This window comes from Electrophorus electricus, chromosome 10 (genome assembly GCF_041902795.1).
Source record: "Electrophorus electricus isolate QZ-2024a chromosome 10, ASM4190279v1, whole genome shotgun sequence".
NCBI lineage: Eukaryota > Metazoa > Chordata > Actinopteri > Gymnotiformes > Gymnotidae > Electrophorus > Electrophorus electricus.
Window position 1 is genome coordinate 4,491,486 of NC_137506.1, and position 72,089 is coordinate 4,563,574.

The window sequence follows — 72,089 nt, forward strand, 5'->3', positions numbered from 1 at the left end:
TTTGTTTTATTTCAGTTTTTGTGCTTATGTTTTGAATAAAAGGCAATATGATAAAAATTGCTTATAGTTTATGTAAATAACCACGGAATGACAGCACTAGACAAAATAAAACCTTTGAACAGATTTTGGGCTTTCTGCACTTTGGGTTAAATATATAATTTATTGTTAAACGTCTAGCTGAATAGATATGTTGCCTGCAAATTCTGTATAAAAATTAATAATCATAATTAGTAATAAAAAAGCAAGGCGTCATTAAAGTTGGTCCGTCCGTTGACGGGCGTTAGGACTACACGGAACTCTGTAGTAATGCCGTAAGCAGCCTGGCTAGCTGGCTACTTGCAATGTAGCGTGCTCAGGGAGCGTCCCCAAGTCTGCCGCAGTCTAAATCCAGCCAATCTTAAGAATAAATTTAAAATATATATAATTTCTGAGTGGTTGGGAACGAAGGGTAAACATAATTTTGTAAAGCCAGCATCTTTGTCTGCAACAGGCACTAGAGGAGTTTAAGGAAGTAAGACTCGTGCCTAGTAGCAACAACAAAATGAAATCTGAAGGAATTGAAGGTTGTGAGAGGTTCTTAAGCGTCGGCAAAGGTCGAGGGATTAAAGCAACCACACACTTCAAAGTTGGTGATCTTGTGTTCGCCTGCCCGGCATATTCCTATGTTTTGACCGTGAATGAGAGGGGTTGCCACTGCGAATTCTGCTTCACGAGGTAATATGTTTGTCGTGTAAGGCAAGGTCTACCTAACAATTTACATTTACGGCATTTAGCTGACGCTTTTATCCAAAACGACTTACAAATATGACTGAGTACAATTTATATGGCGGCAGTAGCGGGAATACAGCCATTAATTACAGAATTTTAACCAGTTTTGAAACGCTTTTCTATCCCACAGAAAAGATGCTTTGTCCAAGTGTGGAAAATGTAAGCAAGCCTACTACTGCAATGTGGAGTGCCAGGTAAGCATTTGGTGTCACTTTTTCCCATGTGATTAGATTCGTGTTCACGTGTTCCTCAGGTCTAGTGTGTGGAGTTTGTATTCAGGTGATCTAAAAATAAGAGCTAAAAATAAGAACACTTCAGAATAGTTTTCACAATAAATAAAATACATTCAAAAGTAAATTAGATTTCGCGACTAAATAGCATGGAGGGCATAGCCTGTACAGAGAACAATAATGAATAAGAGCCTGTTTTGCCATATAGTTTGCACTTTAAGCCTACCTCTGCACATACTCAACTACGCACCTACTGTCCATATGTATGTATGTTTGTTGTCTTGTCATGTTATATATCATTTGGTCATACAACTGCACTAGAGAATAGCCTGTCAGTGTTTCATTATACTGGACAGCCCGTATATTGGTATAATGACAAAGTTGAACTGAATGGAATTTCCTGTGGACGGCGACAGTACGACAATACTAGAGCTAAAGGCATCTGTTTCCAGCATGACATTTGTTAATTTACGCCAGTTCTAAGCATGTCCGTTTGCTTTTTTGTGAGTGCATTCTAACACCATTCAGCTGATATGTTTGCTGTAGGTGCATTAGTCTTGCATTGGCAGACTCTAGGTGGAGGTTTTAGTGCTTGTGTGTAGCTTTTTAATGCTTCAATTAATCTTCCAAAACTGACAGAAGAGGGGACACATCCAACAAAGTCAAATGACCCAGAAACATTGCTATCCCAGCTGTGCTGAAAATATAAAGATTTTACTATATACCGCCAGTAAGCACGTGTCTCTTATTGCTAACTACTTTAAACAAAACTCTAGAATTACTTTCAGTGATGAGCCACAATGGACTTCACAAACCTTTTAATCATGAGCTACAATGGACTTCACAAACCTGTTTCACTCAAATGGATATGTCTTGCTTTGAAACACTCATTTTACCTTCCTATGTACAGCCATATGCTAACCGGAACTGACCTAGCTGGAACAACAAACCTTTGTGTCACATTAGATGATCAACTGATGCACAGAAATGCATACATAAGTGCAGATAGCCAATTAGAATGCAACTGGCAGAATTCTGATAGTATAGCAGGTTAATGCTTTATAGATACCAGACTCTCTGTGTACATGTAGGCTATGTGTCTGTGGCTGGGACTACAGGTGCATTGACCTTGACTGCCACATGCCAAGACCAATCAGTGAGAGTGAGCCTCTATAGTCCCCACACTCAATTTTGTAAAAATGTGTTGGTCAGCAGTGTATGCTGCATGTCAAAAGTTACAGTGGATACCTTTTGAGTATTGAGTTTATCTAACTGACACAAAATTGTGCACTGACCCTGAAGGACAATTCAGTTTTGCATACTTGATCAGAGGATCATAATGTACATATCTCAAATTTGACTGATTGAGTTTTATCTAGATGAGGCAATAGGATCCAAGTTAGAAGTGACGCACATATAGTTTGGTCATCTAGCATAACAGACTTCACACAATATTAAAATTATAGATTTTACATACACTGGATTCAGAAAGTATTGAAAAATCTCGTTGCACACTTTGTATCTATTCAATATCATATCCACAGCATAATCACCTTTTTACTCATCAATCTACACTCAGTAACCACCAATTATGAAATTAAAATATTTTTAGAGTTTCAAAATTTATTAAAAATCAAAAACTGAAATCTCTTATTCACAAAAGTATTCTGAATACTTATACTGAATATCAAAAATTATTCAATACTTTGGAGAAGCTCCCTTTGGCAGCAGTTATAGCTGCAAGTCTTTTTTGATACATATCTTTTCACCTGTATTTAGGCAGTTTGGCCATGAAAAACAGGATAATCTACTCAACTCCATGAATTTGGATGGCAAATTTCTGTGAGCTGCCATGCTCAACTCTCTCCACAGATCTTTGATAGGGTTCAAGTCTGGGCTTTGGCTGGACCACTCAAGGACATTCAGAGCCTCCCCGAAAAAACTCTAATGTTGATTTTGGTTATATGCTTCAGGTCATTGTCATGCTTCAGCATGGAACTGGAACTTTCATTCCAGTTTTGCACTTGCAAAGAGGGAGGTTTTCTTGGCTGAAACACCACTAGAGGCTCAAAGCACTGTCTAAGTTTTTACCAGTCTCCCTGTCCCTACCACTTAGAAGCACGCCGTAGCTTCATGCTGCCACCACATTTCATCATAACAATGGTAACAGATAACAATGGTGTTAGATGGGGGATGTTCAGTGCCTGCTTTTTGCCAGACATATTGCTTGCTGTTCTTCCAAGAGAGTTCAACGTATGGAGTACTGCAGAGATGAATATCCATCCAACAGGTTCACCCATCTTAGCATACAACTTTTGGAGCTCTTTTCTAATTGTGAAAGAAAGTTTATTCATTCTTTCTAACTTCACTGATCGCAAATGAAATTGCAGAAAAAAATGTTTTGCTTTATGCTTTTAATGTGGTGTGTGGTTATTCTGATTACCTTCACGGGTAAGAGAGATTCCATCCATCACTGGAGTTGCAGAGATAAGTTGCCTGCTCATGTACCTTATTTGATGAGTGGTTTTCTGTATGGGCATTTATTTACTGTTCTAATAAGGTACATATATGGGCATTTAGTTACTTGTTAGATGTATTCTTCATATTCTAGAATGAAACTGTCATGTGTTGTGCATAAAAGACTGATGGGGTAGGGAGCTGGGTGATTTCAATTTGGAATCACTATGTTTGTAGCAGGCTGGTCTAGAAAAAAGTCCAGGGCTGAGTTTGGTTCCCAGTCCAGACAGTTTGTGACCTCTCTAATTGCATCTAATTACCCACTAATATTGTTCTGGGTCATTTCTCAGTTCTTCGTACTTCCCTCTTGCTTTAATGGAGTAAAAAGGTGGTTGATCAGAGAATTGCCTCACTAGACCTCCCAGGGCTTGTTACAATGATGTCAGGCAAATAGGCTCACATGATGCATGTTCTGTGAAAACAACAGTGGCACACAACAGTATGAGCAGCTTGGCAGAAAACATGCCAAGTTTCTTCATTTTCTCTCAATAGCAGTTCAAGAGTAGGTGGTGATGAGCTGCAGGGGCTTGACTAAATCATTTTTGTAGTGCTGGTAGGTCCTTGGGGTAGGTGTTGAGGATTATCTGTAGTGCCTTCCCATTAAATGCCACAGCCATCCACCCATGGAAGTCTACTACCAACTGTGACTGAACCTTAAGGAAACCTATAGTTCTCTTAAGTGTTCATTGTTGTACTTCAGCAGGCACATGCTTTCCACTGACAGCTTTTGTTGCAGTGCTACTCCTAGTGTTAACCCACTGTTGCTGACCTCCATCTGTCTGTTCTCTCTGGTCATGATGTTTCTTTTGCCCGTTCTATACCAGTTCATGTATTGTATATAGACTAGGATGTGCTCTGTTCTATTGTCTTCATCTGTAATCAGTTTGAGTTGGTTTCTCTGTAGATATTGAATGATACTGTGTTTCAGATTAAACCCTCTACCTGTTCACTGGATATTGCTCATCACAACTACTAAAAGAGATAATGGGTTCCTTGGGTCTTACTATTTTAAATGTCAGAAATGGTGGAATAACCAATTGCATTGTTCTGACCTGCTTTAAGTATGCAGTGCTGCAGCAATTGCTTAAAAAAGAAATCTTGACCCATTGCTTCTAAAGAATTTTATACTTATCTTTTATGACATCTTAAGTACAAAAATTTAGTTACATCAGTCGGATCTTAGGTCTACAGAATCAGCATTGCTTAAACTCTAATGACATACTCCTGGGGATTTTAATACTGGTGATTTTTCTATCTTTCCAGCATTAATCACTTGTGGAGTTCACAAGGGCTCCATCCTGTTATTTTGCTGCTGTAATGTTCAGAACAGGTAAGATGTTTGCGGATAAAGGGAAGAAGTTTATTTATGCATAGAATGTAGTTGGAGGGAGAATCCAACACACCGGTGAGAGAGCCAGTCCAAAAATACAATCTTCAGAGAGAAATACAATCAGGCAAACAAATCCAAAGGGAGAGACAGGAGGTAAAAATTTAAAAAGCAGAACAGGGTCTAAAGCACAATTCAGGTAAAGACAAACAATTGCTCAGTACGCATTAGGAAGAATAGTGGCAATACTTCGTAGTGATACTATGAAACATACAGGTTTAAATGAACATGAATAATGGTGAACAGGTGAATTCAATAGTCAGGTGAGGACGAAGAAGTAAGTGATCAGTGAATGGTGGAATGGTGCTCCTTGCTGTGATCAGGATTCTGGGAAATGTAGTGATCTTGATTGCTGGCTGAGCTGGGAGAAACTGGTTGCATGACAGTAACCCCTAGCTGAGCCCATGGTATCGGTCCTAGATCCAGTAGAAGATACACGCCGAGGAAGATTGGGGGGGGGGGGTGCTGCTGGCCTTTCGGGGAACTGCCTATGAAAATCTGATAGAAAACCAGGATCCAGTTAGTCCTTGGCCCAGTCAACCAGATATTGGAGGTTTCCTCTGCGTGTCTGGGTTCCTCCGCATATATGGGAGCTCCCTCATGCTCTATAGGAGGGGGTGGAGTGGCGCCAGGTGAGACCGCATCCAGGGGGCCTGAAACCATAGGTTTAATCAGAGAGACATGGAATGAATGAGAAGTACGGTAGTGTAATGGCTGTTCTAACTGGTATGTGACCTCATTTAATATGTTTGAGAATCTTAAAGTCCAGTGTACTTAGGACTGAGCTTGTGACAGTGACCAGCTTTACGGAAATCCCTGCTTTATAACCAAACTCTATCCTCTGGATGAAACTCTGGATTGGCCCCTCTGTGGCGATCAGCTACCTCTTTGTACCATTATAAGTTTCACTCTGTGTGCTAAGTGTCCTCCCATACTTTCTCAGTAATTTTAATCCAGTTGTCCACAGAAGGAATGTTAGTAATCACAGAGCCATGGGGGGCTAGTATCCTAAAATAGATTCAAAAAGAGTGAGGCCAGTGATGGAACTCTTGAGGGAGTTCTGTGCCATTTCCCATATAAGGAACCTAGACCAATCAGATGGCTGATTTAAAATAGAAAATCCTTAAGAATTTGTTCAATTCTTTCACATTAGAGTTTGTTTACTCTTTCACATTAGATTGGGGATGTTTACACATTAGATTGGGGATGTTACAGCAACACCCAGATGTTCAAAGAAGGCTGACAATATATGTGAAGTGAACTGAGGACCTCTGTCAGATAAAATGTCCAGGTATGCCAAAGTTTCTGAACACATGCTGAAATAGTGCTTCAGCTGTCTAAAAGGCTATAGGGAGACTAGGAAAAGGGATAAATTTAACACCACGCGAGAAACAGTCTGTTATTGTTAGTATAGTGGTTTGCCCAAGAGAGTTTGGGAGATCGGTGATGAAATCTATAGCATTGAGTCCATGGTCAATCTGGCCCCAGGAGAGGCAAGAGTTTATTTGCTCGGAGTGTTCTTGGGACCTTGCACTGTAAGCAAATAGTAGAGGAAGAAACAAATCTGTGTACTTCTTGAGTAAGAGGTACAAATCTGTGTCCAAATATCTTGTCCAATATTGTTTGGACAATTGTTTGGTGTGGGTCTCACCTGGATGTCCAGTAGTTAGTGAGGAATGTGCCCAGGTAAGAAGCTTATCTCAACAGGATACAGTTTATCCTCTGGACAGACAGCAGGAATCTCCAATTCTGCCAGAGATTGTTCAATTTCATCATCAATCTTCTACCAGATGGATAGTATTTGTACCTGGGCTGGAAGGATCGTCTCCTGGTAAGCAGTGTCCTCCTCCTGCTGTGAAATGTGTGACATGGTGTCAGATTTTGTGTTATGGCATCCTGGGCAATAAGAAATGTTAAAATCAAAATGGGGGGCGGGGACCAACAGGAAGATGGGGGTTCAGGTGTTTAGCTGAGCACATATATTCTAGGTTTTTACGATCTGTGATAAAAACTGCCAACCAGTGTCTCCACTCCTCTAGGGCCAACTTCACTGCTAGGAGTTCACTTTCACCAATGCCATAGTTGCATTCAGCTCGGAATATTTTATGGACGGGGGAAAGGCTATGAGATGCAATTTGGAATCCTCAGCTTGCTGAGATAGTATGGCTCCAACACACTGGATGTGTCAGCTTTACTACAATAGGGGCAGTAGGATCAGGGTGTCTGAGAATAGGTGCTGTGGTGAAAGCCGTCTTTAATTTGCTGAAAGCCCTTTCTGCCTCAGAGCCCCATGCATAAAATTCCCCCTGCTCCAGAGCCGATCAGAGCTGGAAACATAGAAGAACCGGACGGAGAGTCAGTGGTGAAGGGTGAAACAAATTATTTAAAAACCAACCCTTTTATGGGAGGACTCACCACCTCACACAGGGGCTAGTGCAGGGAAACGGTGGAGTCCCAAACAACGATCCCAAAGAATGTGTCCAGTACCCCACAGTATACTCACAGGAAAAACTCCCTAGAGCATGACAAAGAAACCTTGAGAGGAACCAAGAATCAAAGAGGGGGCGGCTATCCTCCTCTGGCCGACAATGGTCACCACAATATTAACAATTTTAAGGGGGGGGGGGGATAAATAATGAAATGAAAAAACAAGGAATTAATGTCTAGTCATTTTCTAGAAGTCCTAATCTGGTCCCGATGGGGGGTGGGTGTGTGTCTGAAACCCATCCGACACAAGAACATCCATCAAGGGCAATGGAGAAGTAGTTGGCTGGGGGGGAAGGTGTGGTGGGCTACAAGGGGACTTCAGGGTGTGCTGGGAGTAGCCGCAGCAGCGGAGTCAGGTTGACGCTTAGTAACATAACATCAGGTAGGTGTACCTTGGCAGAAAGAGAATAGATTATTAGGCATGTACACACCCTTGTAATTTACATACAAGGGTGTGTAAATTAGAGAACTATAATGTGCAAAGATGGACCCTAGCAGATCTAGATATGCTAGAAGGAACCACAAGCATGAGGGCACCCTGGAACATCAGCACTCTGCCGCTCTCACTCAAACTTGAGTGACAAAAAAGATGTGAAGTGGTAGTATCAACATCCCAGTTTAGTATAATTCTCAATGCCAATGGACCCCCAGATCTACACCTTTACCTAACATGGGAACTAGTTAATAAAATGCCTGACTGTACAGGTAGGTTTTCAGCCTAGCCTTAAATATTGAGTGTGTGTCTGAGTCTCAAAGATTTACAGGAGGGTTATTCAATAGTGTGGGAGCTTTATAAGAAAAGGCTCTGCCCGCTGTGCTAGAATGTAGTCAATGTTCAAGGAGGGATTTATTAAGTTTAGTAAAGGTTCAATTACTTCAGATAGGATTTCCTTAAGAAAGTATGTGCGCATTGAATCTAGTAAGCAAGTTGAGGATTTTGAGCGCAAGATCAGAGATGCAAGTTCTGGCTCTTGGATAGGTGTAAAGGATTCTAGAGTCCTTTTTGGCTTGGTTGTTCTGATCTCTAAGTAGGTGACAGATGTCATGTTAATACTCTTAATGTTATCTCTAATATGCTTAATTTTGTCATTGAAGATATTAATGAACTCATTACTACTATGTGAAGCAATGGTGTCAGGTTTATTCCTAGTTAGATAGGCTGTTGCGCAAAATAGAAATCTAGAATTATTTTAGTTATTTGCTATTAAGGTCAAGACCTCATTGAGTGTGCAGCGGAATATTAATTCTAAGCATTCAGTTATTCGATCAAGTTCCATGGGGTTTGAAGATATCCTAGTCACAAATGATAAATCTGGGAGATTCGCAATACATCTAGTTGCAGTGGCTGACATGATCATGTGTCTTTTGTGGTGGTGAGGTTACTATATTGTGGCTCATATGTAGTTCAAATGAAATGGAGGGAATGGTCTGAGATGGCATCAGACTTGGGTAGTATGACAATGTTCTCTATGACTACACCGTATCTCAGTGCTAAATCTAGCATATATCCAACAGAGTGTGTGGGTTCTCTTATACATTAGGTGAAACCAATTGATTTTAATATAGAACTAAAGGGGGGTTTGGGGCACTATCAAAGTGAATATTGAAATCGCCAAACAATAATGGCTTTTTCTACTAGAGTGACTAGATTAGCAAGGAAATCCATAAATTCATTAATAAATTCTGAATAGGCTCCTGGTAGCCTGTAGATTGCTACGGCCAGTTAGATGAGTGCAGTGTACATAGCTGTAGCCAAAAGGACATGCTTCGTTTAACGCTATGTACTCATTTGGCGTGATCCAGGTTTCTGTTGTCTATGTGAATGACTATCTAGAGAATCTATGCTTGCATAAGACTTTAAGATTACCTGCAGTGTCTGGCATCCTGGCCCATGGTATACAGCTAACTACTGCTGCTGGTGTCCCTAAAGGCCTAGATAATTTCACGTCGCAAACTAGAGTCCCCTATAACCAGAGCTCTTTCAACAGGCTTCTCAGCGTGTGCCTCGCTGAGTGGGGCAAACCTGGTGGACAGGCGATTTGGAGATGTGTAGTGCTCCTATGGGTGAGCCAGCGCTTGGCTATTTTGCTGTAGTGTCACCCATTCGCCCCGCTGCAGAGCTGTAGTCCTGGAGTTCAGGGCTTGTCAACTTTGCCTAAAGCATTCAGAGCTTGTACTTCTAATACCTTGATAGGTCCAACAGTTTCTGGATGTGCACCTCTCCTGCTAGAATCTTCTCCGTCAGACTAGCATTTAATCTACACTTGTCACAGATAAAACTATAACTATTCTTTGTCTGTTGTTAGGACGGAAGCAGCCATGATAAAGTAAAATGTCAGTTATTTACATTTTTAAGTAGTTCTTTGGATCTAGTTTTTGTCTTCGGTGTCTAGTGGAAGTTGCCAGTTTCCAGATAGAATGTAGTTAATTCCAAGGAAAAAAATAATAATTTAGAGAGCAGTAAGGGCTAGAATGCCTAAACAATGGTGTTGGCACAAAACAGTTTCAAAAACAGGAAGCAGCATAAGATGATGTCATCCTTACATGCCAATTCATGGAGTACCTCCTTATTTAGTCCATTACAGAAGGTAACGATGAGAGCAGCCTCCTTCCATTCACTTCCAGCTGCCACTCTATGAAATTCCCTAGCATAATCCAAAATTGAGTGAGTGCCCTGTTTAAGGTGAGGCAACAGTTCTCCACAAGCTTTACCCTCATGAGGATAGTCAAATACTACGGAGGATCTGGTCAAGGCCATTTCCAGCCAAGGAATTCCTCATAAGAATATGTTTGGAGATTATTCCAAACTGCTGAGGCCCAGTCCAGAGCCTTGTCAGTTAACTGGAAGTTAAAAATGCAATTTTGGCTTGGTCAGAGCTGGATGGGCTATTACTAAAATCCAAGTTGCACTGGAGTAAAAATCCTCTACACTTATCAGGATCTGATGTGCAGCGCCAGTGAAGATGATGTGGAAAAAAGAGAAGGGTCAAAGCCATTGTTATTGAGGTTATTATTATTATTATTATTATTATTAGGCCTGTTATAGGCTAATTTGTAGTTTGAAGACTATCGTGAAGATGAATATAAATATGAAGAGGACTAATTAAATAGCAGTATTTTCCAATGTTCAGTTCCCCAGACAGTAAAAGTAGGCTGACTGCCTGAAGACTTCCTAAGAGTTCAACTATTTACTGACAAATACAAATAATGCTGTCATATTGTAGTTACACTGGGAAAATCCATACAAAAAAAATTAATAAATTGGTCTAAATGATGAGCTATTAACAAGTTAACACAGACAAAACATGACATTTTCCCACATTCTGAAGTCCCATGACCACACCTCAGGCTTTGTCCTCTTAGAATGCTGAAAAATCTCCACAGCATGGTTACTGCCTTCTGCCATAATTTCACCAATAAAAAACAAACCCACATTGTGTGCCTGTGTCTGAGAGACTCGCTCTTTCGTTGCACCTGCCCTCAACTTCCGTTATATTACCCCCCTGTTCTAGCCTCCTTCCCTCTCCTTGTAACCATACAACCACACTTCCAGTCCAAATGACATTCCGATGTGGTTACTGTATATGGTTACTGTGTATGGTGAGGTGGATTAGTGAATCAATTTCTCATTTAATGATGTCGTCCATGTACAGGAGTTGGCTGATGGTTGCTCCAATCTGTAGCCAGGATCCGTAGCCACTCTTGGTGATGATCTCAATGAGGGGGTTCAGGCCTAAACAGAACAGCAGCAGGGGCAGGGCATCTCCTTGGTAAAACCCATACTCGATGGTGACTCTTGCTTTTGGCTTGTGCCTACTTTAGCCACAATGATGCCTGATAGAAGGTTCCATGTTGTACAAAGGTTAGTAGTTAGATGGAATTGCCCCATTTCTGGCAGTAGTTAGAAGGAATTGCCCCTTTCTGGGAGTCCTTCAGGATCAGGTCTGTCTGGCCACTGGGCAGTGGTAACTCAGCGGTTAAGGTACTTGACTTGTTATCAGAATGTTGCTGTTTTAAGGCCCACCACTATCCGGTTGCCACTGTTGGGCCCCTTAGCAAGGCCCTTAACCCTCAATTGCTCAAATTGTACTCACTCATAATGGTAAGTCGCTTTGGATAAAAGCATCATCTAAATGTCATAAATGTAAATGGCCTTCAGTTTACCATTCATGGTGGGTTCCAACCATTAACAGTTGCTTCATTTGTGCTGCCAGGTGCTCATGGAGAGCAGTCAGCTTCTTTAGGCAGTAGGTATGGACCATGTCAGGGCCTGGACCTGTCCAGTTTTTCATGCTTGAGACACTTTCTTGTGTGATGCTAGTGTGATGGTTACTGGATCCTGTTCAGGGAGATTGCTGTGGTCAGGTTCTCTAACCACTGTGCATTATTGTGCATGATGCCTCCTATATGCCTTTCCAGTATTGTTCCATCTTCAGCTTTGGTTCTTTTGCTTCTTATGCTGTTGCCCTGCCACTGAGGGTACACTTTGGATGGCTCATGGGAGAACATCCTGGTTATTCTCCCTGCTTCTACTTCGTGTGTATCTCTTCAGGCGGGCAGCAGAGCTGTTAATCTTTGCTTGGCAGTCTCCAAGGCCTCAGCTATGGACAGTATGTTGTACTTATCAGGTACCTTCAGGTGCCTTTCTGCATGACTTGTCTACTTTGGCCTCCAACCTCCTCCTCCATGGGGGATACTGCTCCTTGATGATTGTGTTTATCTTGTAGCCAAACATCTGAAGAATCACTGTTGCTGTGGCATATATCATTTTGTTGGTTTCAGTGATTGTCACAGTAGGGATTGTCTTTGGGGCTGCATTCACATCTTTCATCAGCATTTTAGGTACTTCACTTGGTCTTGGTAGTTTTCTGCTGCAGTGGTAGTCTATCCCACTTAGCCTTGATTTTCAATCCTAGGTCAGCAGCAGTGCATGATTTTGGTTCCCAAATTCGGGATAGCTCCCCTCTCACCTGTTGTTAATCTCAAGTTGTGATGGCAGTTGCCACTTGCGGATATTGGAGCGGATATTGGAGCTAATAGTTGTTTTGGAGTTACTATAGATGTTACTATAGATGTATAGATGTTACTATAAATGTTGGGTTTCAAAGCATCCATAGTTCCCACATCCTCTGCATATACCCCCCTCACACTGGGGTGTCTTATGTAGTAGCAATCCAACAGTCCTCTATTCTACACTCTTGTCCATAAGTGTCTTGTATTTGTTCCAGTAGCTCACTTATCATCTGATTGCCCTGGTCCCCCAACATCTTACACGGTCCTTGTTGACCCAGGCAACATCCAAGATGGTATGACTCTCTTATTCTGAACTCTCATTCTGTTAAGGGACCACACAGATCAGGATTTGAGCCCCCAACCTCCTGTACCAAAGTCAGTGGTGTGGACACCACACACACACACACACACACACACACACACACACACACACACACACACACACACACACACACACACACACACACACACACACACACACACACACACACACACACACACACACACACACACAAAAAAATTCACAAGAACTTGCATTTTGCCTTATTCTTAGAAAGGAGATTGGCCGATGCACAAGCTGGAGTGTTCTGCAATGTGTTCCTATGGAGAGAACTGGTGTCCTTCAGAAACTGTGCGACTTGTTGCTAGAATCATCCTTAAACAGGTAAGCAGAACACTTGACATTTTATGGGTGTACCAAGTCATAAAATGTAGAGTTTGAGCTCTTGTTGACCCATCAATTTCAACTAAGTCTATGGGTAAAAATTGGCAGGTGGGGTGAAAAAGATGGATATAGAATTTGTATCACTTTAAAAACCACAAGCACTCCATTCACCTAAAGAACAGAGATTGCCAAAGACAACTTAAAAGAACATTTTATCTTAGTCAAACCATATTAATAATAGTGATGACATGACAACAACGACAACAACTACTGCTGCTACTACTGCTACTATTATTGTTGTTGTTATTATTATTATTATTATTATTATTATTATTATTATTATTATTATTATTGTCAGTAACAAGAAGAACATCAAGAAGCAGCACAATGTTGAACAATAATATCATAATAATAAGAATAAAAGGACCAGCAAGCTGACTTTGAAAAGACAACTTAATAAGAAGTTATTTGGCACTGTCTAGCCAGTTAATTAGGTAACAGCCTAATTCTAATGCAATCTCATGTTTTTGTGCATGTTTGTTAGGGAGTGTACATACCATAGTAAATCAATAAATCTAGGTCTGTTAATTATATGCTTATTGCACCAGTAACTTTAGTTCAACTAAGGTGTTGCTGTTTGTGACAGTTAAAATAACGTATTTCCTTAATCTGGTTATGACTAAATTTGTATAACTAATTTATTAGTATTACTGTAATAATAATACTCTACTGCCTTGTCTGTAGTGGAGTTCACCACATGGTCCCCTGTTTGTTTCTTTGTCACCATGTGCATTGTGTCTCCCTCATACTCCCTCTCGTCCCCTCAATGTTCTCCTTCTCTCCTTATCACTTACCACCTGTGTCTAGTTAGCATCCTTGTTAGAATGTGTAGAAGTACTCCGCATCCAGTTGAAATTCAGAAGTATTCATTGGTTCTTCAACTGTATATTAAATGATAAAAGTGAAAGATGTCCAGTTAATGATAAATATAACTCAGTAGAAGTTAGATTGAATGTCAAAATGACTATCGTGCTCTGTTCTGTTGCTTTTTGATTCTTATCATTGAGATGTCTGAAAAAGGTACAAATTCTTCAGCACTACAAAACTACAGCAATTAAAAACTTGATATTATTTTTTTTTAACCTATTTTCAATCTCCTTTTTTATGCTATGTATTTTAAAATTGTATTCAATTATTAGATTCAATTTTTTTTCTTTTTGTCAGAAATTCCAGACAGAGAAAACCCAGTCAGAGAGATTGTTATCCTTGAAAGAGTTTGAAGCACGTGAGTATTACTCATTGTACTCATTAATTCTGTGCCTTTGTTTAAATTACATTCCTGAAGACTCATTAAGGCGTATGTGGAGCTTTAACAGTGGAGTAGACTTGGTCACTACTTAATGGTAAACTATAAAATGGAAAAGCTAATTGATAAATTTGACATCATTTTCATATATTTAGAGATTTATAGACAAAGATGGTTTGTTTTAGGGCTCATGTTTAAACACCTCAGTAAATGTAACTTATTCACAATGGACCCAAATGATACTATTTGGCAGAATGAAGGTCAATTTGGGAATTGCAGACAATTTTTACCTCTAGTAAAAAGAGTGAAAAAGTGACACACTAATAATGAAATAAATGTGTCCACATTTATTTTGAGTTTGAGTGTTTTGAGTTGAGGAAAATCAAAATGTAATGTTCAAGCCTAAGTGAAGAATGCTTAAAATAATATATAGGCTCTTCAACTGCATTTCAATTGCACTTGCTTATAATTTGATCAGATCTCGACAAGACAGATAATGAGAAAAATGAGATGAACCTAGCTGATACTGCTGCACTTCGTCACTTTTACTCTCAGCATCTGGATATCCCTAATAATGATGCTCTTGTACAGCTCTTTGCCCAGGTAAGGAGTCCACTGGCAACAGATTAATGTCGTTTTAGTGTTTCTCAATTGACTGCAGTGGAATTAGTCTTCAGATTTTCAAAATAGCTTAGTGAAACTTTAAAGCACTCTCTATTCTACAAATATGCCAAAATCTCCAAAAATGATTTAAATTATTTTTATGGAAGGTGGGGAGGGGGCTTTGACAATCATCAGACACACTTTGGGCACAGCCTGGCTGGTTTAAAATGCTTCGTAATTCTGTGGTTATGTGATATTGTATCTGTGAAACATAACAGCAGCAGAACAAGGCATAAGTGCTCCTCTGTTTTCATGTTGTAAATCAAAAGGGAAAAAAAACAAAGCATTTAAATAATGCAGAGCAGCCTTCAGAACAAAGAAAAGAGAGCCAGGCATTAGTCTTTGGCAAGATCGCTGAAAACTATGAGTTAAGACTTTTGACTTAACAATATATTACATGGAAATTAAAAGATATAGCACCAAAAGTAATGATGTCAAAATAAATAAATAAATATGATAATTTACTAAATGTGAGGCAGCTGCTACTAGCACAAACCATTGAATACTATTAATCTCGAGATACATACATACATACATACATATGTGTCTATGTATGTGTATATGTATGTATATATATATATATACATACATACATACATACACACATATATATATATAGTGTGTGTGTATGTATCTATGTATGTATGTCTTCTGCAAAGATATTTTATATTCCATAAAGTCAAGACATTGCTATAAAATATTTAAATCGGTGAATTAAAACATTGAGAGGTTTCCCAAAACATTGCCATGCCTAATTTGACCCTTTTCACAATTTAGAAAACACAAAATTAAGTTATAACTAACTTTGTTATAACTGCTGCAGAAAGCTATGCAGTATGAGCACCCTAAAACTGACTGTATGAGCACCCTAAAACCTCATCTTTTCTGTAGATTTCATGTAGGATCTCCTTGTCCTTGTATTACAGGTGAACTGTAATGGTTTTACCATTGAAGATGAGGAGTTGTCTCATTTGGGCTCTGCAGTCTTTCCAGAGTAAGCAAGACATTACACTCAGTGTTTTTGTTTGATTCTTGTTACCTTTGTTCTCATTTGGTCTCTGTCACTTGGTATTACAGTGTTGCTTTGATGAACCACAGCTGTAGTCCAAATGTGATTGTGACATACAAAAATACAGTAGCTGAGGTTCGAGCTGTTCGGGAAATCAGCCCTGGAGAGGAGGTGAGACAGAGCTGCTCTTCAGTCTTCTGTCTTGCCTAGGAGAAACTTCTAAGAATTTAAGAGCTGAATGTCCACTCTATAAATTCAAGCACACCATCACAGTTACCTCTAAGTTTAAGAAACATCTTATTCAGGTCTGTCACAGTATCAAAGCAAATCTGTATTGGATAACACATTTATTTGTATGTGTTTTTTATCAAACAAATCTAGAAATATTTTAGCTACAGTAGAAGCATTATAAATCAATTGACTTTCATGTGTAAGTGAATAAATATAGCCATCTCTCTTCTCTAATAGCTTTTCAACAGTTACATTGACCTCCTGTATCCAACGGAGGACAGGAATGAGAGGCTGAGGGATTCGTACTTCTTTACGTGCGATTGTGAAGAATGCACTACCAAATCAAAGGTGACTTTGAACATTATTGGTTCCTGTTTTTGTCTTAGATTGTCAAAACCAGTATAACAAATCATGGATCCAAAATAATCTATTGAAAATTATAAAACGGGACAAAAGCATAAGGCATGACCATGTCCGTTCCATGAAAAGTGTATGTGTGGAAAGGAATAGACCACTAGACCACGAAGCTTTACAGTTGCGCTCATAAGTTTACATACCCTGGAAGAATTTGTGATTTTTATTATATATATATATAATGACATTTTTTTATCCCCAGAGAATAATAATAATAATAATAATAATACTCATGTTTAGTGGTTGGGTCAAGCCATTTATTATCAAACAGTTGTTTTTCCCTTTTTTAAATCATAATGACAACAGAAACTACCAAAATGACCCTGATCAAAAGTTTACATACCATAGTCCTTAATAACATGCATTGCCTCCTTTAACATCAGTTATAGCTTGAAGTCTTTTGTGGTAGTTGTGGATGAGGCACTTTATTTTCCCAGATGGTAAAGCTGCCCATTCTTCCAGTTCCTGTAAATTCTTGGGCTGTCTTGCATGAAATGCACATTTGAGATCTCCCCAAAGTGGCTCGATGATATTAAGGTCAGGAGATTGAGATGGCCACTCCAGAACCTTCGTCTTTTTCTGCTGTAGCCAATGACAGGTCGACTTGACCTTGTGTTTTTGATTATTGTCATGTTGGAACATCCGAGGGTGTCCCATGCGCAGCTTCCAGAAAACTAGAGGCTTGTCTCTCTGCTGTTTGGCATATTGTAAGCAGGCTGCTTTGTGGCATTGGCGTAGTAAGGGCTTTCTTCTGGCGACTCGAACATGCAGCCCATTTTTCTTCAAGTGCCTCCTTATTGTACATCTTGAAACAGCCACACCACTTTTTTTTGTCAGTTGATGTTATTTGTGCGTTTCTTTATATCCCAAACAATTTTCCTGGCAGTTGTAGCTGAAATTTTTGTTGGCCTACCTGACCTTGGCTTGGTTTCAACAGAATCCCTCATTTTCCACTTCTTAATTAGAATTTGATCAGTGCTGATTGGCATTCTCAATTCCTTGGATATCTTTTTATATCCTTTTCCTATTTTATAAAGTTCAACTATCATCTCCCGCAGATCCTTTGATTAATTGTTTTGCTTTCCCCATTTCTCAAGCAGGGGTCTGTCAGGAGCCCAGTAACTTACTGACTCTCCACACACACACACACGCGCACACACACACTGACTGATTGGCAAGCAAACAAACTTGCGTGTATGTTACCATGCCAAAACTTTCAGGGTATGTAAACTTTTGATCAGGGTCATTTGGGTAGTTTCTGTTGTCATTATGATTTTAAAAAAGGTCAAAAACAATTGTTTGATAATAAATGGCTTGATCCAACCACTAAACATGAATAAAAGAAAGGTTGTTGTATTATCATTATTCTCTGAAAAAATATTTTAAAAAATCACAAATTCAACAGACCAAAGCTGCGTTCAGACCAACTTTCAAGTTACACAGAGTCTAAGCTGGCAAATATCCTGTGCCAGTCCATTAGAGTTTCACATAGGGCCCAGCCCACTCACTTCGTACCAGCAACCACATCATCACAAACTCTTCACCAGGATGATCAGGTAGACACTTCCCTTCATCTGTGCTTTGCTAAATTAAGCCCACGACACCTCCAGAAGACTCAGAAGTGAGGTCTGGCATCTATGGCATTGTCCACTGGAATTGAAATACCTTGCCACTGGAAACAACGAATCCTTAATTCTGATTGTGTTAGTAGCTGTGAGTAAGGCATCGAGTTTTTGCAGGCCTTCGGATATGAAGTTTTATTGTAAATAAGAATGAGACTATGCACTTTTCTCTCACCTTCTGATGCTGAGACACTTGTACAATGGCTTTTGTTTCTACTTCTATTGTTACTCTCTGTAATGCTGGACTACCTTCTTAATCTAAATCTCTCCAGAGGCTTCAGTGGGTGCAGCATTGCTGCCAGAGTTCTTACTCGCACTTTATCTTGTGCTCCTAAGACCTTGCCTCTGCATATGGTGAAGGCATTGACATACCCACAGATGTTGAATTTATCCAAGAAGCACCCATATTTAGGGTCGACCTGCCCAAATTAACTCTAATCAGTCCAGAGAATACCTGCAACCATGAGTAGGGAGCTTGGCACCTGCATGGTGTCAGAGACCTGTTGACCTTTCATCCTAGGATAAGACTACTAGTGTTATCCACACACAAATGAAAGAGACAACACATTTACTCTTTTAGCAGTTAAGTTTGTTTGTTTTTTTTCTGTAGGTTTCACCCACCGAAAATGTAATATTTCTTGTGACAGGGAGGTCAGAGGGAGACCTCCATCTAAACTTTGTTACCAAGAATTGTTGGACATTTTTATTTCTTGCCAGTATGGGAGCCTTAGGAGGCAATTCACAGTTCTGACTGGAATGATTTATGCAGTTGTTAATGATTCATCCTGGTTGGAACACTCTTAATTCAATAGATACAGGTAAGTACTCTAATCGGTAACTATTTTGCACCATTAGTTAAGTATGTTCACTGATGACCAGTAATGTTTGGACTATGCAATACATAAAGGAAATAAGAGTGATCATTATATTCATTATATTTATATATTGATGCTTGCCAATGATCAGTGAGATCTGCAATCTAAGATAAAATATAGAGTGATATATACACCCTGCTAATGCTGTTACTTTGACTACTTTTCTGTTCTGTTCTAAGACACTGTTGAGATGCTCATTGGCTCAAAAAGCCAGAAGGTTCCTACTGAGCAGCATTATTATTACTGTTATTTGCCCTCTATAACCAGTCAACTGCATGTATCAATGCCATTAGTTTTGATGCCACGCCGCACTATATGAGCAAAACAGCATTGCTGTGAACAGTTGCTACATACTCACTGCAAAAAGAAACATACGCTGCGTGTAATCTACACTCTATCGCCTGAACATTTGGTTGAGTGGCTGTCAGTAAATTTTGTAATGTCCTTTGAAAAGAAATTATAAAATTAATAGATAGCCAAACATGCATTAAAGACTGACCAGAAATGTCCTACTTCTAAATTCCAATAAAAGTTAGCAGAACTATTTTGAAGTAAGGTTGTCTCAGTCCTCGCCTGTCGAACTAAAACAGTTGAATACAGACACACATGCTGTTGGATATTGAAGGTCATGACGACAATCATAGCTGCACCCTAAAGGTATTCAGATAGAGGCCAGCCCTCCTGACAGGAGGTCAAATATGTGTGTTATAATTGCAGTGACAGGGAGCTGGCTGTTTAGACTGGTAGTTGGAGTACATTTGCCCAACGGAAGACCTGAGGCCAGACGTGATGGTGACTTCTGCCTTTGCTGCACATGGACAGCATGAAGTAGTGTTTTCAAGGAGTGTACCTAGACTCCTCCAAAATGACTGCATTGTCCCTCCCAGTCTTGCTGCTGCCCTCTATTACCCAGAAATTCATTTACATGATTCAATCTCACTGGTCACCCCAATATTGGAGATGATGTGACTTTATAATATTTGCTTTGTCAATCAAGCAATAGTATTAAATAAATAAATAGTAAATATATAAATAGTATTAAACTAACTTTTAAACTAGAAAAGGGCATAAATAGTTTTAGATTGCATAAAAGTACACAAAGCAGTAATAGAAAATTGGCAGTTCTGCATGTATACACAGAGATGACGAGGCATTAATACCCTTAACCTTTTCTTTCTTTTTTTTTTCCCCATTTCCAAAAGTGAAATTACCTTGATTTAAACGGACCAAAGAATTTGTTATAGAACTGAAGCTTTTCTCTCAAAGTATAATTTGACATGCATCATAAAAGTATAGAAGAAAATTGTCCATATGCCATGGACAAATACTGGCACTCAACTTTCTCTTTCATAGTAGTCTTTGGAAACAGTAAACACATTCAAGTGGATTTTGTAACTGATTTGTGATTTCTACACTTCTGTAGCTATGATTGTGATTTCTACACTTGGTAGTTAAGCTTTGAGGAAGCAGTTCCACTTCATTTAGGTTTGATAGGTGTCTTGTGAGTTTGTTCTTTTCTCAGATTCAGTTCAGTGAAATTCAGATTACGATTCATAGCAGGACCTCTGTTGGAGTCATTTACTGCTAGACCCGAAGCCTGTGACTAAGACAGCTTTCTGACACTAGGCTGTACATTTTGCTCCAAAATGCCTTGACAATCTTCTAAGTCCTGCACAAATATTCCTGACACAGCAAAGCACTCACAAAATATCAGTAAGCTTCCATATTTCACAGTAGAAATAGTGTTCTTTTCTTTAATGGAGTTCAGAAAGTAGACATGTTCCAGCAGATCTATGGTACATATATTTGAATGAGTTCAGAATTAGACCTGCCCCAGCAGATCTCAAGAGTAGTACAGCACATATAGATGAAGGAGTTCAGAAAGGTAGAAAGGAGCAAGTCTGTTTAGTGCTAAAGTACTTTGGTGATATGTGCTGACTTTCTGGTATGTGTAAGCATCTGAAGAGTTTGGGCTGCAACAACAGCTGAAAGAGAGAAATAGTTGAGACATAATAAAAGATGAATGTACACAGGGAGTGACTTCTGCATCATGGAGACTGACAGATGGAGGGGTGAGCTACATTGCAAAAATGGTGTTTTAGTTCTGCTAGTCATGTGTTTCTGATAAGAGAGTGTGGACTCCAAGATAACACCTAGAGGATTAACTGAATCAAAAGGAATAATATCCAGTGGAAGATGCCTAGCCTGGCAAAAGAACAGACTTTAAAAATCAAACTCATCATTCTTGTTGTTCTTATTTAAGTGCCTTTCTCAGATATAAGGTATGAAATAATAGACATAGAGTGCTTACCAGTATTAGCTCAATCTTTACTCAGTGTAGTCTAACTGTTTGTTGTAAACATTTTATGGATAAATATGCAAGGTCTGTGGGCTAAACACCATTACAGTATGTAGATTTTGAGTGCAAATTGATATGTTGGGTGTAGACATAAGTTCTGTATTGCAGTTTTTGTGAGGTACTTTCAGCAGTAATTTAGAGTTAGAATATCCTAGGTGCACTGTGAGCAGCACTAGAAGTAGTGGCCAGAATTCTACGTATTGGCCAAATTCAAGTGTGCACGTTGGACCATAACCTGTTATTTTAACAGGATTTATGCTGTGAAGAATTCCAAACTGATACAAACTGGAAAAAAAAGATCATGTGTACTTCATATATTTCATTAATACATGGTTCAGAATAATCACAAATCTTGGTTTGACCTATGACCTTGCTTTTTGCACCCACTGCCCTGCTCAATTTCAGGTTTTCTCTGCACACTTCCCTTGCACACTTGATCCAACTCATGAAACACTATATATCAGATGTGCTAGAGCTGAGTTGGAGTTGAAAATCCCTGACCTGTGTAATTTTCAAGATTGCACCGCTTGGACTGAAAATTCATATTTTTAATATATCCACAAACTATGTAATTTAATACTTGTTTATCCCTATTGAATAATTCTGCACATTTTTTTAAAGAACCTGATATATGTGGATTTACAGGACAAGGCCAAAATGGAGATTCGTCAAAACCTATGTACAGTCCCAGAGCCAGAAGAAATTCAAGAAATGGTGAGGTATGCCAAGAATATAATTGAAGAATTCAGGAGAGCCAAGCACTACAAGAATATCCTTCCTTGCTCTTTTATCTTGGTGGGTGTGTGTATGCTCTTGTGTGCGCATGCGAGAGAGAGAGAGATTGGACTTTGCAATGACTTTGCAATTAATTGCAATTCATCTGACCACTCTTCACGATCTAGAGTTAATGCACCATAAAAACTGAAGCGCGCATGCATGCATATATATATATATATATATATATATATATATATATATATATATATATATATATATATATATATATATATAAAACACACACACACACACACAGTGGTGTGAAAAAGTGTTTGCCCCCTTCCTGATATCTTATTTTTTTTTGCATGTTTGTCATACTTCAATGTTTCAGGTCATCAAACAAATTTAAATATTAGACAAAGATAACACAAGTAAACACAAAATGCAGTTTTTAAATTAAGGTTTTTATTATTAATGGAAAAAAAATCCAAACCTACATGGCCCTGTGTGAAAAAGTGATTGCCCCCTAAACCTAATAACTGGTTCGGCCACCCTTAGCAGCAACAACTGCAATCAAGCATTTGCCATAACTGGCAATGAGTCTTTTACAGCGCTGTGGAGGAATTTTGGCCCACTCATCTTTGCAGAATTGTTGTAATTCAGCCACATTGGAGGGTTTTCGAGCATGAACTGCCTTTTTAGGTCATGCCACAGCATCTCAATTGCATTCAGGTCAGGACTTTGACTAGGCCTCTCAAGTCTTAATTTTGTTTTTCTTAAGCCATTCAGAGGTGGGTTGGGCTTACCTTTAAGGGTTTCGTGTGAGTGACGTATCACTGGTATGCACATCCCATACTATAACTGTAAATGTTTCTGCACATCTAATATAGACTCTCTCAAACAAATGATCTATCTTTTGAATTGATGTCTTTACAAATTTTCCTCATGGAGCAGCACAGACTCATACTACTGTTTTAAGTTTTGCAAAGTACGTTTGTCCATTTTCATAAATAACAATGTGAGGAACCCCATAAGCAAGTCTATTAGAGATTACATAACAACACAATATGGTTTGTTGTGTGCGATGCCGATATACATTTCGCACAGTGCTAGTTGGAGAGCAAAAACGTTCCTTACTTGTTTGTTGGGTTTTGCTACTCCTGTGTAAAGGTAAAAAAAAAAAAAAACAAAAAAAAAACATTTTGACACTAAGCAAAAATGTTCTTGCAAAATATCTTGGTCAATGGACTATTGGGACAAGGGGAAAATATTATGTAAAAATATGTTTATAGTAGTGGAAGACTGGAACAGTGTTGGTCCTTGACTCCACATCACCACCCACTGAACTGCTGGAGATCTGTGAGTTGAGTCTGGAGAAGATGGGATCCATATTTGAGGAAACCAATGTTTATATGCTACACATGATGTATCAGGCAATGGGTGTCTGTCTCTACATGCAGGACTGGGAAGAGGCCATAAAATATGGTGAAAAACTAGTAAAGCCATATAGGTACAATATATTATATTTTCATTACTTTTTTGCAGTAAATTCTAAAGCAGGTTGGTAAAACAGTATTAAACAGTATTAAGTATTAAACCCCAACAAATCAATAATGAAATGAGATGTACTGCCAGACTTGTGCCTCGTGTTTTTTGTTTGTTTGTTTTTGTTTTGTTTGTTTTTTTTTGTGTGTTTGACATTAATTTCCTTATATTTTGACAGTGTGCATTATCCTCCCTATTCTCTCAATGTGGCCTCCATGTACCTGAAGCTCGGAAGGCTTTACTTAGGACTTCAGAAGAAGCCACAAGGAGTTAAAACTTTGAAGAAGGTATTGATTTAGCAGTATTTTTTGGAACTGTTTATAGCAAAATCCCAGTATAGTACCTGTCGGTTAGAGCAGAACTTCCTTTTGAGAATTTATTTTTAAACACAAGGATGAACTCACTGCTAGCCCACCTATCTTGTCTTGGTAGAAAACGTAACCTCCAGTTTAGTTCCCAGCAATTCCATTCACAGATTAGGGATGACTGTCTCTGATCTTGTTGGTTTGGAAGGAGGGTTTTGTTCATGAGCAATAATCTGCAGTAATCAAAGCATCCTCTCATGTACATAGAATCATCCTTCCAAATCTGTAATGTCTTAAAAAGGTTTGAACATGTCTTCCCATCTTTTTTACAGTAACTACGTTTTTGTGTAAAATACACAATAGTCCATTGTCTGATATGGAGTGAGCAACCAAAATCACTGGAATTGGGAACCCATATACATGTGATTCAGTAGTCTTTAACATCTAAATCGCATTTTCCTATGTTGTGGCAACAATTTAAAATTAAAAAATGTTTTCCTGGTCTACATAATTCTGGATTCATGTCCTATGAAATGTCTAGTAATTCATTTTTATTTGTCTCAAAAAATAATTACAAATATATTTAAGACTTGTAATGATTGATTAATTTCATTTCAGGCTATTGCTATCATGAATGTTGCATTTGGTCAAGACCACCATTACATCACTGAGATTAAGAAGGAGATGGAAGAACAAGAATAAAGAGGACAAAGAGGACATAAAGCATATGGCTTCTTTAAATGAAGCAAAAGCTGCATGGCATGCATCTCACACTCTAAAATCGATACAGATTGATGTCATAATACAGATTTGTCATAATCTCAATGATTGATGTAATTTAGATATGTTTTACAAATGATTGAGTGTAATATCGAGGTGTTGACATTGTGGTCTTCACCTTGAATGCGTCCTAATGTGTGCACTGTTTTGTCTGAGTAAGGGCTAGTATTGAAGAACCAAATAGCTTCACAGTGTTTGACAACAACACTCCAATGTAGCATCTTAATATATATATATATTAAAAAAAAAAATTGATTGAATGAATGTTATTGGCATTGGTGTTGCATGATTGTTTTGCACAGATCTTAAGGCAAGACTGAATGGTGTTTCAAGCCAAGTTCTATAGCATCATTTGTTCTATTGCTATCTCTTTGGCCTTTGACCATGATCCCAGGGTTTACAGTTTTCCTATCCCATTTCCACTCTATTTACACCAAGCACACAGAATTAAGAAAAGGGATTGTTAGGTTGTTTTCTAACCTGAGTTACATGCATAAAAAAAAATTGTAATGAGGCTTCTGTATTTGGGAGGGAGAAAGCATAATTTTCTAACATTATTTTGACGCTGATATCAATTGATGCAAAAGCGACTGTCTTATTCATAAATCTCCATTTGTTCATAAATTAAAATTATTGGTGTCTTCTTTATTACATTGTCAGAACAGGTAACAGCCCAATGTTTATTCATCAGTTTCAGTCATTCGACAGGTTTGTCAGGTTATTTTGATGACTGCTACATACAGATTGTGAAAGGAAAAATAATATATTTCAACTTATTTTAGTCTGGAAATTAAAATAAAGCTTATTTTTAGTTCCTTATTGACTTGAAATCACCTAGGGCTTAACTAAAACTTATGCTCTTATAAACCCTGATGTCACCTTAACATCTAGCCAGTGTGCAATTTACACCTTAACAAGGTAGGATGCAAAACCTGTTTGATAGTTGTACAGATGTCACCCTAACATTTTTGCATCATGTGCTTCCTCTGCCTTGCACTGAACTATGTACTTACTGAGAACTTTGGGGGGTTGATTTGCATTTGAATATTCTTGCCATGTGATGAGCAGATTCATCTTCATACAGCTCCAGGTCTTGATCAATATTGCCAACCTTTTGGGTGGCATTGTTTACAAAGAACTGCTATTTAGCTGAAATCAGAATATTTATTTAATTGTCTATGCATTTCATTAGTCAGAACATAATTTACTAAACTCAAGACAGATTTCAGATGAATATAGTAGTAGGAATTATAGATCAAATCAATGTATTAATTTGGATAATGGTTTACAGTATTCTATGGATAGCATTCATAATGAATCAGAAGAGCTGGTGGCACTTTCAATAAACAAAAACAGTAAAGACCAAAATGATTAAAGTAATTTTGTATTTGACAACTTAAATTGTAAATATTATGTTAAAGCCCAGGGATGATGTCACATCTGCACATGTTTATAAGGTCAATCCAAGTAGTAAGACTTAACAGCAAGCAGTTGTTTTCACTATCATACATTAACATTACATTCACCATATATACATACATACATAGTTACTTTCAGCATACGTACAGTGGTGGCCAAAAGTTTTGGGACTGAAATTTTGGTTTTCACAAAGTTTACTGCCTTTCTTTTTAGATACTTTTGTATCTAGGGGTTATATGGTATAGTAAAGTACAATCAAACTTTTCACAAGTTTTTTTTTTTTTTCTTAACAAATACATCCAGTATAGCGTTTGGGCAAAATCTTGACAGATGGAACCCATTCTTGCCTAATCAGTGCTTGATCAGTTTCTCAATGGGATTGAGATCTGGGGAGTTTCCTGGCCGTGGACCCAAAATGTCAATATTTTGTTCAGCGAGCCACTTGGTTATCACTTTTGCCTTGTGACATGGTGCGCCGTCATGCTGGAAAAAGCATTGTTCATCACCAAATTGCTCCTTGCCTGAGAAGTTCGTCTTGGTGGATGTTTTGATAGCTTATTCATGGAAGTGTTCTGAGGCAAAATTCTGAGCAACCCCACACATGAATAGTCTCAGGATGCCTCACTGTTCGCATGCCACAGAGCTCATGGTAGCACTTACCTTTTCTTCTCCAGACAATCGTTTGTTTAGATGTCCCAAACAGTCTGAAGGGGTCTTTATCAGAGAAAATAGCTTTACCCAGTCTTCTGCAGTCTAATCCCTATACGTCCAGCAGAATGTCAGTCTGTTTTTTTGGAGAGAAGTGGCTTCTTTACTGCCCTTCTGGACACCAAGCCATCCTCCAAATCCCTTTGCCTCACTGCACTCTCACCTGCCTTCTGCCATTCCTGAGCAAGTTCTGCACTGGTGGTGACCCGATCCTGAAGCTGCATCCTCTTAGGAGACGGTCCCGGTACTTGCTTGACTGTCTTGGGTGCCCTGAAGCCTTCTTCACTGCAATTGAACCTCTCTCCTTGAACTTACTGATGATTCGCTAAATGGTTGGTTTAGGTGCTATCTTACAAGCAGCAATGTCCTTGCCTGTGAAGCCCTTTTCATGCAATGCAATGATGACTGCCCATGTTTCTTTGGAGTTAACCATGGTTAACAAAAGAAAACTTCAAGCACAATCATCCTTTTAAAGCAACCAGTCTGCTCTTCTAATCAGCATAACAGTGACATCAGCTGCCTTGTCCTCATTAATACTTTCTCCTTAGCTAACGAGAAGATCACTGAAATTATATTAGCAGGCCATTTTGTGGCAAGGCTGAAATGCAGTGGCTGGAATGCATTTTGTGATTAAGTTCATTTTCATGGCAAGGAATGACTTTTGCAATTAAATGCAATTCATCTGATCACTCTTCCCAATCTAGAGTTAATGCAAATTGCCACCATAAAAACTTAAGCAGCAAACTTTGTGAAAACCATAATTCTTAAATAATAGTTACCCAAATTGAAACTATACTATAAGGGAGAAGAAACTATACATAAGGGAGAAGAGGGTTTTTTTTTTTAAAGTCGGACCCCGGGACATGCCTAGATAACAGGTAGTGGCCCTAGACCTAAACCCAGACCTTATTTATTTCCAGCAGCCCTATTCCCATATTTCACCATTGGGTTACATTAAGACCAGATGCATTGTCCTTTGTTCTACAGTCATGTTACAACAAATCATCTAAGCTCATTAACACAGCAATGTTGCACTGCTGTTCAGACTTGCCATTTTATTTTCTTTGTTCTCCATAGGAGAACCAAGACAGTAAATCATGCCTCCTTGCATCACACATGCTCATGCAAGCATTCACACATGCATTCTTTCTCCTCCCCTTTTGCACACACAGGCACACACTAAAATGCCATTTAACTTAATCCCTCTAAATATACTGGTTGTTGATACTGTTCATTGTGTTTTACAGCAGTTGGGTTATTAAATGTATGATTTATTCTCACAAGCCCACTCACTTCATACCAGAAACCACAGCATCGCAAGCTCTTCAGGGATAATCAGGTAGACACTTCCTTCATCTGTTTTGCTGAATTAAACCCACGACACCTCAATAGTGAGGTCTGGCATCCCAGCTACACCCCCCTCCAAGATCACTTTTAAACCAACCACATAGACCTCCTTCAACGTAAACCAAAACTGGTGTCCCTGGTGACTAAGGCCGTACCCAGCCCCACAGACACCATAAATGTGTGCTCAGTGCCTACAGTTCCATATTGGCTTTACATAATACATCAATAGCAAACACAATGTTGTTTTTGCTTCCTATATTTACTCCCTATATTTACTATATTAACTGTGCTATATTTGAGATTACAAAGCATTTCATACTTCTTAAAAAAATAAGGAAGTTTAATGCCCTCTATCATAGACACACACAATGCAGTATAAAATAACTTATTCTGCCCTATACTGGGTGCTTTTATACACCCGATACAGGACTCCATTATGCCCTGGTGCATAACCTGCTTTTGCACAAAACAACACACCTTATACCTCAACCTTAAATCAGGAGCAGATGCTAGGACCTCATACCTCACCCTTAAATCACGAGCAGGTGCTAGGCCCTGGCAACTTTTTGAAAAAAAGCTAAGCTTTCACTGTCCAACTATCATGATTCATGATCAGTTGCATGCTTCCTGTCTTTTTGTTCATTGTCCATATAGGGCAACAGTGACCTTCTCAAGTTGTAAAATGTCTTAATTTCTTCTTGTGGAAAAGGTTAATGCATGTTCATTGCTCTTCCCACAGGTGTGTGGGTGAGTTGAATGATTAGACTTCTAGCTGCTGTACCTACTGGGTTATTCAAGGACATCATGAATTTGATAAGGAGGACAAAAAGACAAAACAGGATTAGCTTTTCTTTCTTTCAAAAGAGTCAGGAGGAAGAAGCTAGGCAAGAGAAAGCAGAAGAGGCATCTACTCTTGAAGAATGGTTCTCTACAGACAGCTGCATTCTCCACAGTAGCTGGACAGTTAGTAGCATAATGAGGATACTCAGAGGAAGAGATAGTCACCCCTGATCTGACTGTAGTGATGGGGGCTTGGTCCTTAGAATAATGTGTGACAGGTGTAATGTCACGCATGGGATGCTGAAGACTGAGGCTTTTGTCAGTAACTAGACTAGAAAGATGTGTATTAACCTTAGTTCACTCACTAGAAGTACTAGAACAATCAGAAAGGAAATATTGTGCTCTCATATGGTGCAAGCTCACAAAGGTGCCCTAAGGATGGCCAGGGTGTTTAACCAGTTGGCATTTGCAACTTGATGCACACTACCTCTGCACATCGCATCAAATGCCTGGCCAGTAGAAATGAGCCAATAAATGTTTGTCTTATTCTGCCCTGAGTGGCCTGCTATGGAATTGCCTTAGTGCTTCTGAGAACCTTGTTATTCACAGAACCAGCCCACATTTGCACAGATTTGTTTATTAGAACCAAGGATGCATCATCAGCGGAGGATGTGGCACAGCTCACAACAACAGTAAACAGTAGTAACAAGATGGTGGAGCACTGTGAGCATTTGTGCTGTTGTTACACATGCTTGTTTTTATCCAAAAAGGAAGCATGGTACAACGATTGGTGATAAGAAAATGTATAATAATAACAACAGATAATAAAATAATAACAAATAATAAACAACATTAATATAATGAATATAACAATATTAAATAGTCATGGAAATGTAGTAAAAATACATGTAGGCTAAGTTTAATGTAATCAACCTATAGTCATAAATAGCTGATGTGGAGTATTTCTGTAGCTGAATTCAGTGTCCCAATCAGGACCCACAAAAGGGAAGCAGCACAGGGCTGAGAGGCTTGTCTTCCCTTTTGGGTTCCTCCCTGGGGAACAGTGATTTACTCTGGCTCAGCACCAGATGGTCCCGGCTGTGCTCCGTGCTTGACAGTAGCATGTCACACACACTTCTCTTACAGGACCCACCGCTGAACACTTTTTTCATAATCACTGTAGATAGAGGCCAATCAATGAGAGAGAGAGAGAGAGAGAGAGAGAGAGAGAGAGAATGCAACAAACTATTCCAGCACCACCCAGTCAAGTATGGCTGTTGCGTCACCTCCGCAGGCCTTTCTGAGCATGTAGACATGGTTTGTTCATCCCCTTTGGCATCCAACTACACATGCCTCTGCTTGAGAAACTCCACCTATTGAAGCTGGCTGGTGCCTCAAAATCAGGGAATTATTGTATACTGTAACAATAAAGTGAACATCATTATAGATAATCATACAGACATTTGCCAAGCTACATACTCAGATTTTGTGTATACATTCAACAAATCGGGTCCAGTCTTTGCTGTTCCCAGCGATACTATCAGTGATATATATATATATATATATATATATATATATATAAAAGACAACATAGTCAAGTCATAATTGTCGTTTATTTATCTTTATTTTGACCAAGATCTAGAACCTAAATACCAAAAATGTGGCTTTATCGTTAATTAGGTAGCTAATCAATAGGGGTAAAAGACTACTAGCATTGCATTAGCATGCTTCACTGCACTTAAAATTCACAGCGTTGATTAATTATTTTTTTGTTTTGTTTTTCTTGTTTATACAACCAGATTTTACGTGCCTGAGTTTAGGGTTAACATAAAAGTCACATGACATCCTAGCAACTGCCGACACTTATCATATTTATTCTGTCAAAATAAAAGTCCTAATTTTTAAACGCATCGTTTAAAACAGAAAACCGGTCATTAAAAAAAAAAAAAAAAAACAAAACAATGAAGAAAATGAAATACATTCTATTTATTTAATAAAATTCTGAAAAATCCAACCATCCACAAACACGGAGAGGGAATTATGTAATGTAAAATCTGAAACTCGGGTGTTGTAAAACTGTCATAGTCAAGACACCAGAACCTTTAAGAAAAAATCAAATTTAAAGTAAATATATGTCTTCAGACAACTTGTACATATACTAGGTAATGAATGAAAAACAGTTCATTTCTGTCATTTTGGTTGTATAGCCTGTAGTTAAACTAGCATGACTAGTTTTGCATTGGTGTTTTGTTGATATTGTCTTAGTGCTCCATGACACCTGTAATCCACAAGAACAGTAAGAAACCTTGGGAGTAACCAGACCCATTGGGTAGCCATCCTCTTTGGCTTTCTGCATTTCTGCAAATGAAAAATTATAAAAGTGATTAACTTTTATTATGTAATTAATTTTCAATATGCTGCATACTCATAATTTATTTGGAAATCTTTATGTCAATTTTAGATATTTATGAGAATAAGCAGATTTGCATCTTTTTGCAAAGTCTTCCTAAATTAAATTAAGTATTTAAAAATATTGTAATAAAAAAAAAAAGATACAGTAGTTAAAATAGTTTAGTCATTTTAAGCACTACATAGTCTATTTTCTTATAATTATAACCTTATCTCAAAATTACTAGAATGGACTTGTTGTAACAGATTTTGTAACAAAAAGCTAAAGATCATAAAATAGTCTAACTGAAACCAGCCCAATTTAGCTCTTTCACTGTAGGCTTGTCAATGCTTGATGAAAATTTGTGCTTCTCATCCACACTAGTTTTACCAGCTAAAATAAATGAATGGGACTTAGGAACAGCAAGGAATATCCAGTAGGCTATATACTGGCTGTAAAACCCAAAGTTAGAAATACACTTTTTGTCTTATTGAATCCTGTTGTCTGACCCTAACCCTAGTTTAAAACAAACAAACAGTCTTTAAGCCAGGTTTAAGATCAAATCATCCAAAAAGTCATATTTTTAATCCAATTTGATTAAATGTTTTATTAATATAGTCAATTACTAGCTATGCAGTAGCGGTAAAATAGCACATTGGCATAATCTGCTTTTGGGGTGGGACGTTCTTTTTGTCAAAAATGGACAGGTTTGCCCTGGTGGCTTTTATTTTGGCACACGACTACAAAGTTCCAGCAACTGTTGCTCAGTTCACGAAGCGCACCTGACTAATCACGTGAGTTCACTGATATTCTTTTTCTAATTTGAGAAGAGGAAATCAGCGTTCAGATCATTTTCACTATCGAGTTTGTCGCATAACCAAAAGAGAAAAAGGACGAAAGTTGATGACCGTTTCAAGAAACATCACTCCAGGTATAGCTACATCATTTAACTTCGTCTTTTATTACATTGGTTGTGGGAATGACATAACAGCGTCCGTTCTCATGTAAAGATAGTTGGTGTGCTGTGCAGTTTCAAATTGTTAATTTAAGATTTAGTTACCTGACTGTAGCCTTAATTTAAATCCACACCCATGATCCAAGCTTCAAAGTTCGCAAAATGATCAATAACATGTTGTAAAGCGTTTTGGTGTGATAACGGTTGGCTAGACATAAGCATGCATCATAATGTGATCTCACACTTGAGTTTAGTTACGTCGGGCAATATCACTCTGATTTATTTATTTATTTATTTATTTATTTATTTATTTTACATCTTCGAGCTGACTTGTTTGTTTGTAACCGTAAAGGCCTTCCAATACAGGCTCATTGCATTATCATCTTGATTTAACACTTTGATTCGCTAGGTCGAAGGGCAAGATCTAAAAATGAATGAAATACTACTCTATTTCCCAATGATTTCGAGTATCAGCTCGAAGACGGCTCTATAAATCCTGTAGGCTACATAGCACCAGATTAAGCCCAAATTTTATGACGTCATCATTTTTGTTGAATTTTAAGATTGCCTTTAATCTACAGTAGATATTAAGGGTTTGAACAATTTCTGCTTTACTGTGCCTTTCTGCCATGAAATTGTCTTATACACCCCACCCCATCCCATCATATAACTAAAGATGATCTGTCGTGCTTTAAGTCATTACTTAGTATTTAAGGGTAGTTGGGTACTTCCAGCCAGAGATGCGAATATGGTGGTATTTGCGTCTCTGTCTGTTCCTATTATAGTGCATCCGTTACTCATGTCACATGGTAATAATGATAGTTCACTTGTTTAATTTCTGTGCAGAGATGGTGATTTAGTTTTTCTCTGATTTAAAATTGGGCTATGCATTGAATCCTGTGTTGTTCACTCAAATAGTTAGACATTCATTGAATGTTAATTTTAATGCATTATTTGTATGCTCTAGAATGAGATGTGTGCCGTTCCTGTTTCTAATATCTGCTCTTTCTGTGAGCTGGTCCCGACCACATGACTCTACAATCTCTCATGAGATGGTCAACTCCATAAACAAAGCAAATACTACGTGGAGAGTAAGTGCTGCTATTAACATTTGTGTGCCTTTGATTAGTTTGACAGCAGTTCAGCACTACTAAGTTCAACCAAGATTAGCCTGTTTTATAATGTAAGCAAATGTGATGTGAATGCCATTAATGAAGCCCTTTAAATTATTTTCTAATTTATCAAGATTATTTTGTCTGGTTTTCTATAAAGGCTGGGCACAATTTCAACAATGTAGACTACAGCTATTTGAAGAGACTGTGTGGAACCATGCTGAAGGGACCCAAACTCCCAGTCATGTGAGCATATTGTTGCAGTGAGACACTGATTGGATATACACAAAGCAATAAGATCCCAGTCATTTGTAAATTGTCTATTTTGGCAATGCCATAGTGACATGTCTTAACACTATATATGTACATACTGTAGATCGCACTTTGTTGTTCTCTGCACTACTTGATGAATAATATCACATTTACATTATCCAGAGCGACTTACAAAAGTGCTTTGTCATTTACTCATGAGCATGCAATATCACATAATGGATCACATGCCTTGTTTCTGTTTTACTCAGTCAGCAGTATACTCTACTTCTGCATTTGTCTTTGTTGCAAAGCACTGTCCTTGATCTGTGGTGTTTTTGCATGCTTGTAGGGTTCAATATGCTGAAGACATCAGGCTTCCCCCAAATTTTGATGCCAGAGAACAGTGGCCTTACTGCCCCACTCTAAAAGAGATCAGAGACCAAGGCTCATGTGGCTCCTGCTGGGTATGTTCTCTTTGCTTTCAAAATGAATGGACTCCTTGGTCGTTTTTGCATTTTTGAATGTGCCTGTGGATTATTCAAGTGTTCCTGGTAGAGCCCTTCTCTCCACTGTCACAATTCAGAACTATACTCCTGGTATATATACAGTCAGTGTAGAGTTCACTCTAGGCTGTGCTTACACTTGGATTAACTTTACCAGAGGGAAGTTGGGATGACGGACAGAGAAAGAAGTATTGTCAGTGTCAAAACATTTTCACAAGTTTGCCTTTAGATAAAATGTCTAGAAAAGAACCCGGCTGCAGTGGAGACCATGGTTGTAATTATGACTGCTGCCACTGGTAAATATGTTAAGTGTTCAAACCTGTTAGTTGTTTTCTGCCCACATTGGGCAGAAGGATGGAGAAGACTGAACAATATGAGGTGAGGTGTCAGTTGAGTCCTTCTAATGATGAATCATATGTCATATGTTCATATGACATTTCCTCTTTCATGCCTGAAGAAGTTATGGGGTTGTTTTGGTCATCTTTAGAATACAGTAAACATTTAACTGTGGAAACATGCTTTATCTGCCCCAACAATACAATAAGTTAGTTTGCCTTCTTAAAATAATGTAAAGTAAAACTAAAAGCTGTGACCTACTATCACAAATTCCTTTAGCAGGGCAGCAAACGTTTCAAATGTGGAAGTACAACCAGAAAATTAAACAAGTGGATCACAATGGCTCTGGCCATTTGTAAACGTTTGATTTATTAATTAAATTGTTTTAGCTGTAAATATCTAAACAGGAACCACCATCTATATAGAAATCTCTAGGCAGCATTTAATGGAAATGGAACCTTATCATACAGCTTACTGAGACACTGGTGAGATGGCATCCCATTCATTCCTGGTCTCTTGAGGGCTTTCACCTCATGTTTGGTCCCTAGGAGAGTGGAAATATGCATTTGTACAGAGTGCTGGCTAAATAAATAGCATTATTAGTACCTTCTAGGAAGCATGAATTAGCCACCTAACTGGCACACTTAACAGGACTGTTGCAACCTACTGCTGACTAGTAGCTTAGCTGGTTGACAACCTTTGTAACAATAGCCTGTGATGGCTGATCAAATTTTATAATGATCTTGTAAGGGTTGGCACCAGGCCGAGGCCCCCTCCGGCCACCAGAGGGAGGCCTTGAGTCAACCCTACCACTGGTTTAACACCCAACAGCCGGGCTAGAGCTTATATAAGCTCAGTGACCCAGTCAGTCTTTGCTAAAGTTTTGAGCCAAGCTCCTAGCTGGTAACTTCAGGTATTGAGGTCTGTGAGCCCTCTTGCTACTTCTCACTTCTTGTCTGTGAGGGTGTTTGTGTTTTTACACGTCCCCTCCCCTCTCCAGTTTTCCCTCTCGAGTCTGTCTCTCTCCCAAGTCTTCCCTTAGCCATTTAAGTTCCTCCCCGTTTTCTGGTTTTGTTTGGAAAGTTTTAGTTTGTTATTCCCCAGTGCATCAGGGTTGCCATTTCTTCTTATGGCGTCCTTTGTTCTCCCTTTTTCCACGCTCAGTGTGGTGTTTAGTTTTTTCCTTTTGTTTTACCTGATCCAAGATCTAACTGTTCTGCACACAGGCCCACCATTGTTAGTGTGGTTGTTCACCCAGTAGGCTGTTGGTGTCATCACCTAGCTGACCTGGGTTCTTTAGTGTATGTAAAATAATAAATGTTTTGTATTTGTACATAGCTATGACCAACTATAATTTAGATGACCACAGGTCCCTCCTCCACATTCAATGAAGATGAAGGGGGGGGGACAATTAATTATTGGTGCTCTACATTATTGGATTCCCTTATTAATCAGCAATACAGTTTATGCTACTGTACACTGTCAAAATATGATCAGTTTATTAGCCGTCTATTGCGGTAATCTAAGCACCGAGACAGACTTTGGGTCAGAAGTGCGCTGGATAGCATAAAATCATGTCTTGGTACAGCTCATTAGGTAGTGAGATGTACCGACTGTATGGTCAGTTATTTGTCTGCAACTTCATATCTGAGTCCTAAATAGGTGAGGAAGAGGTCTAACACTTTTTTGGCTGAATCACAATATGCACAGGGTGAGGGAGGCTGTGGTAAGACAGGCTGTCCCTCCCACAGACATAGTGGGTTGTTCTGATTTTTACATGGATTTGTGTGTGCTCTGTAGATCAGAGTAAGACATGAAGCAGTACATAAAGTCAGACTGATTCATTGTTATTTGCTTTGCTTATTCATTCCCAAGAAAATATGAACACAAATTTTGCTCAGGCATGAGTTGTGGAATATCTTTCTGGGTCATTTTACAGGCTTTTGGGGCAGCTGAAGCAATCTCTGACAGAATCTGCATCCATAGCATTGGCAAACTGACCACTGAGATATCTGCTCAAGACCTGCTGACCTGTTGCGACAGCTGTGGGATGGGGTGAGTGAAGAAAGGTTGTGTTGTGCTGGATTTTGCAGAGGTTCAGCATTCTTGACTTCTCACTGAGCCGGAGCTGCTGGTACAAGCATGAGTCAACCATTGAAACAAAACTGTAGACTTGAGTAATGTTGGCATTGTTATAGAAACATTTGCTTTTCAGTGATGCACATGAGTTGCTTTAAAATGAAGATGGTACCTTTTGAGAGACATTCATTTTCCATGCTTAATTACATTTCAGTTAGAACAGTACAGGTAAGCCCTAAAGTATTTTATTGAGCCCATACATATAACTATATAAACACTGTTAACATGAAGACAGTCATGAAGACTGAACATCGCTCAAGGTGAGTCAAGGATAGTCCAAAGTCTGCTGCCCCTGAAATACAAGCAGAAAAAAAAAAAAACCCAAAGAAACAAAACCATGAGCTACTCAAAGCCATGCATTAGTGTTTAGGAAGACCACAGGTGAAGAATATTAAATGTCCACAATATAATTTATTTCAGCATAACCCGAGGAACACTTAGATTGTTGAAAGGTTTTACTTATTTTGTGAAGTGAAAAATGCAGTATGTTGCACTGGCCTGCCACCACCTGAGGGAGGCCTAGTGCTGCACATTAGCAATTAAGTGTGATCTTATACCCTTATATAAGGGCTTGGCAATGTGTACAAAACACTGGCCTTTTAATCAGTATTCTCAAAGAGCTGTTACCTGCGGGTGCCTTTTCTGTGAGTATTGTTGTTTTTTGGTTACTTCTCCTTAGAAGTTTCCCCTTCTGTGCATCTCTTTCCCCTTTGGTCTCAGAGAACTGACTTGTCTGTCACTACTCCTGTTTTATTTTATTGTTCTACTCATTATTCTTAACTTGAATTGCATCATTAATTTTAATAAGTTTCAAGAATTCTACAGTTAAAACTGTTTAAATTGTAAGAGCATTTAACACATTTTTAAGGGGGTATCAGTCTTCCATCAAGGTGAATTCCACTCTATACAGAATGTTGCATGCATGTCTGCACAGTGTTATATTTTCAAGGTTGGTGTGGTCTGTGGGTTGGTGGGGCCGGTGGTGCTGGGTTGGTGGAGCCCAAAGTGACATCTTTTCATGGGGCTCCAAATCTTTGGCGGTGCCCCTTAGCAAGACACCATGTTCAAAGTGACCCATATCAGCACCTTCCTCATGTTCATACTTTTCAGCAAACAAATTTCTATCAGTGTTGTTTGCTTAGCACCTTAACAAATATAGTTTGCTTTGTAGGCATGATCATATCCAGGGTATGGTTCTAAAACAGCTGATGAATAATTTATTTACTGAAATTCAAAGGCAGAAAAAAATTGGCTTAAAAAAATGCTTTTTATGAAGAAATGACATGAATTCATATATTGTAAAACCAGTGCTCTGGCATGCTTTCTCTGCACAAGATTCTGTTCATGTTTCATAATTATTAGATAAATTATTGTTCCCAAATACCTATTCAGTAGCTCGATTAGAGGAGTGTTAGCCTCTATAATGCAAGTCCTTTAATAATTTTCCTGTGTTCACATTTTAGTTGTAATGGTGGATACCCTTCTGCTGCATGGGACTTCTGGACAAATGAGGGTCTGGTGTCTGGAGGACTCTACAACTCTCATATAGGCAAGTGCTAATTCTGTCCCCACAGTAAAGTGACAAGTATGCAGAATTTGAATTTCAGTTATTAAACACAGCTATCATGTTTTACAGGTTGTCGTCCTTATTCCATTGAGCCTTGTGAGCACCATGTGAATGGCACCCGACCCCCTTGCACAGGGGAGGGTGGGGAAACTCCAAGCTGTGATAAAAAGTGTGAACCTGGCTACAGTCTCCCTTACAACCAAGACAAGCACTTTGGTAAGCACCTTGATGGACCAAATATACACATTATTCTGCATTAAGGCTTTTAATGATTACAGATATCAATGCTGGCTGATGATATAATTTTTATCTCTAGATGACCATGGATGAAAGTTGTGCAGAAATCACTTTTAGAGCCATGGTTGCCTTTAGGTGCTTTAATGATGTCTGAAAGTTTTTAAATATAAACGTGAACTGCAACTGAACCAATTTACCTCACCAGCACATCAATTTCTGGATATTAAACCATATTTTTCTTTTCACAGGAAAACAATCGTATAGTGTTCCCTCTGATGAGAAGCAGATTATGACAGAACTCTTCAAATATGGCCCAGTAGAGGGAGCTTTCACTGTATATGAAGACTTTCTCCTGTACAAGTCTGGTGAGCAGTATACTCCATCATCCATTAAAGCTTTATTTCACTAGTCTCAGTTGTGTAATAAGATGTAAGTATTTAGCTTGCACAGCTTGTACCATGTAAGACACAGCAAACCGCCAGAGTATGCCACAGAGTAATGTGTATACTAGACACAACAAGAGCTTTAAAGAGACAGTGAGACAGAAGTGATTAACCTGTTCCAGTTAGAATATTTGCCCAGATGGAACCAGATATGACAAATGAACCAGTGAATCCATAAAACACTACAAAATCAGGCAAGTATGTTTAGGTGATGGAGTAAAATGCCAAGGAAAAGTTGGGATTCTGGCAGTGGCTTGGTTTAGGGTACTTGTGGATACTAATCTATTTGAGCTAAATAAGGATACTTACACTTACACGTACACTGTTGAAATATGATCATATCTCCAGGACCTAACATCCCAACCCTTCCCATACCAGGGCAGTCACATTTTTCTTCATAGCAACTATATTGGTCATAGTTGAAAATGTACTTAAGTTTAACTGAAGTTTAAAAAACAAATGTTTACAAAAGCTTTACACCATTCAGACTCTGCTGCTTATAGTGGTTTAAGCACCAATTTCTTAAATATCTCCAATATCTTTGCCAGAATATTTCATAGGCTAAAATTGTTTAAAACAAACCTTTTGAAAAGGAAAAATTATAATACCAAAAGGACATTCAGCGACATGCAGATGATATCCATATACCAGCCCCGTCTCAGTATGCTGTATCGTTTGATGTAGTGTGACAGTTCTGTAATAAGCAGTGTTTGCTTCACGGACTATATAGGATCAGATCTGTAACACTGCTTCTTTGCTGTTCGCATTGTTAGAAACCTCACTAAACTGCCCTGCTTCATGCCTATTGTTGCATATTCAAGGAGTATATCAACATGTCCGTGGGTCTGCCGTTGGAGGCCATGCCATCAAGATCTTGGGTTGGGGAGAAGAAAACAACACCCCCTACTGGCTGGCAGCAAACTCCTGGAATACTGACTGGGGTGAAAATGGTAAGACCAGCTACAGTCATTTGAATAGTGAGACAAATTTCTGATAATTAGTTCACAATTTATATTTATATAAATATTTATATTTGTGCCTCAAGGTGAAAAAACTGCTTGGTTTGCTTGGAAACCCTGTTCGTGCCAATAGCCCTTATGCCATTACAGAACACACCTTTCCTTTTTTTTTTTTGTGAATTAATATCAAATATCACACAAGCTGTGCTCTTGCACTCTTCCTCTGCCCAAGGTTAATTCTGATTAATTTTGTTCCCTTAAAATTGAGCATTGAAATTACTGTAGTTACTGTACTGTACTAATGTACAAAGTCCTCTAATAATTTTCCTGTGTTTGCTTTAGTAATGGAGTATACCAGTACAAAATCAATCAATATAAAATAATTAGGTCGTCATTTATAAATTTTGTATTAGCATTACTGGGATTTGATCCTCAAATTAAGGAGAACCGATCCCCTCTCCAGGGCATTAATATGTCTGAAGGGATAATTCCTAACAGTTCTCTCTATGTGCATCATTCATTCAGCTGTTGGTGTGTGAAAAGCACTCAGTAGAGAACTGAGGGAGTTTATGTTCATTTTGTGACTTAACCTGTTATTCATTTTTCTTTTTTCCAACATATTCAGAGTAATAAATAAAATAATAAAACAACTCAATACTTTGCTCACTAAAGTGTTTCGCACACGAGTGTGTTATTGCATGTGTACATACTTGAACTTGAACCTTGTACTACATAGTAATACACTAGTGGATTGTTTTCCTCTCATTATTAGTACCTGTGTAAGATTCTCTCATATGCTCTAGAACAGCAGTTCTTAATCTGGCCCTCAGGAACCCACAAACAGTCTGAATATTCTTATTACTTGTAATAACGTCCCGTTACTCAGATTGAATTCTGATAGTACCGTTTACTTCATGATGACTATGAACATTAAATTGGACTCCTGTGCTGAAATATTATGAGAATACAACACATTGTGCGTTATGAGATTCAGACAACTTGGTGCTCTCAGAGTAATTTACTTGCATGTTTTAACAACCCACAATTATTTATTTTATTTAATGCTTGCCCCATCATCTAGTTTCTTGACTGTGGTATGAGAAGTAAAGGTATTTCATATGTGAGACATTACTTCATTTAGTACAATATCTTTGTACTTGAGTGTACAATAAGATGTTTTCATGATTTTTTATTTCCTAGGTATAATATAATCTTATCCACAGAAGTTTGTTCCAACAAGGCAAGAGCCAACTTGATGCAATAATTGTACTGCGTTTGCTCCTGTTTGGTTGGAAAAAAAACTTGTAGCCATACCATTCCTTTTCAGAGGAGATTGCTAACGGTGGTGTAATAGAAACCGAATGATGCTAATGGTTATGTAATTGAAGCAGTATGATCACAAATTAATGCCGTACTAGGTTTCTTATGCATTTGATTCCTAAAGAATTTTGTCTAGTGATGTTTGTATGTACACCAGTCCAAAAAAAAAAAACTGATGCATGCACAACATTTGGCATATTTAGCCTGCAAATGCAGCAAACAGGACTTGACCAACCTTTATTTTACCACACATTTAAATGTAATTATTTTATAGGCTTAATATTTTATTATTTCAGGTTTTTTCAAGATCCTGAGAGGCGTGGACCACTGCGGCATTGAATCTGAGATTGTTGCTGGAATCCCTAAATAGGTCATACTGAAGACAGACAAGGGATAAAAAAATATGAAACACAATCCAGGTTTTATAAGCAAAGGGAAAAATATTCTAATTTCTCTTTCTGTTTGCGAAGTAATTTGTCATTTGAAGTCATGCTTTTTCTGATTGTGGACATCCAAACCTGATAGGACTCCAATCAGCCATCCAATTTCTTTTTTTAATGACCACCAATAGATCTTTTCAATACTACTAAATGAGATTTACTTTTTAAAAGTTTTTATTGTTCAACTATTGTCTCATTTGTCAAGTTTATTATACGGTTTTAAGGATTTTCTTGTTTGGTTTAATTAATAGCCTTTTTTTTTTACCACCTATAGTTGATTAGATAAAACAATGTAATAAGTGATTGTGTAGAGACTTGAAATAAAATTTACCAAAATATTATGCACCACTGTCCATTATAAACACATTGACAGCAAGAGGATGTTTAACACTTCCAACAGATCTCTGCTGTAAGTTTTCACAGTTTTATAAATGAAATGATGGATAGTATCTCTCTACAGCTTCCAGCATCAATTTCCTTCACCTCCCACTGTTGGCTATTTCTCTAATTTTACCCCTGTGTCTTGACACTATCTTAATACAGACGTAGCTGCTGCTGCTGCTACTACTACTACTACTACTATCTGGATACCATGCCTAATCCACGTACTAAAGCATGTCTTCTGACCCTTTGCCCACTTGTAACAAAGTTGCTTAGTGCTTATCTTAAATCTGGCTGTTCCTATAATTCTGAAGCTGTCAATTCCCCCCGTTAATATTAAAACAGGATTCTAACGGGTCCTCAATTTTGTTCACTTCTTCAATTTTTTTTATTGCGATTAAATAAGGTGATTAAATAAAAATTTTGAGTCTCGTATGAATACAAACCACCCAGTCTTTAAGCTCTGCTTCCTCAGTCAATCAGGGGTCTCTCTCCCTCTGACTCTTTCACCCACACATGCAACCCCTCCCACTGGTTGAGTGTCTCAGAAAGACACCTGCTCTCAAGTGCTCCCCTGCCCTTGCTGGAATACATGTTCTGACAAAATTGATTTAATGACCTTAGGTCAGAAAGTTCAAACCGAACCATTTTCCTATCTAGCCAACCAGACCTGTGCATTGTAACTCTGACCAGTCTTGTGCAGGTGTGCAACTCCCACAGAACCAGACCCTTGAGCCTGTTCATTTAAGTCTGAGTTTCATCCAAGTGTTTAAGTAGGAAACATTGAAGGAATTCTTTAACAGTGAAATAAGACTGTTAAATAATTTCAACAATGGCTGTATGGCCATATGCTCCCAAAAAGTGATTTGCTGCTATGGAAAGAAAGAAAATGATATTGGATGACTCGTTATTGGTTGCTAAAGGATAAGCATAATGCGGCATACGTTTTTGATGCAGAAAAATAAATACAAAGCAAAGTAAATACAAAGCATTTCACGCTCTCAAATCTGAGATCTGAAAGCCGTAAATGTCCCGAGCTGACGCGGGTATAGGGAGAGATTCACCTTCAGATGTAGCAACCGGTTTGAGCTGTAAATTTATTTCAGGCTGATTGATATGCTGTATAAACATATGAAACATATTCCTTGCGGATTGACTCTGATAAGTCTGAAGCAGACTTTTGTTTATCAAAATCACATGTCGAAGGGGACATGAGCTCGGATTTGCTGGCAAAAGCAACGCCCATTATGACTCCGCCCCAAAGTTCTGATATAAATAAGAGTAATGACTCACTGAGCATCACAGCTAGAACAATGAGCCTAGAGTCAGGTCTCATGTTCTAGTCTATACTCCTTTGATGAACTCATCTTACAGGAATGGAGGACAAAGAACAGAATCCCTGAAACAAGCTTTTATGAAAAAAACTTGCATACCTAATGTCAAATCCATTATTTATGCATCAGTGCAACAGTGCTGTCATTTGAGCTGTGACCAGAAACCTACTGGATAGAGTTATTGATGAAGATATGAGAAAAAACTGCTACGGCTGCGCTATTGACCACCCTAGTCAGCGTCAACATGTGCCTGTACAATCCAGATGACTCCTATTTGAACTAACATGCAAGTGTAGAGATGGCGATACCGTCAGAATTTCACGATTAAAAAGAGTTTGAGAAAGGATATTAGCAGAATAAATTTTACAGATAAATATCTAATCATTTCTGAATGTCTTTTTGTGTAGGAGCAACCACAGCCTCCCAGACACTGTTCAGAGAGCTGTACTGTTTTACTTCACTGTAAATCTCCCATTGAAGAAGGGCCCACAACTTCTCAGTAGAGTTTAGTTCAGGTGAGGTAGGGTCTATGTCATTATTCTTTCATCTTTAAGGCCTTTACTGGCTAGCCACGCAGTGGAGTACTTCAATGCATGCGATAGAGCATTGTCCTACATAAAAAATCCTGGTCTTCTTGAAAGATGCAGACTTTTTCCTGTGCCACTGCTTTAAAAAAATGTCTTCTTAAAACCGGCAGTAAGTTTGGGAGTTGATTTTGAGTCCATCTTCATCCCGAAAAGGTCCAACTAGCTCATCTTTAATAATACCAGGCCATAGCAGTACCCAACCTTCACCGTGCTAGCATCTGAGTCAAAGTGGAGCTCTGTGCCCATCCATCTGTTCCATCAAGAGTCACTCTCGTCTCATCAGTCCATAAAACCTTTGAAAAATCTGTCTTCAGATATTTCTTGGCCCAGTCTTGACATTTCACCTTATGTGTCTTGTTCAGTGGTGGTCGGGTTTCAGCATTCCTTACCTTGGCCACGTCTCTGAGTGCTGAACACATTGTACTTCTGGGCACTCCAGGTAGGTTGCAGTTCTAGAATATGACAGTACTAGTGGATAATGGGTTCCTGGTCATTATCAACACTACTAAATTTCCCAAACCTATAACGCTAGAGTTGGGAAGTTGCTCTCACAGAGGTGCAATACATGATGCTTGTTGAAGGAGCTGGACATAGAAAGTTCTATACTAATAGTATAGAACATCTGGTTAAGGAAATTAATAGGGTGGTAAAAAAAAAAAAAAGGGCTATCTCACTGTGAAAATCAAAAACGTCTCACACGTCTAACAGAGGCACTCTACCCCGCCAACATTAAAAAGGGTTTTAGAGTATGTATGTGTATACGGATATTATATAATATCAAAGAGTAGGGGACAGTTTTGTTTCTTTGCTGAGATGTGTACATACACCTGGGAAGAACAGTGAAATCATCACCTTAACGTATGACAAGCCACGCTATGTTAGTCTCTCATAAGCGATATTGTCATCGAGGTCAAATCTAATCAAAACTTTCATATACACTATCTCTATAGGAAATTTGTGGCTAAGCTTCACTTTAGACGCGCAAAACACACTTCGTATTTGAAAAAAGAGCATTGCAAGTTATGTGGACCCTCAAGTCTATTTGGATTACTATACTCATCAGGCAAGGAATGGACTTCCGGGGGGTTTGTAGGAATCCTGACCATGTATGGTTTGGGGCTCAGTGGTACATTCAAAATGCTTTTTATGAATATTATTAATTCTAGATTCAGGAAAACAACTTAAAGATCAAGGTCTGTCCATCAATCGTCAAGAATACACTGCTGAATATACCCTTCATATATAAGTTTTAATCTATCCCCAGATGATTGCGAGCAACATTTGTCATTAATCAAGTTGGGAACTCAGATTTAAAGACCCACTACTGAGGACCATAAATCTCATTATCTGTGCTAATTTTGATGCTATTTTGGAAATGAACAATTGCCGCCACAAACTCGTCAATTACACTGGACAACAATTTTTTTACAAAAGGCATGTTTCTGAGATAAAATTATCCAATTTTTATTAAGTTGAAGCTGCTTAGCATGAATTTGACAATAGAAATGCTGACTTGGCTACCGTTTCTTAGAAATTCACAGTTTTTTTTTATACATTAGAAAAATTATGAAATAACACATTACAGACACTGTAACAGAATTCCTGTCTATTTGTGACTTTGCTTTGCCTGTCGTTTGTGGATCTGCTCAGGATCATCTCTGACTAGCATCCGACAGTAATCAGCCAACACAGAAGAGGACCACTTCCCCTGGTATCTTTTCTCAATTGCTGAAATGTCTTCATGAAAGTGTTCGCCATGCTCATCGCTTACCATGCCGCAGTTTTCAGGGAAACATTCCAAATGGGAATGAAGGAAATGGATCTTTAAGGACATTGTTGATCCAAGTTTGTGATACATTGACAACATGTCTTTAACCAATTCCTTGTAGTTTCCAGTCCTGACATTCCCGAGGAAGTTAGTTGACACCAGACGAAATGCATCCCAAGCCTTTTTCTCATCACCCTTAAGCAGGTAATTCAACTTCTCATCTATGAAGAGTTGATGGATCTGAGGACCCACAAAAATTCCCTCTTTAATTTTTGCTTCACTGAGCCGGGGGAATTTCTCATACAGGTATTTAAACGCTGATCCATTCCGATCCATGGCTTTTACCAAGTTCTTCATCAAACTGAGTTTGGATGTTTAGGGGTGGTAGAAGTATTTTGTCCGGTTCTGCCAGTGCTGAATGCTGCACATTCTTCTCTCCAATCTTCAGAGACTTCCTCAGGGGCCAGTCTTTCTTCTAGTGCAAAAAATGTGCTCTGCTGTCCCATTCACATAGGAAACAGCAGTACTTTGTATATCCCAGCTGCAGACCCATCAACAGAGCGACTATCTTAAGGTCAGAACAGATATGCCAGCCATACTTGCTGTATTCAAGACAATCCAGCAGCTGCTTCATGTTGCCATATGTCTCTTTCATATCCACAGCATGTCCGACTGGAATAGATGGAAGACGATTTCCATAATGCAGTAATACTGCCTTGAGACTCATTTTTGAAGAGTCTATAAACGATTGCCATTCTTGTGGGTCATGTTGGATTCTGAGGGCATTCAACAAGCCATTGACATCACAGCAGAACACAAGTTTGTCTACCTTTCTGAAGAAAGGCTCTAACTGCAGATGCCGCTTTCGATACAATGTCACTCATACATTTTCCTGAAGAAGATTCCATTGCTGAAGTCTTGGTCCTAGTAATTCTGCTTTGCTCTTGGACAGCTCCAGATCATGAACGAGATTGTTTAGTCCTTTTGCGTTATTCTGTGTGGCGCAGATGATACACCTTGACTGAAGTCAGGATCAGTTTCCTGATGATCATCCAACGTCAAAGGTCCAGGAAACTCCAGAGACATTTAGTCTCCATCATCATCGTCTGAAGGATCATTAGAAACTTCTGTTGGAGGTTCGGGAACAGGAAGTCCTTCACCATGCGGAACAGTTTGGATATCAGAAGGTATATTTGGATACGCTATTGCCCACTTCTTCTTCTTTGTAATACCTCCAGAAACAGGAGGCACCATGCAGAAGTAGCAGTCAGTTATGTGATTGTTGGACTCCCTCCAAACCATCGGAATGGTAAAGGGCATCAACTTTCTTTTTCCATTCATCCACTGTGACAGATTTGTTGCACACGTACGACAACATATGTGTGGGGCCCAGGACTTGTCCTGGTCACCGATCTGGCATCCGAAATACAGATAATATGCCTTCTTCACTTTTGCATTTGAAGCAATGTCCTTCTTCTGATTTGCAAAAGTCACTTCCCCACAAACGTAACAAAAATTGTCCACAATATTGATACAGTTAAGAGGCATTGCTACTTGTTGATTGACACTATCTGAATCACTTCAGTAGTGTTTATAATGCAGCTGGAATTACATTTAACCTAACACAGCTGAATTTACATCAGAAATAAATCGCTCGTCCTATGGTGTCTTGCTTTATATATCTCCCTATTGTGTAATTTTATGTCAGCAATTGCAGAATCTCACATCAGACAGTGATGCAATAGACCTTCCTGGGTATGATCATCATGATCTGATGCAATATGATGCAATATTTCTCGGTATTTTGAAATATAAAAAATGTTCATCTTATAGCAGGACCTAATACAATGTCTCTTATGGATCACATGGAGTTATCATTAAAACGAGAGCCCATAATAAATTTACATGGTTATAGCCGCGTTTAGGATGTTGAAATCATTAAGAATCGCACCTTATTAACTTTTGTTGTTGTCCAGTGTTATCAGTAAAACATGTACACTACTGAACTCACGGCTGTGATGAAAAGCTGTCGTGATTTGGAGAAGATTTTTGTGGTGTGGTAGCCTGTGACCAGCTGCCCAGGATTAAACTGAAATGGTTCCCAGCTCTGTACATAGTGAACACTCACCCCAGTCACATGCCTGGGGAATGCTGGTTCGCCCTGCGTCTCAAGGAAAGCTCAGGATAATTTTTTTGATTTATGTGTAAAGCCCCCAGAACATGAACGTTTTCCTCAATTTATTTATTAATTTCTGAAAAAGAAATTTAAACAAATACAACATAATTTTAAATAGGTTCAGAGTTTTGATTCTGTTTGCAACGGATAAAGAGCTAAAGGGTGATCTTTAAATCAGGTTATTTCGATGTATGCTGACAATTTAAAAAGAAATCATAAAGCGGTAATAGCCTATGTCAAAACATGTATCCTAGAATAAATGAGAACTGTATATTTAAATGTATGCAATGTTATTTCCAGTGAAAAGTTTGATTTATGCTTGTAATGTGTGCTAAAGAATAGGTTCCACATTATCAGTTGGATAAACTTAGAAACATTGCATCTGGTAAATAAATAAAATCTGTTCTTTAGCTACTACACACTCTGAGTATTTCAGTGCAAAACATGGTGTTTATAACCAGCATGTACAGAATGATAAGAGAACGTGTTCTAGTCACTCTGGTAGGAAGAGCCATTATTGTTGGTGAGTTCAATATTCACTTTGATAGTGCCCAAGAACCTCTGAGATTGGCCTTTAGTTCTATATTAGAATCCATTGGTTTCACCCAATGTATAAGAGAACCCACGCACTCTGGTGGACATACGCTTGACTTAGTACTGATATAAGGTGTAGACATAGAGAATGTAGTTATACAACCCTAGTCGGCTGCCATCTCAGACCATTCCCTAATTTTATTTGAACTACATATGGGCCAGTATATAGTAACCATCATGCCACTGCACCTAAATTTATTGCAAATTGCCCAGACTTATCTTTGCAACTAGGATACCCAGAAACCCCGAGGAACTTGATCAAATAACTGATGATCACATTCACAACCCCATGTAACTTGATCAAATAACTGATGATCACATTCACATCCCTACAGAACTTGATCAAATAATTGATGATCACATTCAAAATTTAAAACAAAACACTCGAAAAATAGAATGCAAATGGCTCCACACTAAGCTTGTAGCCAACTTGCATGGAAGGAGAGCCTTCTCAAGTATAGAAAAGCACTTATTACTGTTCAGCAGAGCCTTTTTCTATAAAGCTCCCACACTATGGAATAACCTTCCTGTAAATGTTTGCGACTCAGACACAGTCTCAATATTTAAGGCTAGGCTGAAAACCTATCTGTACAGTCAGGCATTTTATTAACTACTTCCCATTTAAGGTATAGAATTGGGGGTCTACAGGCCTTGAGAATTATGGTCAACTGGGATGTTATGATGCTGCAATTTACAGCATTTAACTGACACTTTTATCCAAAGCAACATATAATTATGACTGAGTACAACATAAGCAATTAAGGGTTAAGGGCTGTGCTCAACAAGGGCAACTTGGCAGTGGTGGGGCTTGAAGCAGCAACCTTCCAATTTCAAATGAAGTACCTTAACCACTGAGCTACAACTTCCTTGCTTCACCTCTCTTTTGTCACTCAAGTTTGTTGACTGAGAGTACTGATGTTCCAGGGTGCCCTCATGCCTCTGTTTCTTTCTAACTCTATTCTTTTAGCTGTGCTGCCATAGCTAGAGTCCATCTTTGCACATAATAGTTCTCTATTTTACATACCCTCGTACCTGGACATGCCTAATAATCTAGTCTCTCTTTCTGCCAAGGTACACCTTCCCCTGATGTCATGATGTTTCTTCTCTGTTGCCCTTAATGGATGTTCTCTTGTGGGATGTCATGATGTTACTGAGCCTCAACCCATCTCAGCTGCCATGGCTACTCTCACCACCCCTGATGTCCCCTACTGTAGCCCACCACACCTTCACCATAGCTACTTCTCAGTTTCCCTTGATGGATGTCCTCTTGCAGGATGGGTTTCGGACACATGCATACCACCGGGACAAGACTAGGACTTCTAGAAAATTGGACTAGACATTAATTGCTTATTTTCTAATTTTATTATTAGTTATTTATTTTTCTCGTAAAATTGTTATTATTGTGGTGACCGTTGTCGGCCAGAGGAGGAGGGGCCTCCATTTTGAGTCTTGGTTCCTCTCAAGGTTTCTTCATCAGGCTCTAGGGAGTTTTCCCTTGCCATTGTTGCTCTTGGCTTGCTCACTCGGGGCTTGGACTTGGACATTTGTAAAGCTGCTTTGTGACAACATCTGTTGTAAAAATGTGCTACATGAATAAATTTTTATTTGATTTGATTTAACACGTATTTCAAGTGAAAACAGTGTTTCCAAGTCTAAACAAGACTATTTAACACTTTTGCAATGTGTACAATACAATTTTTTGCAGCTCTGTTCTCTGTTCTTTTTCTTTTGCACATTTTGTTGCACTTTTTCTTTCTTCATTTTGTGTTGTAGACGGACACAAAATGACTGCACTCGACAATCCGGGACCCAATGTATTTCAATCAACACTGTAAATCTCCCATTGAAGAAGGGCCCACAACTTCTCAGTAGAGTTTAGTTCAGGTGAGGTAGGGTCTATGTCATTATTCTTTCATCTTTAAGGCCTTTACTGGCTAGCCACGCAGTGGAGTACTTCAATGCATGCGATAGAGCATTGTCCTACATAAAAAATCCTGGTCTTCTTGAAAGATGCAGACTTTTTCCTGTGCCACTGCTTTAAAAAAATGTCTTCTTAAAACCGGCAGTAAGTTTGGGAGTTGATTTTGAGTCCATCTTCATCCCGAAAAGGTCCAACTAGCTCATCTTTAATAATACCAGGCCATAGCAGTACCCAACCTTCACCGTGCTAGCATCTGAGTCAAAGTGGAGCTCTGTGCCCATCCATCTGTTCCATCAAGAGTCACTCTCGTCTCATCAGTCCATAAGAAAAGGGTCATTTTAAACTAGTTAATCACAGAGTCCGTTAAACTGGTAAAACGCTCACCAGAGATAACTATCTGATAATTAGCTGCAAAAACAAAGCTCACACAAAGGTAGCTATAGTTGGCCACATCATGAGTTGTTTCTAGTGCTGGACTGAAAGCAAGTTTGTCTTCTTGTAAGAACAAATGCATGTTGATGGCTAGCTAGCTATCAGAGGTGTGAGTTGGCAGTGTCATTATAGCAACTGCTCACTTCAGACTTTTGTTAGGCTTAAAATTGAATGAAAGGGGAGGGGGTTATCTCAACAAACTTAAGAGGGATACCAAACAATAAATATGGATAATAGCGCTATTGGTCTTGGAGTATACCTGTTTTGCTCACTTGTGTTCTTGCTCCATGTCTAGCACTGGGCAGTCGGCACCACCTCTATCTTATAGTTGTGCCTGGTCACAAAGCTTCTGAGTTTAATTGGTTATTTATTCAAGCTTGAGCTGTGTCTGTCTTCAAATGGATGCTACATAGTTTAATTAGAAGTTTATATCAGAAACAATATACTATTTAGAAGTTTATAATATAAACAGCATAATAATTTAATTAGTATGTAACAATTTACATACTATGTAAATAGTATGTAACAATTTATTTAGAAGCTTATACCATAAACATTGTAATAATTTAATCTGAGATGTAAATAATACACAATGTAAGTTCTACAGCTGCAAGACATTTATCTACTGTTATAACAATGCATTCCATGTCCCGCTGTAAATACTACACATGCTGGGTTTTAGGCATTGTGCTGAAAAAAAAAATGTGGTTCTTGGATATCCATGTGAAGAGTCTTAAGATTCATAACATTATACATGAGTAATTTAATTACATAACATTTCCCATGCTGTAACGGTGAGCGGTAAGGAGGCGGACGCATGTGCGGAGAAGAGCAATATTTATTGGGGGGAAAATGCAGAGTCGTAGTCAGAGTAGTCCAGGATCAAAGAGCCAATACGGAGCGTTCGTGAATACATAATTAAACAAAACAAGGGTTAGGATACACGAGTAACTAAACACAAACAGCAGCTAGCACTAAACACATGGAAGCAAACATGTGAATTGCTGATTGTCTTGTATAACAGATACGAGACGATCATCAATTGACATGCAATGAACAGCCAAGACCACGGCCACAAGGCAGGGTTTAAATACATGAACTAAATGAGAGACAGGTGTGGAAAATCAAACGAGGGGCGAAGAAAACGACACTATGGCATGGAACTAAAATACACAACACGGAAAACACGGAAGCTGGGAGGGACTAATCGTAACACATGCACTATTTAATTACATAGACCTTACTTGTCTTTGTGCCATTTCTTCCATCATCAGGCAATGCAAAGTGTACAAGGAATGCAAAGTTAAGTTACCAAAACACTTTATCATAAAAATACCAATTTGTGATCATTCAATTCTGGTTCCTACTTATTTTTCAATTCTGGTTCCCACTTATCTCATACCCCTGCCTTGTATGTCAGCATGGACTGTGTCCTATTTGGGGACACAATCCACTTCTCCTCTCATTCATTGATCAACAAGGCTTCTTCAGTGTTCAAATATCCAAATTCCTAAATCTGTAGGTCTTCAGATTGCCCTTCAAGACAGCTCTGAAGAAACATGATTTTTTCCCCCTTTTTTAATTTTTTTTTTATTTTTTATTTTAAATTTAGAAGATTTTATTGCAAAGATTCAGACAAAGCAGCAACTTTTATCATTCTAGACAGGTTACTCCTCCCTTTATTAAAACTTTTGACAAAACACCTAAATCATATGTAAATATTAATATTGTGATTAATATGCTTCATCATATTAATAATAAATATTTACATATTAACCATAAGATAATTATACATTAGTTATTTGATCTGTGATTGTAACAATGTCCATGTATAATATTTGTGTATTCAATAAGATATTAGCTCTTGCACAATTAGAAGAGTTTTGGAGTTTATCGTCTCAATGCTCTGCTTCACACAGCAAGGGGCAAAATTGGTCATTGGTAGGCAATGGATCCTTGATGGTCTGAGAAAGGCCTAATTTTCTACCACCAGCTGATGACCTTGGCCTTTCACCTCAGCTGGTGCTCCTCACCATAGCTTGTCTAACCCTACTTTCCCAAAGCCAATCTCTTTGCCCCAATGCTCTTTCTTACCTCAGTGTCCTAGGTGTGTGCATTATGTATGTGCCCTTATTTATAAGGGCATCAATGTGCTAGCAGAACCCAGTACATGAGATTCATTGGGCTCTACCGGGCTGTACTAGCTCTTCTGTGGCCCCTACATGCCATTTTCCTTCATAGTTCTTCTCAAACAGGACTATCTGTCTCCCCAGCTGAGGTTCCATTCTTACAAATGTACTTACTCTTTAAGGTTACATTTCTTTTACATTGGCTGACTGGCTGGAGTCCCTGTGACTTCTATCAGCTGTTGTACAGCGTCAGTGTCACGGACTGCTCCCAGTCCCACTGGTCACCTGGTACGGCCCGCCGCGTGAGGTGGAAGTGTCTCTTTGTTTGTGACCACGCCCATGTTCGCACACCTGTACCGGCTTCCGTGTCTAATGTCTACATGTATTTAAACTGTTGCAGGAGAGTACAGGGTTGTTGGTCTTTGATCATGTTCACGATAGTATTGCGTGTTACGTTTGTAACCTGTTGTCCGTGTTCACCTACATGTCTTTCTGTGAGTGTCGATATGTTCGTCCTTCGTCTCTGCATAATAAATGTCTGTCTATGTCAAGACAGCGTGTGTCCCACTCCTCACCCTGCGGCACTCGGGCCGTTACTGGGCATCAGTGACTCTTGCCTGTACTAAGTGCACCGTGTTCCATACTGTTGTTTGTAGTTGGTCCTTGTCAGCACTGTGTTATGCTCATTGAATCACCATCGTTCAGCTGTAAGGGTTTGTTTTCCGATTGGCTGTTCAGTCACAAAATGAGATAATACACATCTGTGGATACTATATGCATATATGTGGATACCATACGTATATGTGTATTACCATACGCACATCTTTTTGTCACTACTGAGATAGTGTGCTAGGCTAACATTATACTTTGCTAGATGGAAAGTAGTTTTGTTGTGCTATCTAGAGAACACATGTAACATTTGTCATTACCATGTCTTTACTGTATGCAATTTTATGCAAGAAAGGAGCTCAAGACGAGGTGAAAGTCACTCAAAATTCTATTATAAGAAGCACCTTCAGGAAACAGTGATTTCCTTTTGATATTACCAAACACAGACAGGTGCACCTCCCGGCACCTTCGTGTAATTTTTTTTTTTGTGCAGGTGCAGAGCGTATGTGAGGGTCATTCATCAGCTTTGGTGTGTCTGAGTGGAAATACGCAAAGGCAACAATCAGTTTCTCAGAGTGTGCATTAATTTTTCAGTTTCAGTTTGGTGTTTCCCTGCCCCTAGTTCTCTTCAATGCATAATTTTGGGCAATGGGCCACTCAATTCAACAATGATGCTGATGTGTAATAATTCTAGCAACACCGATACCAGCACAACACTCCCAATGCCGATGTTACTGCTGTGTTGAGATGCCACCCAATAAATGAAGTTACACTTATAGTGCTTTTCTCAGAAGCCAAGGACACTTTACAATAATATCCATATCCAGTAATATACAATTAGCATGGCACCTGGGGCCAAAACCAAAAAGCAATGAATAGATTAATAGGAGTTGCAGAAGAATAGCCTTACATATTATGTGCACCTGTGCGTCTGGCTTCCCTGTGTTCCAGGTTTTGCCTCTGACTCTACAGTAGCCCCCATCCCAATCCACACCAGGTTTCCCAGTGGGCAGAGGACCATATAAAAGGAAGAGTCTTAGGGCTCATTGGAGAAGAGATTGGCATTACTAGTGTTTGTTGCTGCATTTTGAGCTTTTGTTTGCTTGTCTTTGTGCATGACTTTGGATTTGTCCATTGATTTATGGTTTGCTTTGCTCCTTATTTGTTTGATTGCTGGATGTTTCTTGTATGTTTTGTCCTGCATATAACAACACGCTGGTGGTAGGGAGTGGCTGCCATTTTGTTTGGGTGTTTATTTGTTTGGGTGTTTCTAACAGTGTAGTCATTGTATGTTTCTTTTTGTTAGCTTAGTTGGTCTTCTTTTTGTTTTTAGTGTGGCTTGCATTTTTGTGTTGGCCTTGGTCACTCCTGACGCTATTGCACCAGTTTGTCTTTGAACACCAAAACTTGTAAATACAATAAACCTTTGGTGTCAACTTTATTGTTTGGTTATTTATTTCATTACTTATTTGTACTGCTGTAACACTCAAACCCCATGTTACGGCCTCCCAGCCTAGACAGGGTCATAACAATATTGTGTATGGGAAAATATGGTTTACTGTCTGCAACCGTACCTACAATAAAGTGGCCAGTGAAAAAATAAGTACTAGAGCTAATTTTGCACACAACAAAGCCATAGATTTCCACTGAGAGCTCAATATGTTCAAAAGTGGACAAAATGACTCTTGTCTGATTTGTGAGGTTGGAAAATTCTCAATTGTGTATTTCTTTTTAAATAAATAAGAAAGACTACCAAAAGAGTTACCACTGAGCAAATGCTTTATAAAGAAATCACAAAACCTACAACACATACATGCAACTGACACTGACAGTCCAGTCAGAAACTGGCAGTTTGTTTAGCTGGACCATCTTTTGGTGATGTTGAGGTGATGTAGGTGATCACTTATATACTTGTGTTCTGGAAACTTGGCCTGCCTCTCAGCTTTAATCTTCATCCAAGTATGCTGTCGCCGTACGGCTGCATGTCCATACTCCTGTTCCTGGTTTATGTATGGTCGGCTAATCCAGTACTCATTTTCTGCCTCACGCTCCAGTTTATGCAGCATGTTCCTCTTCATCTGCCAGGTGACTGCACGTGGACGACGGTGCTTCCCTATCCACTGCTTGCCTGGAATCCCCTTTCGGAACAGTGCTAAAGTCAGGAACATGCTGGATCTGACTGCAGGGTACAGCAGAAAAAAACAGTTCTTTGAATAATTGACAAGCTAAACCATTAGGCTATTATTACAATTTATTATACGATCATTACAGTGTCTATCACTTGACAATATTTACCATAGAATTAAGTACAGAACAGAACAATTTGTATATAAAAATGAGCTATATCCAAGTATTTGTAATTCAATCTATTAATTGATTTCTGCAAAATTTTCACAAGTGTTAGAAGTAAAACTCTAAGTTCTCAAGTCTTCTCTGGTATGTTGCTGGTTTATGAGCGTAGTTCATATTCCTATGTAAACAAATTTGTAAAATGTGTAAACAGTGACAGTTTGCAGTCAGAAGCAGGATTACTAAATTAATACTTGTCACCTCAAAGGTAAAACTATCGTACCAACCAAAGTAACTATGCGTCATCTCAACATTTTTACCGGTCATTTCATCTTACACTCAACTTACTACTGTAGCTAGGTAACATTATTAATGTTCAACCTCTGCATGTCATGCGGCTCTCATTGGGCTTTGTCTCAATAGATAAGTATTTTATAAGACACATGCTAGTTAGCTAGCGTTAGCTAGCTAATGCAAACGTTCAAGATAGAAATATGCAGCGTGGTACAAATAACTAGCTCTAGCTACATTAGGTTAAGCCGCAATGGCCTTAACTAAAACCCGTACTCTACTGAGAACGGACGACTAACAGGCTACATAGCTATTTTTCCCTTTTAAACAAATATTTAGCTATAATAAAAAAGCAGGACGAGATGTAGCTAGTTAGCTAGCCATTGCTGTCAAATATCTTGACCTTGACCACTAGCTAACTTTACCACATTAACCGTATCACCGCATTTAACTAGTTAATAAACTTAATTTCAAGACGCATAGCTACTTAACCATATGTTCAAGTAGGTACTATAGCTATATAGCTATGCATCGCTCTAGACACTTAGCTTGCTACCTAGCGTCTGGTGGACTTTTCACCATGTTAAATATAACAACGCATCAGTGCGACAAAGTGCTACATTAGCTTGAGGGTGGTATAGTTAACTAGTTAGCTAGCTAGCTAATGTTAATGGTTTTAAAGAGCGTTTGATAGCGTTTTCCTAACCTTTTTTCAGTATCTTAACCTCTATATGCCAGACCTTTTCTCCAGTTGCGCCAATATTCATCTAAACTAGTATTGAGCAGTCTCATAGTGAACTACAAATCCCCTAGAAACGAGTACTCAACAGTCCCATAATGAACTACAAATCTCTCGAACCTTGCAAGCAACTTGACATGAATCACATTTCTGCGTCCTCTACTGGCCGGAGGAAGAGTACTCTCGAGGAGCAGGGAGGAAGAAGATGACAGCCAGAAAGTCTGGGTCTCGATTAGAGACTGAAATAGAGCGCTGTCGGTCAGAGGGACAGTGGGACAAAATACCAGAACTTGTGCGACAGCTTTCTGCCAAGCTAATCTCGAACGGTCAGTAATGTAGGACTATAAATAATAGTTTATTTTCATGTCCTAGCTAGCGGCTAGCACATTAGCATCTTCACCTAGTGTTTGTGGCCTGTATAGCTAGCCCATTTTGGTATACACGGTATTATTAGAGGTTTAGCCAGCAATATCGAAGCATTATTTGTAGCTAATGTTGAATGTTTTGTATACCTAATTTCTGTAACACTAGTTAGCTAGAAAAAACTGCAAGTTGTCTAGCTAGGTAACAAGCTAGCTAGCTAGCTATGTTTTCTGCCTCTGCACTTCCTGTTTAACATTTGATTTCTTGCTGATCTTTTCTAAAAGATCACGTTTTAGGGCGTTATATCTAAGACTCATCTGGTCCTGCTCACAAACATCATGTGGGTTTAGCAGTATTTGACAATGGATTGCAGTCACTCGTTTGCCGTTGTCACGGTTAGCCAGCTTTTTCTGTTTTATGCTATTCTGTTTGCAACTTGCACTGGTTTGGTTTATCTTAATATAACAATGCTCTACAGCTGACCAGAAACACCAGTCCATAATTCATACTGACAGCACTTGTCTAGCTACTCATTCTGTACTTCTTTTATCCCTAGAAACTCGTTGATTTTATACATTTCCTATTTTTCAAATGGGTATAAAACCTGATATGGAGCCTTTCCAGCTATGCCTGTGTAGTTTGTGTATACATCTTATGGCAGTAAGTTATATATCCATTTTATGGCAATACTATTATCTGTCCCTCATATACTATCTTCCACCCCCCCCCCACCTGACATTTAAATCTATTATAAAATTCATTACTGAACCAAAGCCATCAAACTTGTTATAAAATTATGTAATCATCAGAAGATTACATTTCTATTGGTTTTAAGCAGAGGTCAAGGGAAGAAAGACTCCTAGAACAGGCATCCTCTCTCTCTACTCAATTAGTGCCTGGTGTGTGTAGGGTGTGTCACAGGTAGAGCAGCAATATACCATTGAATTTCACAAGAGGTGATGTGGAATTACAATCACATTCATATTGAGCACTGTGTGTGTGTGTGTGTGTGTGTGTGTGCGCGCGCGCGCGCACGAGTGCGTGTGCTGGGAACCATGCAGTCCAAGGCAGTATGTATCCCTTACTAAGTGAAAAATACAAAAATAAATGGTCATATTTATGGACATCTATCCATACATTCAGATCTATTGTATTTAAATGTTCTGATATTGGATCAGCACAGAAAATTGGTATGATATCATGCCATGTCGAAATTGAGGCTCATGTTCACACAAGCGGTGCAGATAGAGTGGCATGAGAAACAAATAGAAATACAGCTATTGTGTCAACGATGTTCTTTATTTTTATTGAACACCAGGAATTTTTTGGTTGTCGAAACAAATAAAAGCAGAGGCCATTATTGGATGCTTTAAGGTTGGGTGACCACATGGCCTCTTCTTCCTGGACATGTTCTCTTTTTGTGAACTCAGAAGGTGTCTGGCTGGGATTTCTGAAATGTCTGGGATTTGGCTTTCTTTTCATGTTGACATTTGCTTTCTACAGTTGCTATACACTGTGGGGCTGTCTTTGAGTTGTTTGACCATTTTGGTAGGCCCAGCCTTCTCGCATGCTACAGCTGGATGATCATGTACACACTCTTCATGAAACCATCGCTTGGATTACTTTGCAGCACGTGTGTTTGGCTGCTTTGCAGAAGTGCATGGCTAGAGGGGACACATGAAGTTTATCTTCTATATGATCCTTTGTATGGCACCTTTAACAAAAAATGCCCAAACACCGCTGAGAATGATACACTGAGGGTTGGGCTCGTATTTTTGCAATGTCAGTTATCAAATCAAATTTATTAATATAACGCTTTTTACAACAGATGATGTCACAAAGCAGCTTTACAAATGTCAGTTTCCAAGCCCCCAGTGAGCAAGCCAAGGGTGACAATTGCAAGGAAAAATGCCCTAGAGCATGAAGAAGAACTCTTGAGAGGAACCAAGAAAATAAGCAATTAATGTCTAGTCTGGTCCTGATGGTGTGCACGTGTCCGAAACCCTTCCCACATGAGAATTTCCATAAAGGGCAATGGAGAAGTAGTTGGTTGAGTTGGAGGTGTGGTGGGCTATAGCAGGGGACATCGGGGGTGGTGGGAGTAGCCATTGCTGCTGAGACGGGTTGAGGCTCAGTAACGTCATGACATCAGGGGTAGATGTACCTCGGCAGAAAGAGAGAATAGATTATTAGGCATGTCTAGGTATGAGGGTGTGTAAATTAGGGAATTATAATGTGCAATGATGGATTCTAGCAGATCTAACTATGGCAGCATAGCTAAAAGGAAAGAGCCAGAAAAACCACAGGCATGAGTGTACCCCTGGAACATCAGCAGTCTGCTGCTGTCAGTCAACAAGCTTGAGTGACAAAAGAGAGTGACGGCATCATAGCATCCCATTTTGTCTGTGTATAGCATGCAAGTAACAAAATAATTTGACCTAAATCAGGTCTCCTCACATTCCACAATCTATATTCTGGTTAAATTACTTTTTAGATTTAAGTGTAATAAAACATGTTTTTCAAATGAAAAACAAATTTGACAGAATTATAAATGTGTGGAAATTTGTGTTAGACTAGTTTACTACATCTGCCTTGTTAAAATGGCATTTTCCTTGTCTGAAAAAGATTGATCTTCAGGAAAGTATACCTGGATACATGAGAAATACTGACAAACTGTCTAGCCAACTTTTTTTCTTTTATGCTATGACCCATGAAAATATGTGTATTATTTTTTTTTTTTACTTCATACTAATTGGTCCAGTGAGTAAATCTAATAGGGAAATACTAACAAATGTATTTTTCATTTGAATAATATCTATACTGTGTGAAATGAAGAATACCATTTCAAAATATTCAGTATTGATATTTATATATTTATTTATATATATATATATATATATATATATATATATATATATATATATATATATATAATATACTTTTTTTTGCAAAGTTAGTCAGATATATTTATTTATAGCACTTTTAAAAATGCATGTTGTCACAAAGCAGCTTTACAAATATTTGGGTCCAGATCCCTAATGAGCAAGCCTATGGCGACAGTGGCAAGGAAAAACCTTGGGACTCCATCCTCCATTGGGCAACCTAGCTAGTAACCAGTCCATGTTTTATGTTATTTTTAGTCCAAGTAGCCACTTCAGTGTAGATGTGGAGTCTCAGTCACTCCAATGTGTCTAGGGTGGGTGGGCCTAGATGGTGGCATCAGTTCATCTACAGGTGGGACAGAGACATTTTAGTAGCATGCAAGTAAAACAGGAAGATGTAGGTTCCATCTGCAAAGAGGAACATCTCATGGACATTCCATATACAGTAGATGTGCCAGGTTTATTTGTAGCAGCATAACTAAAATGGAGGGCCAGAGGATGACCACAGTCCTAAGGACCCCCTGAGACATTGAATTCCACTCATTTTATCATCATTAATCTGACAGAATGCATGAAGTGGCTGGCCAACAGCATCAACATCTTTGACCATGTGTCCCAGGTCATCCCAGGCTTTGTACTTTGATATACAGAAGGGTAACTAAAAGCTTGAGTTAATAAGTCTTTATTCTAGATTTAAAAAGTAGGAGTGAGTCTCAAATTAAAGCTGAAAGGCTGTTCCATAACTGAAGGGTTTTATAGGAGAAGGCTCTACCCCCAGTTGTAATCTTAATAATTCCAGGGACTAAGAGGGACAAAATTTAACTGGGAGCCAGTGCGGAGCTGAAGAACAGGACTGGTATGGGAGAGTTTTCTAGCCCTTGTTAGGACTCTGGGAGTAGCATTCTGATTTTACTGACTTTTTAGAGCATTCAATTAGAATTACATCCAGTTATAGAATTGCATCCATTTACAGTAATCCAATCTTGAGATAAGTGTGGACCAATTTCTCTGCATCTGATGAGGAACAATGTCTCAGTTTAGCAATGTTACATAAATGGAAAAAAGGTAGTTTTCGTAACATTGGACGTGTGAAATAAGCGATCAATAGCAGTCAGTAGTGACACCTGTGTTTTTTACAATAGTTTTGGGTGTTCCTGAAAAGCCCAGATCAAGTTGATCTTGAACTGCAAAAATTCTCTTGCCATATTCCCTCTGCCTGGGTCTACGTTGGCATTGGAATAGGGTTCTGTGTTGGCAGTTGAAGGAGTAGCATAACGGCTGTGATGTTTTATTGGATGCTAAATCTTACTCCGCTTTTGTTACAGATGACCTGGGGGAACTTCTGTTGGGTGAAGCCAAACTTCAACAGTACCTGAAGGAGAACCCCATCAAGCAGGGCACCAGCCCTAAGGTCCCACGACCTCGGCTAGCCGAGGTACGCAAACATCTCAGTGCCGCCCTGGACTTGAAGGTAAGTGGGGAAACCTTTTTTTCTATTTTGACATCAGCATGTTATTAAAACACTTAGGATGTGTTCATACTTGTAGTACAGTGCCCTTGGTCTGGACCAAACAAGAAAATGATACATTGTTATATTTTAGGACTGGTAGTGTTCTCACCCACAAATTTACAATCAGACCAAAATAAGTAAGAAAAAAAAGTTATGTATACCTGGTGGTATTTGGTGGTAAAATGGATAGGAGTCAAAACAGGACCAGATATTCCTCTGATGCATATACCAAACAATGTATGCTGCAAAGAGAAGATGTGAGTTTCCAATGCCTGTACTACTGTAATGGAAATTTTTAATTTTTTTGCCAATGCACTCTGTTCTGTCATGGTGTATTTAGTGTCACATGTTGTGATATCCTGTGTTTGGTTCATTTGGATGCCTTTGGTTCATATATTGTTCATACTTCAAACAATCTGCACCACAATTTGCTTAGAAACAGACCAAGACCTACCTGCTCAGGAGGTGTTGGTCCACTTATTTGGGTTGCACCTGAATTTGAAAGAAAGCGATCACGTTTACTGTAATGAACTACGCTAACAGAGCAACTGCACCACGGTTGTTTTTTTTTATCCATCCCAAGCTACCAAATCTGAACACAGCCTTAGTGTTTTGTTTTGTTTTTTTCTATAAAATTAACAATTATCATAGAGCTACATGAGTGGCCACTTTTAATTGTGAAGAGTAGTGTGTGCTCTATGAATAGTAAAGGGTAGTGTGTGTTCTATGAAGCTATGTATTTCTGTGCTCAGCCGGACTACATGCAGGAGGCAAGTCTGCTGATGGCTAAGCTGTGCTATGTGGAGGGGGACTACATGGAGGCTCTGAGCCATTACACACGCATCAACCTGGACGACATACAGCTGGTCGGGGCACCAGTCTACCGGCTGTCAATGATCGCAGAAGCTTATGCCACCAAAGGTGAGTACAACTACCATTGCTAGTCATGTGCTGTGATTTCCATGCAAGCCATATACCAGCATATGGGAACTTGGTGAGGTATCCATAAAAGACTCCCAGTGACTTTCACAAAAACGAGAGAAAGCATTGGGCACTGGTGTGATTGAATTTTTCACCATGGTTGCAGCTTATCACTTTCTTGGCTCCTTTATTTGTTAGATTAGCAGGTAACACACTAACTGACTAATTGAGTCTCAGATTAAGTACTTAGCCGACTTTTGTGGGCTGGTTAGGGTTCACAAACTTGGAGAGCAGTGTAAAGCACTGTCTCTCCTCTGTCTCTTTTTGTGTTTAGAATATAATGTGGCTTATGTGCTGTTTGTGTTATTAGATGGGTTCACCATCAGCAACTTTATTTATTTATTTTTTTAGTAGTATATTGTAACACCCAATGGGCACATATACACATCTATGCAATTTATACTGTTGTAGCAAAAGCACATAATTTTATGAATTATTGAAAAGGGACAATACCCTAAAACATTGGTGATGTACCTTATACTTATTAATGTTATGTCTCATTTCTATAGTTCATATTTTGTGCAGTAGAACTTTACCATGATGCAAAACTACATTTTTGACTATCTTGACGGAATAGTAGAAAACAAACAGAAACGAAAACAAATTTAAGATGGACTAACACACTAGATATAAGATGAACATAAAATAAGACACTATGATAAGTATGTAATTATTCTCGCTAGAGGTTCTAACTTCTTTTCTTGATCCAGCTTTCCCCATGTTAACCACCTAAAAACTACTTATTCTCACCCTTTGTTCTTGAGGGTTGATGTTTATAACCCTTACTCGGGGAAGGGGATACCTCGTTCTCAGGTTTGCTCATGCCTCTTTGTCTCAATCTTTGGTGGCTAAAAATAAAAAAAGAATTTTAACACAAAAAAGAAAGAGGGGAATAAAGCAAATATTTGGTTATGAGACCAATGTCTTTTATACTATAACAAGTAGGGTCAGTTACCTTAATTCACCTGAGCTAATTGGTCCACATATTTAGATGTAGAGTGCAGATGTCCAAATATAAAAGCACACAATTATATGTAATAAAGTAGTTACATTGTCCAAGAAACACACAGGTTAAAAGCAGAGTTGGTTACTGAGAGAGATAAAGGAGCATAGAAGGGAGATATAGAGAAAGGTAGAAAGCATGATTACTACACATACATGTTACTGTACTAGTATTAATAATTCAAATAATCTTCCCATTATTATTTAGTAATTTATTTAGTAATTTAGTAATTATTTAGTGACTACCTCATCAGAAGTATTTGTGATGAGGAGGTAGTCACTAAATAATACATGTATAAAGGTTAATATGCAAACACTAGAATAATATGGTTAATGCATAACTTGACATAAGAAAAGTTAACATTAAATAGAGAGAGAGGGTGTCATAACAGCTCAGTGAGGATAGTTAGACTTCATCTCAAATTGACCTTGTTGAGCCTGTTATAGTTACTGAAGGGCACTATGGATCCATTGTCCATACAATCCGCCAGAAATACATCTATTGTTTTTTGTTTTCCTTTTAACAAGGTTAAGATTATATTCTGTAGATGATCATGGTCTCGTTGCAATGCTCGTGATGAGACATTTCACAAGGGAAGCATCAAATTCCAGTATTCCTTCAGGAATATGGTATTTATAAGTTTCTTGATCTAAGTATTCCAGGTTGTGAAGTCATCCCTAAATTCCACATGAGATGTTTGACTTTGTTGCCCCACAGTCCGGGGCTGGGGTTGTAAAGTTTGGACCATGTGTCCTTCCTTATAGTGTGGTATGGAGACCTAATAAGGGAAGGGTGTAAGAATCTGCAATTTATGGTGGAGTGTTATTTTTTCAGATGTGGGATTATTAATGGAGTAATACCAAATTCATGGTTGACAGACAACATTCAATATTACCCTGCTTGTTCATAGTCAATAAACATGGACATTGTAGAAAGCATAGCACTTACACATGTAGTGCTTTGTACAATATCCACTGACTGGGTGAAAAATAGTATCTGTACATGCTCCTTACAATGTAGAAATGTACACATTATCACTAGTGTTGAATGAGATTAGTTGTCTTTGCTTTCCTGCAGTGATGTGTAAAGAAAAATCTTTAGTGATTTCTTTAATCACTTAATCATAATCTCTTGGATGGGATTTGGTGTACATTAAAGAAAACATTGTGTTTTAAACAGCATATGTAAGAGTGTACATGTAGAGACCAGTGAAGTGGTCATTGCTGCTTTGACTGCTTCATTACTATTTTTACCCTACTGTTGAGTTACATGCAGTGCCTGGACTCTATTTTTGTTTGTTTGTTTTCCTTTGCTTCCATTCATATTCATGATTTGAAATCCTTAACCTTTTAACCCCATACTCAGTTACTACATCTCTAGAAATACAGATATGGAGGCTCGCAGAAGCTCTCACAGTAAAATGTTGACATTGGGCTCCATGTTTTCTTTAGGTGAGTCTGTGTCATGTGAGCTTGTGTATGGCAGAGGCCTTACTGTTTACATCCAATTGAGATGTTGATTCTTCTGGTCTGCAGTACACAGGACTATAAAGTGTGAGGACACAGAACAGTGTAGGTAGAGTGAAGAAGAGGCAGAAAATACAGTTATACAATAATGCAGAAATACAATAATACAGAAATACAGTAAAATCCACAAAATGAAGCATAAAGTACAGTGATGCATGGGGCACTCCAGCAAGTAATAGTAACGTGGTGCATGTTTGGTGCTGCTTGTGTGTCATCTAACTGTACAAGGTCACTGCACTAAATAATATAAGAAAAGAGAGAATGGAAACAGAATGGCCTTTATAGAGTCTTGGACTTCAGGCCACTAGCAATCTACAAATGATGGGGCAGAACCTTCGACAGATGCATTTTGCCAAAAATGAACAGCAGTATTGGACCACCTACTGTTGCCGATAAACTCTTTTCTGCTCTTTTTTCTGAAGTTCTTTTTCTTCTGCTTTCTTGGCCAAAGGACTTTGCCTGGAGAAGCTGCCTGCTGCCTCACCCTCCATGTCCAACCGCACAGTGGATCGTGATCAGGAGATCATCACTTGCTATGAGAAGTCTGGAGATATTGCTCTTCTCTACCTCCAGGAAATGGAAAAGGTATTTTCTGCCTCCTACTTTTTATTTAATTAGTGCAGCCCTTTATTAGTCAGCAAACTGTTCTGTGAAAATCCAACTGTCTGTAATTCAGTATGGATTTCTGCACAGAGTCAGACATGGCTGTAGGCTTTTAGTCTGGACCTTGTGGTTAAAGATCTTTAAAACATTTGAATTTTTAAAACTTGAATTTGTGTGTCATCTGAGATCTTTAAACTGGCAGAAACAGAGTGGGGGCGGACATCCCCTCCATCAGCTGCAGGATTGGGGATGTGTCTGTAGCCTAATTTTGATGTTTTGGTGGTGATGGAAAGACTCCAGGTCCAGGTGGGTGTCCGAGGGCAGCGGAGTGAAAACTGTTGTGGAGTCTGGCAGTGGTGGCATGGATGACTTCCTGAAAGCAGTAGGGTGAAGAGACTGCGAGAACTTGTTGGATATGGTATATCTTGGCACAGAAAAGGAATACATGGATAGATAGCTCTGTTTAGAATGCACTGGACTGTGTGTGTGTGCGCGCACATGAAATTTTTATATATATATATATATATATATAAACAAACTAAAACGGCTTATATACAAAGATCTCAAAGGTAGTACAGATAGAGATGAGGTCTCCCTCAGACATTGACACCCCTCTGCTAAATAGTCAACAAACCTGTGTGAATGTGTGAAGCAGTGGGGTGACAGATAAAAACAATCTGAAAAAAACCCCCTTAATATTCTGTATTCCTGAATATCAAGATCCATACCATTTTATTTAACAGTAAATTAACTTCCAAAACCTTGACTCAACAAGTTAGATTTAAAAACTGGGAATGCCTGAGGACCAAATACTGACTAGATGATTATTCCAAAGCTTGGGGAATTTGTATATGAGACGACCCAATACACAAGCGTCTCTCAACACAGACAGACCCTTATTAGCAAGACAAAACACGAACAAAAAACGGTGCGGCACTTGCATGAAACCAACCAGTGCAGCATGATAAACACAATATCAAACACGAGTATACAGGCAGTGAAGCAAGAATTTGCACATAAATGTTAAATCTTATACTAACATGAACATGAACATTAACCGACAACCCTCTCTACAGACATAGGGGTTTAAATACATACATCAGTGACGTGTGAACAAGGCGCAGGTGTCTCATGACTAGGGGTGTGTGTTTACAAACAAAAGGGCAGTCACAGGCAAAACAATCAATAAACACGATTCCCACAGCACATGGCAGGCCATACCACGTGATGTGTGGGAAGGGGAGCATACCGTTACAGTATAAACACGCTCTTCTCCCTCCTTTCATAATTCTAGGTACTAGTGCTCTAAATAGACATGACTGTTCATAATAGGAAATGAGTTCATTCAGCTTCTGAGGAGCAAGAAGTTTACATATCAGTAATAAAATGTAATCATTACAAATTTAATGGGCAGCCAGTACCGATAATACCGGATTACTAGAGTATGATCTTTTTGGTTCTTATAAGGACCCCAGCTGCTATTAATGTTTGTTATTTTCAACATGAGGGTGAGAAGCAAATTACAGTCCTACAACATACAATCGATGATATATGAGTTTAATTAAGCACCCCTGAACTTGATCTTCTCTAATTTCAAATGATGCATGATGACTTAGGAACATGAAACATAGGAAGAGAGTCCTAGATTCTTCCAGTTAAACAACATAAGATAACAAGGTAGCAAGCAGGCAAAGGCCACAGCGTTCTAAACATTTATGGGCCGTATTTTCTATCTTAACACGGAAAATGGCAACTGGATCAATTACTGTATCATAAACCTTCCTCAGGACTCAGAACCAAGTTTCTAGAAACCACGTATCAGGGACATGACCAGAATATGGTGCTAATTTGCATGGTCCCATGACAGATGAGTTACTCAAGCCAAAATGCTTCCTAAATTGTGAACAAACTTTAAATATGAGTCATCACAGGATTATACCTTGGTTAAGTTATAAGCAGAGATTGGTAAGGCAGAAGCAGCAAGCCCAGGAAGATTATGGAATTCTGAAGTAACCCATTTTGGCACCATAAACAAATTCTTCTCCACTCTCACACAAAAGATGATCTAGATGCCCAGTAATATTGATGAAGATAAGGAAAGGCCAACCCACCTTCCCTCCTGTACCTTTTCTATTAATGTATGGTGGTTTATGGTTCTAGATAAACTCTGAGAAATTGTCGATTAAAGCAAACTGCTTTTTTTGTGTTAAAAATTTAGATATTTTTGAATAGATTCAAAAATTAGATATAGAATATAATTGATATAAAATTATATTAATATGCCCTACCATAGATAATGGTTAGATCCACCAGCACTCTACGTTACAATTTTCTGTCTCAAAAAGAGTCAAGCAAGCCTCAGTGGCTTTCAAATTTTAATATCTAGAGCTTTACATAATAATCAAGAAATGCCTTATTAATATGCAGAGGTTCAGAGATGACGTTAATTCGTGATATTCACCACGGGGCAAATGATGATGAGCCAAAGGTTTGCCTGGTTTATCACCATTTTCACAGATTAATATTTATAGATTTGATTAATAGTGCAAAACTTTGAGCTTTGAGAAGTAGCTACTCTGCCTCAGGTGTGGAGGTCAGGTCAAATTCAAAATTTTTTTTTTTAATGTTTTTGGTAGAGCTTTGAGGTAGCGGTTATACATCTTTTATGCTTTGTGAATGTTCCTTTAGTCTGGTTGTATTCTCCTTTTTCCTGTTTGATCCATAACTGATAATTTGGCCACATAAATATGTACAAAAGTATTCTTTTAGCACTTCCCAGTGAGGCCTTTGTGATGTAGCTATAACATTGGTTGATCATTGGAAGATCTTAACCTGACTGTTGATTATAACTCAATAGATTTTGACTGAGAAAAGAAGGGAGTTTAACTGCTGGGGTCTAAAACTGATGTAGGCTGATCTGGAAAAATCAGTTTTATGGAAAGAACAGCGAGGTCTGGTAGATATGCCATGGTATGAATTGATGAATTAATTGATCAATCAATGAATTGATATGGAGAATAAAACTGACATCAATTTAAAAAAAAATCTGTCATCTGTTTAAAAAAAATCATATGAAAAATCATAATCATACTTTTTGAGAAAAGTATGATGTACAAATAAAAAGAAGGATTAGGATCTGGTTTGGGTAAATTTTAAATCTCCAAGGATCATACAGACCTAGCTGTCATTTAAAATTGTTAAGGCTGAAGCTATTTTTGATGCATGAAGAGGTTCTGAAATGCAGTTATGAAGGAACGAGTATTTACATTTAGTACAAGACAAGAAATGGTAATCAACTTTTCCTCATCCCAATTCGCCACAAAAGTGCTTGTCATGGTCATGGGCTTATTCAACTGCTGACCAGTGACAATAACACAGCTTCCATTCAGGTCTGCAATTATTTTAGTAGCTTTGAAAATGTTTTTATTGCCATGCCTCTTGATTTGGCCTCATTTCTGGAATGAAAAGTTTCTTACCCAGTTTGCATGGATTTTATTAATAGAACATAGTTTGAAGATGTGTTTCTTGTAGGAATGCCATTAAGCTGTTAAAGATGAGTTGAAATTTGACCATTTGCACATTATTTGCCCCCTTCATATTCCATGATATAAAAGTGACTTTTCTGTTGTTGCTCTTATTCATAGACAAATGCTTGTAAAGTTATAGAATACTAAAAATTCAGCGCTATCTGTAAAGAGACCGTAGAAAGCGTAAGAGCTAAAGGGCGATAGGTGTAAAAGTGTTGGGTGTAAGAGGTATAATGGTGTTGGAGCGTAAAGATGATCCAGTAAGCTAACAACAAAATGTCATAGCCCATCAGCCCCCTCCAGCATATCCCCACCCCCACCCTTACTCAAACTGAGTACAACAAAACCAGATTTGCTCCTTGAATATGGAGACATGTATTAATATACCTATGAGTAACAATCATGTAGAATAAAATCAAGTATGTCATCTTATATCAAGATGTCTGTAGCTAGTATTTGATTTGGAAAAGGCTACATTGGTCCTTTAGTTGAACAAAAAGGTAGCTAATCGGCCATATTACCAGGCTATTATACGTATTTGGCCAAGTCAATCCGAGGTGGCACATGGCAACTTAAATGCCTTTATCACCAGTGCTAATGACAGCATCTGAACACTCTTATTCTTGATCAGTGGGCGAAGTGGTAATTGTAGTAGATAGTACATAGTGAGCCACAAAATCAGAGGCTTCATAGGGAGATCTGAACTCCCTGATTCTGTCCATTAAAGGTAAAGCATAGCATAGCCGGGCATATGGGGGGGAATTTCACACCAGCCTAGTGATGCCTTTTCACTGGGTTGAATTTGGATCTCCCATATGCACCAGATCAGGATTGAGATATGGAAAGAAATTAATTGTACTTCCTTTGTAGGCAAGTTCCCAAGCACATTCATTTGAAAACATTGTAGGGGTTTCACCTACTAATTATTTACAATACATAAGATGTAATATGCATCAATTATTAATCAGTCTGAAATATCCAAATTTAACTAGAGTGTAACATTCATGACGATTCCTGAGGGGTTTTAAGTGATTTCTTTCATTATATTGGCAACAACCACAATCTGAATATAAAGACAGACAACTTGGTGAGAATAAGTGATACATTTATTAACATAACTACTCAATCACAAATGACAATCTGTATATTTACAGTGAATAGATCTAGAGAAGCTGGGGGGGGGGGCAAAGCAAATAAAATGGTGTTTAAACAGCAGAGCAACGTGGCTGTATAAGTTCTGCTGGCTTCTTCTAACGTGGTCATATAATAAAGGATATTGGTGCTGGTTTTACTAACGAAACAATAAGGTCAATGTGCCTGAGCCTAGGGAAGCGACATGATGACGTGTTGTTAGTTAGAGATATCAAGAGATCGCATGCAAAGAGGAGAAAATCTTAATATTGGAACATCCATTGTGTACAATCTCAACAAAATGGGTTGAATACCAAGCACAAATACATTCAAGATAGTACTAGGTTCTTAATTAAACTTTACCATTGACCCTTTTAATAAACTATGCCCAGATGTTCTCCCGTGCTGATGATTTGGATTATCCAAGCTTGACGTCGTCGCTGAAATCCACTAGAAGTAGGAGGAAATTTCCATCACTGGGTGTTGATAAAACATGATGTCGTCCATGTGTGCTGGGAATAGTCTTTCTGGCACTAAAATCCAGGAATATAGGTTAAGTTTCGTCCGCTGGTTAACAAGAGGCAATTGACTGCCTTTGCAAGCTTGCTTGAGGTAATTCGGCAAATCTGTTGCAGCGGTAACCTTGATCACACATTAGTTTAGTTTCCACCGTTACTTGGAGTAATTAAATTTAAGAAATACAGTTTTCAGCTGTTTGCTGTTAACTGTCCATGCTGAGTGACGAAAGAACCTGAGAGAGATGACGGAGCCTCTCTTTCAGGGCTAACTTTGGAGTAAAAAAACAACGAAATTCTGTTGGTCAAGGTATTTTAAAACACCTGAATTCCACGTGCTTTTAGACACACCTCTGACGCAGGATTGCTCTATGCGTTGCTGATGGTGCTGCCACCTGCTGGATTGGTATGGTACCTACAAAGTGATTAAGGAGCGTTATGCTTTTAACTTATGAGAATTGCATCATCATCTCGGGATTCCTAGTTTGGCAATATTTGATATGCCCTTTGACCCATAAAATAGGAAGTAAGGTCATAAATAATTATCTGCTATTCACAATTTACATTCTAAGGGAGTCTTTTGTGCTTATTGTTTACATTTTTTGAAAGCATTAGCTGTGTTTACAGTACAGAGGATACTTTTTTAAAGAAGCAATAAGTCATTGTTGATAAAAAGTCATTGTTGATAAAAGATTCTTATAAATATTTTGTCAGACCTCCTCTTGGCTTAGCTGATCATGACTGTATATGCTTATCCCCATCTTGTGTATCAGTGTTGAAAAAAATTGAAATTTCTTTTTGTAAAGAAATTGTAACCCCAGTGAGAAAAATTTCCCTAACAATGAACCAGTAAAGACATGGAGATCGATTTTAGGCGTGTGGATTTTCATCCTACAATAATCAACAGCATCACCATGGAAAGCGTTAATAGCTACCTTGTTACAGTAATTGATGTTGTGTTTCAGTTACAGCACAAGATCTTCAAGAAATGTCAGCAAAG

The 72,089-nt window shown here is 38.6% G+C and overlaps 4 protein-coding genes across 8 annotated transcripts in view; 3 read left to right on the forward strand and 1 right to left on the reverse strand.

The window, feature by feature from the left end:
- The first annotated feature begins 327 nt into the window (after nucleotides 1–327).
- On the forward strand, nucleotides 328–25,152 carry smyd2a (SET and MYND domain containing 2a). The gene is made up of 12 exons (XM_027020111.3): nucleotides 328–714; nucleotides 899–962; nucleotides 12,956–13,066; nucleotides 14,291–14,351; nucleotides 14,851–14,975; nucleotides 15,962–16,029; nucleotides 16,113–16,215; nucleotides 16,513–16,623; nucleotides 22,191–22,314; nucleotides 23,598–23,772; nucleotides 23,986–24,094; nucleotides 24,731–25,152. Exons 1-12 carry the CDS (start codon nucleotides 542–544, stop codon nucleotides 24,812–24,814), a joined length of 1,308 nt encoding a protein of 435 aa, XP_026875912.2. The 5' UTR covers nucleotides 328–541; the 3' UTR covers nucleotides 24,815–25,152.
- A 7,155-nt stretch (nucleotides 25,153–32,307) lies between these two features.
- LOC145659427 (cathepsin B-like) lies at nucleotides 32,308–42,136 on the forward strand. The gene is made up of 10 exons (XM_081722020.1): nucleotides 32,308–32,466; nucleotides 33,458–33,581; nucleotides 33,763–33,848; nucleotides 34,204–34,318; nucleotides 36,633–36,748; nucleotides 38,296–38,381; nucleotides 38,469–38,615; nucleotides 38,885–39,001; nucleotides 39,901–40,029; nucleotides 41,655–42,136. Exons 2-10 carry the CDS (start codon nucleotides 33,459–33,461, stop codon nucleotides 41,726–41,728), a joined length of 993 nt encoding a protein of 330 aa, XP_081578146.1. The 5' UTR covers nucleotides 32,308–32,466; nucleotide 33,458; the 3' UTR covers nucleotides 41,729–42,136.
- Nucleotides 42,137–55,490: 13,354 nt separating this feature from the next.
- On the reverse strand, nucleotides 55,491–57,171 carry LOC113583667 (large ribosomal subunit protein mL63). Its single transcript, XM_027020115.3, has 2 exons — nucleotides 57,016–57,171; nucleotides 55,491–55,908 (listed from the first exon to the last, which is right to left on the reverse strand). Exons 1-2 carry the CDS (start codon nucleotides 57,074–57,076, stop codon nucleotides 55,586–55,588), a joined length of 384 nt encoding a protein of 127 aa, XP_026875916.2. The 5' UTR covers nucleotides 57,077–57,171; the 3' UTR covers nucleotides 55,491–55,585.
- A 35-nt stretch (nucleotides 57,172–57,206) lies between these two features.
- Nucleotides 57,207–72,089, forward strand: part of LOC113571111 (tetratricopeptide repeat protein 7B) — a 47,159-nt gene continuing 32,276 nt past the window's right edge. For 3 of the 5 annotated variants that reach the window (XM_035532649.2, XM_081721270.1, XM_081721269.1), the window contains exons 1-4: nucleotides 57,207–57,374; nucleotides 61,619–61,764; nucleotides 62,556–62,724; nucleotides 65,765–65,898. In XM_035532649.2, the coding sequence (XP_035388542.1) occupies nucleotides 57,254–57,374; nucleotides 61,619–61,764; nucleotides 62,556–62,724; nucleotides 65,765–65,898 (570 nt within the window). In that variant the 5' untranslated portion in view covers nucleotides 57,207–57,253. Of the gene's footprint in view, nucleotides 57,375–61,618; nucleotides 61,765–62,555; nucleotides 62,725–65,764; nucleotides 65,899–72,089 lie in introns of those variants that run through there. The other 2 variants (XM_081721271.1, XM_081721272.1) reach the window with 1 other exon arrangement.

Coding starts and splice junctions, on each gene's coding strand:
- LOC113583667 (XM_027020115.3), bottom strand. CDS start 57,076: ATGAATATTGGCGCAACTGGAGAAAAGGTCTGGCATATAGAGGTTAAG. Junction 55,909..57,015: donor GGTTAAGATACTGAAAAAAG/GTTAGGAAAACG, acceptor TGTACCCTGCAG/TCAGATCCAGCATGTTCCTG.
- smyd2a (XM_027020111.3), top strand. CDS start 542: ATGAAATCTGAAGGAATTGAAGGTTGTGAGAGGTTCTTAAGCGTCGGC. Junction 715..898: donor TGCGAATTCTGCTTCACGAG/GTAATATGTTTG, acceptor TCTATCCCACAG/AAAAGATGCTTTGTCCAAGT. Junction 22,315..23,597: donor GAGAGCCAAGCACTACAAGA/ATATCCTTCCTT, acceptor ACTCCACATCAC/CACCCACTGAACTGCTGGAG.
- LOC145659427 (XM_081722020.1), top strand. CDS start 33,459: ATGAGATGTGTGCCGTTCCTGTTTCTAATATCTGCTCTTTCTGTGAGC. Junction 36,749..38,295: donor TGCGACAGCTGTGGGATGGG/GTGAGTGAAGAA, acceptor TTCACATTTTAG/TTGTAATGGTGGATACCCTT. Junction 38,616..38,884: donor CAACCAAGACAAGCACTTTG/GTAAGCACCTTG, acceptor TTCTTTTCACAG/GAAAACAATCGTATAGTGTT.